The 51,112-nt window shown below is 39.6% G+C and overlaps 2 protein-coding genes across 4 annotated transcripts; one reads left to right on the top strand and one right to left on the bottom strand.

Moving 5' to 3' along the window:
- Positions 1-3,955: 3,955 nt before the first annotated feature.
- Positions 3,956-40,788, bottom strand: GALC (galactosylceramidase). Of its 2 annotated transcripts, none has more exons than XM_014947081.1 (17): positions 40,587-40,788; positions 39,492-39,560; positions 37,527-37,590; positions 35,442-35,555; positions 33,887-34,026; positions 31,618-31,656; positions 26,914-27,041; positions 16,842-16,997; positions 14,687-14,811; positions 13,387-13,514; positions 12,867-12,956; positions 12,323-12,412; positions 11,869-12,013; positions 11,177-11,357; positions 9,778-9,941; positions 7,841-7,917; positions 3,956-6,591 (listed from the first exon to the last, which is right to left on the bottom strand). In XM_014947081.1, the coding sequence occupies exons 1-17, from the start codon at positions 40,752-40,754 to the stop codon at positions 6,448-6,450; spliced, it is 2,022 nt and encodes a 673-aa protein (XP_014802567.1). In that variant the 5' UTR covers positions 40,755-40,788; the 3' UTR covers positions 3,956-6,447. The 2 variants fall into 2 exon arrangements, with proteins under 2 accessions (XP_014802567.1, XP_014802566.1); XM_014947080.1 differs by lacking the exon at positions 26,914-27,041 and adding an exon at positions 21,048-21,178.
- A 3,630-nt stretch (positions 40,789-44,418) lies between these two features.
- Positions 44,419-51,094, top strand: GPR65 (G protein-coupled receptor 65). Of its 2 annotated transcripts, XM_014947002.1 has the most exons (3): positions 44,428-44,466; positions 46,078-46,155; positions 48,953-51,094. In XM_014947002.1, the coding sequence occupies exon 3, from the start codon at positions 49,074-49,076 to the stop codon at positions 50,091-50,093; it is 1,020 nt and encodes a 339-aa protein (XP_014802488.1). In that variant the 5' UTR covers positions 44,428-44,466; positions 46,078-46,155; positions 48,953-49,073; the 3' UTR covers positions 50,094-51,094. The 2 variants fall into 2 exon arrangements, with proteins under 2 accessions (XP_014802489.1, XP_014802488.1); XM_014947003.1 differs by lacking the exon at positions 46,078-46,155 and having other exon boundaries at positions 44,419-44,466.
- The last annotated feature ends 18 nt before the right edge of the window (positions 51,095-51,112 follow it).

The following is a 51,112-nucleotide window of genomic DNA, read 5'->3' as shown; positions in this document are numbered from 1 at the left end:
TTTTGGGGGGGGGGGGAGGGGCGAGCCCCAATACCCTCCTGACCATGTTTAGATCCTTCTGTGGTTGCTGACTTATCACTATCATCACTATCCCCGATGTCATCACTACCATGTGCGTTACCATCCCCCATTTCTGAGATGTTATCATCAGCTGAGATATTATCATCCTCTCTCGCCTCAAGTGAAGTGGCAGGCTGGAGGCTATCCTTAGGCTCATCTCTAGTGCCCCCTTCCCCCCCCATATCTAGTGTAAAGACCTGTCAATGAGCCCTGCGAAGTCCTGCCCCAAAATTCTTTTCCCCCTCTGGGACAGCTGTATCCCGCCTGCCACTGGCAGGCCAGGTGTCTGGCGTAGCCGCCTATGCTCAAAAAACCTAAAGCCCTGCCGATAACACCAGTCACGGAGCCACAAGTTGATATTCTGCCTCTTCCTGTCAATTTCCTTATTCACGGTTGCCACTGGAGAGATAGACAAGAACACAACCTGCATTCCTGTTCCCTTGAGCAGCTGTCCGAAGGCTCTGAAGTCTCTTTTAATTGATTTTGGCCTTCTCCTACCTACTTCATCACTACCCACCTGAAACACTAACAGGGGGTAATAATCAGATGGGTTTATTAGGTCTGGAAGTAGGTCCATCACATCCCTGACCCGTGCCCCAGGGAGGCAGCAGACTTCCCTGTGAAGTGGGTCAGGGCGGCACATTGGTCCCTCTGCCCACATCAGCAGAGAGTCACCCACAACAACGACCCTTCTCCTTTTGGAGCTAGTAGTGATGTTGCATCTGTAGTGATGTGTACTTCCTGACTTTTCTAGTCTTGACATGCCATCCTCCTCTCCATCAGCCAGTTTCTCCTGCAGGACCCCATACCTGTTCTGCAGGGGTAACTGGGGGGCTGGGAGGGGACCCGCCTGCTCCCCCGAGCAGGGACCAGTTTCCATTCCCCTTCTTCTCTGAGATCTCCACCTATTGCTTGGGGACAAGAGGGGAGGGGGTCCTCCCATTTACATGGGGGCTCAGCCTGTTCCCCTACTCCTCTACTAGTTTCTTTCATGCACTCCCTTTTTTGCTTGCTCTTTCTTGCTCCTCAGCCTCTCCACTTCATCCTTCAGCTGGGCCACCAGGCTGAGCAGATCATTCACCTGTTCACATCTGATACAGGTGTTGTCCCTGCTGCCCGCCATTGCCAGGCTCCAGCACTCCCTGCAGCCAGAAGCCTGGACACCCACGTGTTTGCCTGGGGCCTCTGTCTGGGTGCCCACAGCCTTCCTAAAAACAGCTTTCGACCGGGTAGAAGCCATAGCTGAGCCCCCCGGACTGACTGAACGTACCTTGGACTCGAGTAGAGGCGCAGGGCCCGGATGCACAAACAGCAGCTGCTGCCCCGCCAGCACAGGGTGCTCCCTCTGGGCTCCGTGGCCAAGGACTAGTCCCTGCCCTCCTGGGGCTACTTATCACCTGGAGCTTGATCAACCAGGGCTGGTGGTGGCTCCACCCAGGCTCCCTCAGCAGCACCGCCCACCAGCTGACAGCCCCAGGTCAAGCAAAGTCCCCAAAAGAGCTTCTCTGCAGCTTTTTGCTGCAGATTCCTTCCCCAGCAGACTCTTACCTGCCCTGAAGCTGCTCTCTGTGGCATTCACGCCCTGCTCCCCTGCTCTGCCCACCAGACCTGCCTTTTTGGGAAGCCTTCTGCCTCCCTGGGGCTTGGGTAACTATGGCATTTTCCAGCCTTGTACGGCCCTCAAAACGTTATCCTATCTCAGGCTGGGAGGCACCCATAAGGATCACCAAGTCCAACACTCTGCTCCTCGCAGGACTACCTACAATTAAACCTCATGACTGAGAGCGTTGTCCACACGCTCCATGAACGCTGACACAGGTTTGGTACCATCATCACTCCCCTGGGGAGGCTGTTGCAGTGACCAACCACCCTCTCAGCGCAGAACCTCTTCCTAACCTCCAGTCTGAACTTTCCGGCACGCAGCTTCATTCCATTTCCTCATGTCCTATCACTGGTCACCAGAGCCAGCAGATCAGCACCTCCTGCTGCGATGTCCCCCTTCAGCAAGTTGGAGGCTGCCATGAGGGCACCCCTCAGCCTTCTCTTCTCCAAGCGCAATGAGCCAAGTGACTTTATAGATGATCGAGATAAGGGGATTGAGTGCACCCTCAGTAAGTTTGCAGGTGACACCAAACTCGGTGGGAGTGTATGAACTTGTAAACAGAGATGAGGTCTCCCCTCAGTCTTCTCGAGGCTAAAGAACCCCAGGTCTCTGAGCCTTTTCTTGCAAGGGAGGTGCTCTAATCCCTTAATCATCTGCCTCTGGATTAGTGATAAAAACATTCAAGAGCACAGGCCCCAAAAACTGAGCCCCGGGGACCCCCACTGGGGACTGGCGCCAGCCTGATGGAACCCCATTGAAGAGAACTCTGGGAGCCTGACCCGTCAGCCCATTGGGTTTGCGACTGGACTCGGTGATCTTAAGGGTCTTTAGCAACCTAAGTGATTCTATGATGGCTCTGTGATTGATCTTACGACTTCGTGCCAAAACTGAGGCCAGTCGTCGGGGTAGGCAGCGCCTTACGAGGTTGGAGCACCTGTGAGGAGGATGCCATCTACCGCCTCCTCGTGCCCCTGAAGCCCCCTCGTGGCCATGCCTTCCGCCTGGAGACGTGCACCACCAACAAGGACAAGCCGGCGAGGAAGTCCAGGCTCCGCGTAGAGCTGCAGTGCACCTGCACGAAGGAGCAGCTGGCCGGGGACGCACTGTGCTTTCTCCACCACCCCCAGAAGGAACTGAGGCAGAAACAGGGTCCCAGCCTCCTGGGCACCCTCTGCACCGGCCCCTACCTGGACGTGGAGAAGACCTCCCGCTGGTTGCAGACTCTGCTCACCAGGGCCTGGGCGCTTATGCCTCAGTCGACCCACTGCCGGCTGACGGTGCTGCCCTCCAGGACCTCCTGCGACCTCCGCCTGACGGATGCTTCTGGCAGCACCATCCTCATTGAGATGGTGTTTGGAGTGGAGCACGGCGACTCCTACGTCTTCCTGAGCTGAAGGGGCCATTGCCAGGAAGGAGCCGTGCAGCAGAGACTCAGCGCTGTTACCACCTGGACAGCGACTGCCCTCCCTGTTCCCGAGACCGCCGTCCCTTTACCCTCTGTAAATACGTTTCAATAAATCCCTTGTTTGACCCAACGCTGCGTCCCTCAGAGTCTGGGCGTCCCTTGGCTGGGGAAGGCGGGCGTAGGGTGCTGGCGGCTCCGCTGCCACCGAGTCGGGGAGCGTTTTGCAGAAGAGCGGCTGCAGCGGACTCTGGTTTCGTGAGTCACTGGGCTTTGGCTTCCCGGGGCTTGTGGGTCAATCCCAGCAGCAGCTCGGCATCGCACAGCGGCACAGCCCCTTGCCCCCTGGGACGATGCAGAGACTCTGAAGGGTAGAAGTGGGGAAACTTGTGGGCTCAGCTAAGACAGTCCAGTGTACCAAGAGCTACACACCAAAGCAAAATAAGAATTCATGCACAGACTGCTCCCCTCCCTGCCCTCCAGAGCTGCCTGGGATGTCCAAAGGTAAAGGACACCCTGCAGTATCTTGGCACACAGTGTTAGTTTCAGCTAAATTTCACAAGACTCCAGTGTATTTGAAGTGGCCTTCAAATACAGTTCAATTGCCTTAACTAAATGCAAAAAAAAACCACCACCAAAAATCCAGAAAGTAGTAAAATATATATTGAGTGCTGTAAAAAAAAAAAATTAACAGCACAAGTCCTAATGCATATGGATTTTGAGATATTTGTTAATGAGGGCTGTTTGGCTATTCACTGTGTCAGAAAAACTCTTCCAATCCAATTAAGCTAATGCCAAGCATATTTATCAGGAATCACAATGGACAAACTGTCAGCTTTATTACTGCAGAAAACCAAGACCCATTTACAGAAGCACTCTGCACAAATAAAGGGGTTTTAAGTGTTTTATTTGTCCTTTTGGAATGATTAGTATTTATAATCAACAATATAAATCCACCCCTCAATGAAAGACCTGACAGCTTGTTATTGCCAAACATATTACAGCCTGCTGAAGGGTGAAGAATTACAGACATATAAAGATGAATAGCTTTATATCACCATTAAATCATTTACTCTGTTCATAACAGTTTAATCCTCTAACATTATAAATTAAGATTAGAAAAAAAAAAATCAACGGTTCCAGTGATAAAGTACACAATATAACAGTTTATTACATTAGTGCATTAAAAGGTAAAAAACTGGACATCTCCTTTGGAATAACTGCATCATTGCTATCTCCCTCTTACACCACCACTGCTTGCAGCCACACAAGCTACCAGGAAGTCTCCAAGAAGTATCCTAACAGGAAAATCCATCACAGCTAAAATAAGTTTATTCTGAGAACTACTTCTTCTATACTCATATTACTTGAATACGAGGACCTAAAATTAGATTCCTTCACATCTGGAGTTACCAGTGACATCCATTCTGAAATCAAGTGAGTCATGAACAGATTTGCATCCACACTTCAACCGTCAAATGAAACTTAAGTGGAAAACTAGCTTTCATTTTTCACCTGCTTAAGTAAATAGTTACTTAATATTTGGAAGCCTTCTACAAGAGTGTTAAGCGGTTTGGACCATTTTTCAAGGTTACCAGCACGTATGAAACTTGCATGTATGAATGATTCGTAACCAATTAATAGCAGTATCAGGATAATTGCTATAATAGTAAACATTTCTACTTACTAGAGATAGAATTTTGAGATCTCAAAAGCTAATTTGGAAGATAACCTTTACAAAATTTTTCAAGTAATGATTCTATTACATTAACTCTATATTAAATGACAACTTCGAAGACTGAAGTTAACACTTAACTGGAATCAGCTTTCAAAATGAAGTGGATCAGATTAATAATCTGTATAAATCGCAAGTACACTGCAAATCTATTTCTCAAAGATAAGATATTGCCTGCTACAGATACAGCACTAATGGCTGTCTGAGGCTATCAAGACCATGGAACTACTTGCTTGTCAATTAGGATGTGAATGCAAAAAGCAGACGGGCACAGGAAGCATGTCTCATTATGGCAATAGACATCATCTTAAACTGAGCAACAGCAAAGAAGGTCAATTCAGAAGCCAACTGAATTTGGAATGTGTGTAATCAAAATCCCATTCGGTATCTCATTGTATTTGTATTCCAAATCAGTGTTTTTTAATGTAGCATAGTAACTTGGGAAAAACAACAACAATGAAGCAACAGCAAAACAGAATCTCTCCTTTCCCAAGGATGTGAAATTAACTCTGAACTTTACTCCATGATGCCTACGAAAAGTTTAAAACCAGAGACTCTCGTGTCAGTCCCACGGCCTGGCACACTAAGCCATTCTGCCCGTGCCCACCTGCAGCCACTCACTTTACAAACAGATTGCAAGCTCTTAAGGGTAACAACTATTTCGTTTTCTGTTTTATGGCAGGATGTGACAGTATTCAAATCTCCTCTGTGCTACAGTAATATAATAAGCTCAACAAGACTGCTATGCTTTATTTTCTTCTCTGAGATTTAGATAAAAAGTGAGAGATGGTTGCCCAAATTTCTAGGAACAAAAGGCCAGTTTTAAGACATGACCTGAAAGAGAAGTAAGCACTTGGCTTGTCAGCATCAATGATGCAAAGCTTTTACTCTTTGCGCCATTCAAAAAACCCCACAAGGTTACCACTACCATACAGCAAGTTACAGTGTCTCTTCATCCATTTCAACCTTTTCATTGCAAAGAGGAGGTAGCTTAGAAGTAAGGCACTGCCTGATCTGCCATAAGGCACGCTTCTGTTCCACTGAAAATATGATCTATTTTAAGGCTGGCAATGAAAGTTGGAAGAAGTAATCAAATGCACTTGGAGTACCATAATGTCTAGCCTCAGACTGTAGCAGACAAAATAGTTTTTCTATAGCGAAAAAAAAAAAAAAATACTACATTTGAGAACGACAGACCTACAAAAGTATGGGGCCACTGGCTCATAAGACTTACTGGCATTTAATGCTTTCAGAGTGAAAGGAATGGACACAACCATGTAAGTGTTGAAAGTGCACCTTGAGATGCCTCTGTCTTCTGCTAACTTCTGAAGTTATCTTAAGTGTGATCTGAGAAGTTAAGATGTTGAAATTAAAAGACATTTAAATCCAAGATTTTATCATCATCGTTACCTTGAACTAAAATTTACCCCCAAAAATCGAAGGGCAAAAATCCCATATCAACCAGGGGATAAAGTTACAGACATGTTGATACCTATTCAAGTAAACCTCTAACAAGTAATAAGGAGAGAATTCAGATTTCTTGACAACAAATCAATCTTAGCATAGTGTTAAGTTGCCCTCAAAGTTTGAACTGGCTCTTATTCAAAGTAATACCAAGAATTGGGTTCTTCAAATGCAAAAGCTACCTCAGCTGGCTTCGATATGAAAGTTGTCAAACTGTGCAAACTCAAAGGAGCGAGTTCCAATAGCAGCCCAGCCGTTACTTGGTTTGGAAATGGTGACATTCTCCCAGAGCGGATAACCATTTAACAGTCCTGAGGCAGAAGTGCCCTGTCAAAAAAAGGAAAAAAAGTTATCTTTGTCAAATCCAGTCATTAAGTATGCTGACACTGAGCCTACTCACGTGGGAGAAGAGACAAGGCAGAAAGATGTCAAGTCAGATTTCAACTGTATTTCACACATTTTCCGTGCAGAGGTGCCTCTAAATATTGCCTAGAATCTGCCCGTGCCCGTCAGCTCTATGAAACAGATCTAATGCCTTTCCATCAAACACATTAAAGGCTCATCTTCCCCTGACTCACTGTTTTGCAAACTCAGTGCAGGATCTGAAAGGGAGACTGGTTTTCCTCCCCACTTGCATCAGGCTCCCTCAAACAGCCCGACTGTCTTACGGGGTATGGTACACCTGGCACTGACTCTGTACAGTTAGGTAAAAGGCAAAGGGGGTGTGATACACCTGGCACTGGTTCTCTAGAATTAGGCAAAAGTCGAAAGGAAAGGGAGATGTATTTTAGACATTAAGCTGAGAGGAAGAGGGGACAGCAGAACTTTTAAGTATCATGTTGCCATTAAAATTCAAAATAGTTTCAGGAGAAGTTACGTTTATCTTGCCACTGTGGCACTAAACAGTATTTAGAAAAAGTACTTCAATTGACTTGTATTTCTAGATCTGAAAGACAATTACAGACACAGGTAAAAGTAAAGAATGCCTTCCAAGAAGCAGTCAGCGTGAGAATTCTTTAAAGAGGGCTCTGCACTTCTGTTGTTGTTTAGTACAAAATACTCCAGCAGCACAGATGGAAGCTTGTAGCATCATAATTTTAAACTTACCACCACCATTTTGTGTTTTAAACGATTTATGCTCATATTCAGTTCTCCAGCCCTTAACTACCTTCACATACAAAGCCCTAGCATACAAACGGAACTGGCAGGAGTCAGATGTGTAAAACAGGCCAGTAGAGTAGTCTGCTGACAGTCTTCAGAACAGGAAGTCAAGTCATGATCTTTTCATTAGATTAAAAAGATTTGCCTCTCTAGCTTTCCTATCTCCACCTTTCAATTCATCTTTCCATTTCTTTTTCACACCTTTTCCAGTTTCTCAAGATCTCTTTAAACATACAGACAACACAACTCGGTATGGTATTTTAATACTGGTTTAAAATAACAGAGATGTTATTTATGTTTTAGATAGGGCAAACTCATGCGAGTAGACAATCAATAGTATAGCACAGTTTTGTCTAAACCATTTAGTGCTGGAACTTTCACAACGGGTTTTCTAGCTTTTTGCCCGCGTCCTTACCTGGATGTTCAGAGTCAGCGTGTGCCACGCGTTATCCCGCACACCAGAAAGGCCTTTCATTAATATTTCTTCTCCAGCTGCAAAACACGCTTAAGGTTAGCAAAGTGTTACCTCACCCTTTCACTGAAACAGATAAATACCAAGGCAGCAAAAGGAAAACAATACCTATTTTTCAGAAGCGTTCAGGACTGGCATGTTACCACTTCCAACTGCAGCACGGAAGGATTAACACCCAAACCTGGACTCTACATTATTAGTCCATTCCCCTGTTTTGCCAGGGCTGTTTTTCCACTGAAATCTCCAATGCTCTTGGGAATCTGGCCTGAGATAAGGATTCCCCTCTATTGAGAGGATGGGTTCACGAATTGTGACACTAGTTACTGCTCTGCTTGTTCTATAGACCTCCCTGTTCATGTACTGGAACTTTTTTAAATCAGAGGGTTTGAGTTGCCACTCGTGCTGCTTAGTTAGAATCAAAACTTAAGCTGAGCAAAAATTGGGTGTGACTGACACCTGGATGAAAGATCTGAAAAAAAATTAAGTGCTACAAGTGGATTTTTCAATTATTCAGCAGTCTGAGCTGCAAGTTAATTTAACATTCAGGAAAACTATATATAAAGATGACAAAAAAATATTATATCGTGCAACAAGTCTGAAATAATGAGGTAGTTAATCAAAATCCTCTCGTTTCATCTACGAAAAATTATTTTTGACAGCCTAAGAAACTACTTGGGAAATGTTGTTTTGTCTTATTAAAAGTAAATACTGGAGTCGATCCTAAACATAAGTATATTTTTACACACAGCTGAAACTTCAGTTGTATGGAGTTGGACATTGCAAAGTTTCCTTAGGGAGCGCCAGTATGTTAAGAGAAACTAGTGTAAAGCCTTCTATATGATACCCATCCATGATAAAAAAGCAATGGGGAAAAAAAAACAAAACAGCAAAAACCAAACCTACAAAATGAGGAGAAATCATAAACTGCAGCTACCAAATACAAAACAAGGCTACTTTTAAGGTCAGTACAGTGAGAAATGGGTCATTACAGGCTGTCTTTATATTAGATACACTGCAGATTTAGAAGTTGCATTTGCTACATCAGGAACTATTGAAAATTTTAAATTATGGTCATGAAGTGATAGAAAATGCAGAACCTGTTGCTACTTCAAAGCAAATTAAAAAGAACATTTAGCTATTGATGAAGTATTATGACATACACTCTCATGTGCCTCTCGAGTGCTCTATAGATGATCACATATGAATGCCAGCACCACAAGAAAAATATGCTCTTACTCCATTGAGCCAGACTAAGAGCAAAATACATAATTTGTGCAAACAGTTGGCCACTCATCATCACCACCAAGCCAGATGTATGTACATTGACTTGCAATACTCTGCAAAACAGGCCACTGCATCTCAAGCAGGATGGGGTTTTTTTAGGTGTAGTGTAAGAAATCAGATCAAACTTTTCTGCAATTAATATTGTATCTGAGTATTTAGGAAAAGCAAAAACTACCAAGCCAGATGTATGTACATTGACTTGCAATACTCTGCAAAACAGGCCACTGCATCTCAAGCAGGATGGGGTTTTTTTAGGTGTAGTGTAAGAAATCAGATCAAACTTTTCTGCAATTAATATTGTATCTGAGTATTTAGGAAAAGCAAAATAAAAGCAAAAACTGTATTTGGTAGCGTAAAAGAGGTTTTGTCAGCAGGAAAAAAAAAAAAATCCAGAAAGCTGAGACTGAGAAGTGGACCAGCCAGTAGCCTTCAGATGCTCTCTTCACATACAAAATGTGGCCATCATTAGAGCATAATGGGTTTAAGTCATAGCCATGACAAATGAATTACATAATCTGAACATTAGTCATTTTTATCAGGGCTATCAAAATGACATATCAATATGTCAGCATCCACTTTAGCAAAGAGCTGCTTACCCAAGTCACCAGTGACTCTATAGGTGCCATCTGCAAAAACCCAGAAGAAAACTCCTTTGGTCCGTCGAACATATATCCCACCATTGTCCACTCTTCCTGCAATAAACACGCCCCCATCACGTTGTTTTTCTATGAAGATGTCACAAGTGACTGTCATGTTTACCCTATAAAAGAAGTTCAGCATTTTAACAAGCAATGAATCGATCTTTTTGAGCAGGCAGTAAGCAGAAGAGTATTCCCTATTTAGTACAGTAAACTTTTTGAGGAAAGATTTAGCAATCCTAATTGTGACCTGCAGGTGCAAGATGCACAGAACTTGTCTGGACTCATTGTTTCCCACCTGTGAATCTATAGATTTTCTTAGAAAGGGCAATTCTTCTCAGAAACCAACAGCAAAATGACGTTTATTGTCAGCAACTTCCAATTAATTATTTAAAAAACAAACACAAACAAAACACAAGCCCACAGAAGGTTTGCACCTCCACAGAAAAACCTTCAGGTCTGCAAAATGCAAAGTTGCTTTTAGACAACTAAATAAAATCCAAAGACAGATCAAAGAGTTTAAGTTAGACTTCCAAATAGAAGAAAAAGATTTAGCATAAGTTTTATGGTTACTTACTGTCACTAAACCAATTACTTAACAGGTTCTTTCCAAATTGCTTTCTAATTTTAAATAAACACTATGTTAAAATATGATGCTTGATTCCAAATTACCATCATTATAGCCCCTAGAAATCACAATCATAACCATACTCATATCAAACCTCAGTTACGTTTACCCAGAAAGAAAACTGTTTTGAGTAACAGCTGGATCAAATTCATGCAATTCTGGGCACTGCTCAGAAGATGGCAGTCTACAACAAATAGAACTGAATTAACTCCCGGACTATTTCATTGATTCGAGATTGATCAAAATCACTAACAATCAAGCAAGACACCTCATAATTAGGCAGTTTAAACTGAAACAATTTTTTTGTTCCATTTAAAAATGCACTGAAACTCAGTGCACCCTTCGAATTAGGATTTTGACTTGGTCTTTCTAGTATGCCAACCCAGATCCATTATTCTGCAAAACCAGCTAGAACAAACATATCCATAGGGAAAAAAAATAATTGTAAGACAGGAGTTGGCACAGCTAACAAGAGATGTGGTGGATCATTGAATGGTTTTAAGACTCATTTAGACAATGACACAGTTGATCTCTTAGAGTTGGCAAGAGCCCTGAGCAAGGCTCAATGACTTTTGGAAGTCCATTTAAGTGATCATTTCTACATATCTACAGAGAGTCTGAATGCAAAAGCCTAAGAGAAATGAAGCTTGAAACAGATTAACTGATCGTAACTCAGACTGGTAAGCAGGACATTTCCCCACATGTCACTAGAAAATAGTATTGACATACCACTTAAAATTTCCTATGAGGCTAATGGTCTGGTCTGCATCAGAAACCCAAGTGATGGGTCGCTGAACCACCACCTGGCGGAGTGTGAACACATGATCTCCTGGGTCAGAAGCATTTACGAAGTATTCAAATACACCTGTCTGATCCGCAAAATTCGGGGCTTCACTGAAAGGAGGATTACCTGTTCAGAAAATAAAACATGCATCAAGACCAAAACATTATTTTCCTTCTGTGTACTCTTCAGAAATTTCGTCTGAAAATATTCCGCAGAATTTTGACTTACTCTATCAAAGCACAGTCTCCAAAGATGAAGTTTTGGGAGTTGCAAGGTGATTTTAGTTTTTAAGCAGACCCCAGTCTTTGCAAAAATAATTAGCAAAGTGAATTACCTTCTTTCCTATCTTCCTTCCAAAAACTACTTCACTGTATTTATGAGCTGTACGATTTGCATCAGGAACTTTAAAACTGTTAGTGACCACCCAGTTAAGACACAGAATTAAATACATCTCACTGCAAGTGAAGTATATAGCTGTAAATTGTTGGAGAAGCAGGTATAAATAAACAAAAATAAAGCAGATTACTTCATGTCACATCCATTAGAGGACTTAAATCACGTAATTGTTATTGCCATTCTATATTAAGACTATATCTGTGTGTGAAATAAGCTTTTGGATAAGAGAATTCTGACTTACGAATATTGAAATCATCTTTGTAATTTGAAGGAAAGGGCTGAGATGGTGGAGGCTCTGGGCAACAACATTTCTGTCCTGTCTTGAGTGTGGTTAAAGTGTAGACTTCGTCTATGTCTAGATCTAAAGAAAAACTTCCCTTCCACACCTGGAATTAAAAGAAAGCTCAAGCTGTAAAAATCAAATAGGTAAATAACAAAGCATTAAATTCCTGAATTAAAGGAGATCCCTAAAGTCCCGATTTAGGGCAAAAATCGCATCTTCTTGCCTCAGCATTTAGTTATCTCTGAGCTATTCTGAAAACCCCCTCCCCCCAAACTTTCTATTACTCCAGGTAAGCTTGTATAGAGCTAGTAAAAATGTAATCAAATGGAGCTAATAAAAAAAGTCAGGGGTTCCAGCGAAGGAGGAAGAAACAGCTGAAATCGCAGAGTGTAATCAAAACTCATCAACTTACCTTAACAGGATGGAGTTGCTGGAAAAGACTGGAGTTCCCGGATTCAAACCCAAGTCTAGAATGCCACACTTGAAGGGCCTCCACCATATACTACAATGAAACACAATATAAAAAGATGTCTAATTTTCGGTATTTTAGAGCTGTTGATCATGTTAGAGGCCACCCTATTCAGCTAGCCATGACATATGGCTCATCTTTTTATAGATTGCATGTCCTTATAAGCAGCATTGCTGCATGTTAAGACAGAAAACACTGCAGTCACACATGCAATCTTTAGCTTCTCTACTACCAACAACGGTTTCCCTTTGATACAAACTTTCTGCCTAGGAGCAACCAGGCTGAAATAATCTCCTGCTAATTTTGCTTTAATGAGACCTTTAGTTTAGTTACTGGTTCTTTGATATTCATTTTTGAGCAAAGCACCTTTGTTACGGATCTCCAAACCTCTGCAATACTATGGTGCATCAGCTACATTAGTTACAGATTTTAATCATATCCAAATTCATTTTACAAGACTGATTAAACGTACTCAAGATCCACTTACAAATGACCCTTTGAGGTAGAAAGTTGCTCTCTGAGGTTTCACACTGAAATGAGGCAGTGGAGGCCTGATACATTGAGAGTGATTATGAGTCTGAAGAAAATAATAAATGTAACAAAAGGAACGTACATTACTGGGATGCATCACATGGCAGTGTTCATAAAAAACATACTGCATAAACTGAAATTAAAAAAGCAACATAGGATCGATTTTCAACTATTTGTTTCACTGTTATCTTAATAACTGTAACTATACCAGCTTAATACTTGCATTTTGAATGCTGCTTTAAAAAAAAGCACATGATTTAACTTCCTCACAGTGTGTGTCATCAAATTAAAGCTAATTAGTGATAAAAACATGACACAGAAATTGGTCTCCAGGAAGATTCAACTACACTCAAAGTTTAGATAGGAAAAAAGGATGAGCATGTCCATAGATACTGAGCTACATAAATCAAACGGTTTCTTATAACAAAAAATTCCCTTTATCTTTTCTAGTTCATTGGAACTGCTGATGCCCATACCATAGTTTCAATGATGATGGTAAGGTTTCCTCGGCCATCTGTCAGAGCCACAAAACTCCCACCTCCTTCTAAGTGTCCATCCACTTGCAAGTATGACCAGCCTGGCTGAGTAAATTGCGTCGTGTGTGCTGAGACAAAACAGAACAATAATCAGAGGAAAGTAATTAAGTCTTAATAAAAAAATAATATAAAATAGTCTAAATTAATTTCTCTCTCATGCTTTCTTACAACACAAAAAACTTGGTTTTGGGAAGCAAGTCATGGAACTCCCAAAACGAATTCTACCTACACGAGAAGAAAGATTAAAGAATTATACTAAGGCACAATTAAAAACATATCTGTGGCAAACCAAGATAAAATGATAGCGATTATTTAAACAGGAAGAAAAAATTATTACATCATTATGTAACTCCATCATGTACATTCAATATGAATATTCATCACGGTTTGGATTTTCCCAAATGTCTTTTTTTTCTTCCCCCCCCTTTTTTTTTTTTTACATAAAGATTTGAGCCAGAGAAAGCATACATGGACATCTCCGTGAGGAATAACTAAATAAGTAAGGTTTTCAGTATGTAAGAGAGTACCAAAGAAGAATATGACCTAGATCATGAAAATCCTGAGCAACGTGAAGACAGAACAACTGCTCAGTTGCTCTGAACTATTCATATGACAGTATGGCCACTGTTTTTTATTATGTTTTTACATATACAGGTAACTAGCAGAAGAATAAAAGTGAGAGCATTTGCCTTGTTATTCCTTTATAGCATTGCATATGCTACCTGCTCTACCGAGCTGTGGCAAAGACAGTAAAATATTAAAGGACTACAGAGCAGGCAGTGAATATGTGTGTCCATGGAACGTATTCCCCTTTTCCCAAGCACAAGGAAATGCTGACTTACACAAGCCAAGAACCTCAAGCAGGACAAGAATACAGAGGTTCTTTGTTCCATTTTCTCAAATCGAGAGGTATCAAATGTCTACTTAAGGATTACAAAAAAAAAAAAAAGACAGAAAGGAACTAGGAAAGTACCTTAACCTTTATGGGCCCTTCAGATCAAAATACTTTAATAGTAACAGTTATAGAAGGCAGTAGTTTACTTAATTATGCTGCATCTAATGGTCAAGTACCAAGATTTCCCTTGCTACTAGATCTTTCTGCTTTCTATTGAAAGGAGGTTTTTTTCTTCTTCAAAGTATTCACAAAACTTTCCACAAAAAATAATAAACATAAAACCACTAAATAAGTACAGAAATGCTCTGTGTTAGACCATCACACTTTTACCCACGAACTTTTTACCTGTAATCCAGATAGGAGCTTCTACTTTGTAGTGGCCGCTCCACGGCTCTTGTGCTGTCATTAATCCACAGCGACCAAAGGGCAACTCCTCATAGTAACTGGCTACCAAGTTCCATGCAATGGTTCTGGAAGAAAAACAGGTTTGCTTGCTTCATTCATACAGGTAGTATTTGATGACCTTGGTTCAAGAATTTATGCTTCTTTTCTGCAGCATATACGCCCAAAAAAACATCTTTCCAGCTAAATGAGAAAATAAATAAAAAAAAAAAACAAAAAAATGCAGAAGAAAATAAAACAAATCAACTTTCAGTATTGAGAACCTCTAAGGAAATGTGCACTGAAGATTAACGACTCCATATTTACCTTTCTTCCTGTTTTGAAGGGGAAAAAAGTTAAGTATTGAGGTTTACAGCTTTTTGTTGAGGTGGGTTTTGGGGTTTTGTTTGGCTGCTTGTTGCTGCTGGCAATTTATTATTTTTTTTTGGTAGGGGTGGAGGTGTGAGACAGTGGAAGTACCACTGAAAAAAAAAAACAAAACCTTCCTTTATCTATTTAAAGAATGAACAGATAGCACTGTCTATTCAGTGAACAGTCACTGTCTGACTATTCACTGTCAGAAGCAGCTCACAAGGTTAATTACTTCAGGTCTTCTGATTTAGTCTTCACTGAAAATCTTCTGCTAGGACCTTAAACTTAAGACCTGTGCACCCTAAGTATGGAAATGCAGCATAATAAAGCAGTTATGTAGAAAGCAAAAGTTGGCATGCTGTTCTGCCACTGCATACAGGTAAGTGCAATGGCCTCATATTCTGAGGTCGTTGCCACAGATTTATCACACTAGATACGCATTCCAGAAAAGATCCTGAAATCCTATAAAAGTTGCTCATAAAATAAAGAGCTCTTGAGTTGTAAACTCAACAACTTGCTCACATTGAACTTGTTCTGCAGTTTCAAATGTAGAAAAGGAACGTAGGGAACTCAAGTTCAAAGGAAACAATCTTAACAAGAAAGATAAGCTGCCTTTCAGCAGGAAGTTGATTTACAATATAAAAGCCAAGATAACTTCAATATTTGATATATGGACTTGGAATTATTCCACAATAATTTCTAAATACAATAGAATTGTATTTAGGTCTTGCTGTCAGGTTGCTAAACAATTGGGGCATATATAATTACAAAGGGCTTATCAAAACAAAAAAAAAGGGAAAATAAAGATCCCAAAGTAAGATATTAAAGCATATGAGAGTCAAGAGGTAACTGGAATGGTCAGGAATTCACACAGGAAATATTAATCTGTTAGAAAATTTTGGCTTGCAGAGCAGATAGATTCATAGAAACCATGTGGCTCAAGAAACTTCCTTTTACAAGTATCCAGGTATTTTGTGCTGTGCTCCATTTCAAGCGTTTCAGACAAAAAACATTTTTCTTTATTGTTCCAAAATGAAGTTACATAAAAACTAGAAAGCTTTGAAAAATTACGCTTACATCTTGATGTCTACATTTTTTTTTAGTCAGATTTTTTTTTCTTTCAGATTAGTAGTCATTGCACTGGAAACATCAAAGTATGTTTTCTATTCTCCTCTAAAACTGCAAGTTATGTGATTTCCCAATAAACAGACCAGCTTTCTTCCAGATTTCAGTACGGAAAGAAAATGCACAGGAAACAGTACATACATCAAAAGTCTGCAGCAGGGTTTACAATGGAGTCTGAAAAAGAAGTTGTACAAAAAAACTAGATAATGACACCCATACCTACTTTGTCTGCTGAAGACAAACAACTTGATAAAAACCCTAAGAAAAATACAGATCAATAAGCTTTATTGTCATTTTCCTCCAATGTTTTTTGTGTTTTAGTTCTTAAGAACATTCCCTTCTTAACAAATACCATCAGAGTCTCAAAGGCATCTGAACTCATCTGCATAAGCCATGGGATACTGCGTAATCACAAGAATATATTAAAACTTGTGGGGCTTCTACCCCAGAAAGAGGCAAGGACAGTAGACTTCATACCTTACTATACTTGAATTCAGACTGAGAGTGGAGAGAGTTTCAGTTTACCTGCCATGTTACCATAGTAGGAGGATGTGTGATATAGTACCTGGAACAATTCTTACACACGAAGTAGTGAAGGGGAGCAACAGCGCACAGCACTTACGAGGTCATGTTTCCATTCACGTAGTTCTGGTTCAGGATCCGAGCCCAGCAGCCTGCACCTACTTCATCATTGAATGTACTGTAATCTTCTGAAGACCACAGTTTCTTCTTAGTCAGCAAGGCATTTGGCACCGTTTTTGTTCCAGGATAGTGAGCCCTACACACGTTTTAAAAAGAAACAGCACTTATCACAAAAATAAAAATCGAAGCCTGGAAGTAGAAACAGCAGCTAAAAGCTAAAGCTATGGCAATAAATTGGAAAAAAAAGGGATGATAAACAGGATTAAAGTAACAGGGAAAAAAAACAGGTTCTAGAGGCAGACTCCTTCAGTGTATCTTTATTGACAGCTATGCTTCACTTAAAGCCTGCACACTTATAATGTTCTTGTTTTGTCCCATTAGTATGCAATCAAGTAAAACAGTTTCACCATCAATTGAGAAATTTATAGTTTTTATCTGCTCTTTGATGCAATTTCTACTGTTAATGAACACAACTTACACTGTATTTGCTTTTCACTTAACACTGCTGTTAACCAAGGGGTTTTGTTTTACTTTCATTAACATCTAGATTAGTTCTTAAAACATAGGACATGACGAAAGAGAACGTAACTCCTATTCCATACAAAAACTAACTTCCTAAAAAATAAGTACATAAATATTTTTTTATACTTTTAATAACACTGTAGAGTGTATACTTTAAGAAGACCCACCCAAATGCATAAAAAACCCCATTTGCTATCAGATTACAGTGAAAGCTTTCACACACAGTATGTGCTGGATTTGCTTAACTCTATGCGATTTATATTTAAACACTAGATCACGCTACAGCCCTCTGTAGATGTCTTGTGCCACTCTACAGCCTCAACAACTAACAAAAGGTGTGCAGCAAAGGAGAGGAGATTAGCTGTGTCCAGAACAGCATGCTCTGCTCCTTCAGTAGTGAAAACAACCTTTTATCTCACTGGAAATGAAAACTAAGACATTTACCCTCGGGAGATAACTGGTCAACTCAAGGACCAGTACTATTCGGAGAGACTTGAGCATCCTGATTAATATTTCGAGAAAAATCACAAACACCTAAACACCTACCTTTCTTCCTGCCTGAAAAGACAACATGGAGTAGATTTTATGCATCATTGTTACAGAAGTGATGCTTCAGCAGAAACAGTGGGATTTTGGATTCTCTGCTCAAAAGAGCAGTCAGACACGCTATAACAGAAGACCATTTCAAATAGAGAGGAAAACATCATGTGTATCATGAAAGGGGGAAAAAGAATGGATCTTGGTGAAGAAAGGGTAATGAAAGTAATAGGAACAGAATTACAACAGAAGTGACACATAAGTTTAAAGCTATTGCCACTGCAAGAGAAGAATTTACCAAAAGCTATTGCTATTGGTGTTTAAATTCTTCAAACCACTGTCATTTATTAAAAAATATTTTCATTGTTCCCTCCTTCTTGCAGTCTCTCTGGAACCAGCAGGTGGTTGGTTCATCATCAGGGCCTCTACCTTTAAAGTGGTAACAAAGTGTTTTTAAAATATCAACTATCATGAGATTGAGCGTATTTTATACAGCAGATGATGAAGCAATATAACTCCATTGGCAAAAAAATCCCAAAACACAACACACAGTTGCCTGTGGAGGGCAGCTAAACTAAATCAGATAATTGATAGTATATTCTTAATATAAGAAAAGTTCTTCTGCTTATGGATTGCAAATGCTGCTTTGCACAAGTGCCCACAGTAACTTCATTTGGGTAACTTTGCTAAACAACAAACAAAGACTTCATATTATTTTCTGGTTTACATATAGCAATGGCCCAAAGGAGAAAACGAGGATAGAAATAGCAGGTTTTCCCACCATTTTTCTCTCACACATCAGTACAAGGCCATAGAAATAAAATAAAGAAGACCAGCCTATATAATACACTTCAATGAAGCTTTGCAAGAAAGCATTACCTGTAAAAACCTCAAAGTCTAGTTCTCAAAAACATCTTCTGAAAACAGAAATCATCAGCTAACAACACTGTTTTTCCTACTTCTAATTCTGTGTCAGCACACGGGCCTGGAGGGACCAGGGGGAGTTTGCATTCCCACTGTACAGACACCACAGCATGATTCCATCATGGAGTAACATCACAACATCTTGTTTTTCTTAGGTTGTTAACTTGGGTATAATATCAAATTTCTTTAAAAGGTCTGGTTTTCTGTGACACATTCAGCCAAATGTGTTTAGAACAGATCTGATTAGGAACACAGATGCTGGTAACCAAAAAGACTGAATTGTCACCTAATGGCATACTAGATTTATAGAAGGTGAAAATGAAAGTTGTTACTCCTAAACCACAGACACTTTCTGAACACTTCCTATTCTCTTCAATTAATAGCAGGAAGAGTCAGGGGGAGATAGAGGGTGGTAATTTTTCAACATGTAGAGTCAGAATAGCTTGGTCTCTAACTGTACAGATTGCAAAAATGTAAGTGGTTTAACTGTGTTACAAACAAGTAGCACATCTAAAGTACTAATGTGGAATTTACAAGCCTATCTGCAAAAAACATTGCTCTCAAGAGCTTCAGTGTAATTTAAATATGTTCAAAGTAGGAGAAATACCTGCTTATAATTCATTATATTTCATTTCACTGATAAAATTGATGCAACTGTCATAGCTGTGAAAAGCTGTTTGGAAATAGCACATTATAAAGAGCTTTGGTGAAGTGTGCCATTCCTATGTGGGTGAACATCTATTAATGGTTTTACAGTGTGTCTTCAGGGCTCCCTCTAATTTCTAGCTATTACAGTATCTTGCAGATGAAGCCCAGATCCTAACAGTGCAAATTAAAACAAAAGCAGCAGCTTTAATCTCCCATCCAGCTTGCGTGATGAGAGACCTCACAGATCACAAATTATGTTACCAAGTCCAAAATTGATTTTATATGCATTCATGAAAAAAATCCTGGCTATCTGAAAAACTTTTGAAATAAAAAAGAAAGCCAACATTTTTTTTTCAAGATACCATGATGAGATGTGCACCACTAGATGCCCAGTAGCCAACTCATTATTCGTTACACAAGAGAGTATTTAATCTCCTGTAAAACTCACATTTGCAAAGAGTTAAGCAACTACAGCTTAATAATACAGTGTCAAAACCCTTGAGCTTCAGGAACTGACTCAGGATATGTACTTGTAGCTGCCAGAAGCCAGACAGGAAGCATGTTCACTACGCTGGGATCAGGTAACTACTGTGGCTTTGCATGCAACCACAGCGAGTTCACAATTGCTTTCATTTGATGATCCACAAATGACCCAAGGCTCTACTGGCAAAAAACTGCCAGGATCCTTTTTGTTGTTCATAATGGCAGGAGGGGTTGATTTGAAGGGGACATTGACTGTGTATCTGTATTTGGAGGGAAAGCCTTTAAGCCTTTATTTCTACTCCTCTTGTGGGTCAGATTATAAAAATGAATGAAAAGGACTTGAAGCAAGGAACAGCCACATTTGAAGCATATGATTAGGTCAGGCAAGTTTATAGAAGCTAATAATTAAAATTTAGAGCTACTACAGAAAGAAAAGTTAATGAACAAGTCTTACACACATATCCATTCAGCAGACAAGTCAGTTATCAATCTCACATTTAGTCTACTACTTTTGTAAAATATTAGCATTATATGATGAAACCCAGAACTAGAAAAACAAGTCAGCTGGTTACATGCTTTCCAAACAAAATCTTCCCATCAAAACAAAATGGGATCTAAGAATCAAGACATTATTGTAACTAAAACAAAAAGAATCACAGCCCCAATTCATTTCTGGATCATGCCCATTTCTGTGACAGACCAGCAGAAGTCAGTAATACAAGGCTGTACTCAAAACTCTAAAGCTAAAGCGCATTTGCATGCCAAATACAGGAACCAAAACAACCCTCAGAATAAACAAGGCTGTCCAAAAAAACCTTCAGTTCATCAAAAGTGCAGCCACAGCCAATAGGAATCTTCCACGAGACAGGAAACTCACAATTCTGAGGCTGTCACCGCAACAACAGCCAAGATCATTTGATGTGGGTTAGTAAGAAATACTATAGCATCAGTCCTTTCATTGCCAGTAACGGTATAGAGAGGTGAAGCTTTGGCTGTGCTAGTTATAAATAGGCAAGATGAAAACAAACTATAAACAAACCACCAAGAAAGAAAAAAAGAGAGAACCCCCTACCCAATGACATCGACCACTCCGTGGAGCTCAGAGTCAAGCAGCAAGACAAAGGAAATGGGCTCCCACAGTCTATCGCTGGCTATGATCCTCACCTGCTGCAGACCGTGCTTATCCAATGTGTATCTCAACAGCTTTGGGAAAAAAAAAAAAAAAAAAAAAAAAAAAAAAAAAAAAAAGAGAGGGAAAAGCATAAAAGTTAGACCCTTTTTTTTCTGAAATGTTTGGGTTTTAACTTGAAAATGTTAGACAAAGCTATAGTAAAAAAAAAAAAAAAAAAAAAAAAAGAAAAGCAAATAACAGAGAGAAGGGAGAAATAAAAAAATGTTTTTCAAATTGTTAAAAATTTGTATCGAGAAAGGCAGCATCTTCTTCAGCACCTTTTGAACATATTTCAAAACAAATCATGTTCCAATTCAGTTTTCAGACAACGACTGTTACATAAAACAAGATGCAATAGATTGTTGAGCACAAAGTGCCTGCAAAGAAGGACAACTTCTTCCTCTACCATGCCTAACCCCAAGGCACATGACAAAAGGAAAAATGAAAAACATTTGGTTCTTATTTTCTTACACCCACAAATCTGCAGATAAAGACAAAGCATATCACATTTCATGCAAGATACTCTATTTGCAGATCAGCCACTTAGATGTTACAACACTGAGGTTAAGCTGCAAGGACCACATGCAGGGCAAGGATAACTGAACTGCAACTTAAAGAAACCTTGTGAAAGCACAGTAAACATTCAATTAAGAAAAGGAATCGATCCCCCCTGTTACCGCTGCTAATCAACTACTTCAGTTTAACAGTGAAGCAACACAAATGAGATTGGTTCTTCCTAAGCACAACTGAAACAAGAAGTGAGAAAAACACCGACACACACACCTTATTATTCAGCTCCATTTTATTTCAAGTTTTAAAACTGCAACCACTCTACATTTCCCTAGAGACATTTTAAGGTCTTGAAAGTCAATGAAACAAATCTAAAATGTCACATAAGACCGAGTCTAACAATGTAGTTCCTTGAAGTCCAGAGGTCCCCTAAACAGCATGTGCTGTACTTGTAAATTCAGATAACATCAAATGCCTATCTTCAAACCAGCCTGTGTATTTCTACCATATATTATCTTCTCTGAGAGGGAACACAACCTGCAGGAAACAGTGCTGCAAGATTTCTTTTTCCACAGATCAGACTCTGACCTTGCTTATGTGCAGCCTGACCATAGCCTAAACCATCAAGATTTCCTGCCCCAAAGTCTCGAGAACTGTGGCTGAACACAATGTTGGTATTACTTCTGCACGGTATTTTCCTGCTACATCTTGCCTTAGAATAAGGCAGTATTTGGTTCGCAGACTTAACATACATACAAAGGCTAAAGTATGCAGTGATTAGGAGAGATTCCTCATGAACACAGAAAAGCAGTTTTAATGCCCACCTTCAAGGAAGCTATGAGAAACTGTAAATCCATCACTCTAGCCTCGGTCCCCAGGAAGGTTATAGAGCAAGTCTTCCTGGAAGCCATTTCCAAGCACAGGAAGGACAGGAGGATGGTCTGGGAACAGCAGCATGGATTTATCACGGGCAAATTATATCTGACAAACACAGTTGCTTTCTACAACAAGATGACTACCTGTGCAGGCAAGGTGAAATCAGTGGATGTCATACACCCTGACTTCAGCAAAGTCTCTCACCAAGGTGGATGGAAAAGTCCAACCAGGGGAAAACAACCTAGCGGTGTCCCCAGAGGCTGATATTAGGGCCAGTACTGTTTGATGTCTTTAATAAAACTCAGGAAGTTCACATTTTGATTTGCTCGCACACACAGATTTTCTTTCCCTTTGAAATTTTTTTCTTAACCCACAATGGTGCAGATTGCTAGCGGTGTCCCCAGAGGCTGATATTAGGGCCAGTACTGTTTGATGTCTTTAATAAAACTCAGGAAGTTCACATTTTGATTTGCTCGCACACACAGATTTTCTTTCCCTTTGAAATTTTTTTCTTAACCCACAATTTTTCTCACTTTTACCCTTCTGATTCTCACCCCTACCCCGTTAGGGAGGTGTGAACAAGTGGCCTTGTGGGGCTGAGCTGCCTACCAGGGCTGGCCTACTCAACTGGTTATCTACTGCACCGAAGGGCTGTTATTTAAAGGGAATTAACAGACTAGAAAAAGCAGGCTGACAGGAACCTCGTCAAGTTCAACAGATGAAAACACCAAGTCCTACACCTTGGACACAATAACCCCTTGCAACAGTACAGGCTGTGGACTGTTCAGTTACATATAAGAACTTAGAGGAAAAGGAAAAAAAAAGAAAAAGAGCATGAGTGTGCTCTAACACACAGAATAAGTTGCCCAAAGGGGTTGTGAAGATATTAAAGCTGAATAAACCTCAGCACCACAATGTAATTTCACATGCCTGATGCAGAGAGGTTCAACCAGATGACCTCCCAAGGTCCTGTGCAAACCAAGTTAGTCAATAATTCTATCTAATTACAGGTAACATCCCCAGAAATAAGACCCCCCCAAAAAAAAAATTAAAAAGACAAGGCTGTTCTACCAGCAAAATCTATTGGTTTTAATTGAAACAAGCATTATGACTTAAGATCAGTTACAGATTGTGCTTTGAACTATGTAATACAAAAATCCTGTTTAAATTCATGGCAAAAGCAGCCTGTTCCAATATCTTAAATCCAGAAGCCGGGATTTTCTATAAATAATCTTTTTTCTTGCACCAGTTTAGCATAGTCAATTCATTTTTCTGTTACATCAAATGTTTTCTACCTCAGAAAGAGCAAATAACAGCGAAGTGAACTTGCTCTTCCTGCTGAACCGAGAAGGCATTCCTGGATCATAAGACTAATGATACGTCTCAAGTTGCAACTCTATTAACTATGAAAATCAACAGAACAAGAACCCCTTACATAAAAGCCACAGTCATTGACAAATAGCTCTTAAATACATCTTTGTTCATTAAGAATTACCATGATTTTTAAGTAAGAGACACTAGGAGACGGAGAAAAAAACAAACTGATTTTTTTTTCTGTTATTTGATCATTGTATTAGAAAAGACTCATGCTACATCACCTACAAATAAAATATGATTTGTTCTGTCTGGCAATTAAAAACTGATGAAGGCTGATTTTTTCCAGCCACCTAACACATGCTAACTCTCCACTGTAATAGCTTACAAGTGAAAGATAACTTAAATCATTGAGAACTACGGAAAAATCATTTTTCACTTTGTCTACTTGTAGATAAACACCAGAAAAAAAAAAAGAATATTGTGGAATATATGCAAGCCTAATTGTGTATTGGCATAAAGGCCTTTAGCAAAGACTTGACAAATAGAGCTAGGCTTTGTTAAACACAGAAAACAAAATCTGTATCTAACAAAAGATGTACTACTGAGCCATAATACATCCTGGGAGAAAATTAGTATGAATATATACTATACAAACACAGAAATAGCACCCATCAGAATAGCATAGGAAGACTATAGTGAAGATGGTCTTGCAAACAAAATAAGGAAGCATAACATAACACAGTTTAAGGCTTGAGTTACCTATATTAAAATCACCTTTCCCATTTTCAAGCACTTTAGGAATACCGGGTAAGCCATTTCCTTTAGTAGCAGTTTAGTAGCAGTTCCTCTTCTAACAAAATTCCTGTTTTCAATGGCAAGTACTGGAACTCATTGATATGAAATGATGGCAAGCAATATGCTCAAGAAGACCACTCCTTCAACCAATGAAACACACTGAATGATAATAGCTGGGCAGCCTTTGTTCTCATGAGAAAATATGAAGTCCTCGATCTTTCAAATCATAAACCAGCAAACAGCAAATATGGAGGGGGAAAAAACGAACATGTAAACTTTACCTTAAGTCTACCTTAGATATGCTTCAGATTGCAAATAGCATTTTAGGGAGGGATAAAGCTCCACAGGGAGCAATGGTATCAATGTAAAAATTACCTGATATGAAAGAGAAAGGAAAGGAAAAAAGAAAATGAAAGGAAACACGGGAAATGGAAAAGTTACTTTTTCTGGATGGATGAGAAAAAAAATAATTTCAATTATCTTGATAATGTGTAAATAAAACAATAAAAATTTAATTTCAAAATAGAAGAACTAAGAAAAAGTCACAGAGAGGGTTATACTTGAAAGAGTACAATGTACAGGAAAGGATTTCTGAGAAAAGAATTTCAGACTATTTAGGAAAACAGATTGACGAGCAGATTTTGCAAACAACTAGACACAGTTATCTAAGAGACATACAGATAGAGTGTACTCTGAGCAGCTTTCTGAACTTGAGCATTTGAAGGACAGACGCCTAAATACTATTATCTTTTTCTAGGTCATCAAGAACTCTGTTTGGTAGTTGGTGCCTTCAAGTCAGCACTGGCTGAGAAACACAGTGTTCTCATTTTGTACTAACCTTAATTTCTTGATAGATAACAACACTACTGCACAGGAAATACTCTCCCAACTCTTCTTTTTTTTCTGATCAGTAGGAGTGGGGGAGTCAGGGAAAAATCCTTATGACATTCAAGAAAAACCTCTGACAAAAAGAACTTTCATCTGAAAGAAATGCCCATCATCCTAACCTGCAAACAAAAACAGGTACTTCTAGCCTTGATTCTGTTAAACTCTTTAAAAAAAAAAAAAGAAGACTGGAAGCTTCACCAGCATGGAAATCATAACTAAAACATTTCCTAATGCACTATAATTCGCTGAGGTTCAAGTCTTGCCTAAGCTAAGTCATCGGTTTTTAAAATTAGTTACTCAGTACTGGTATTATAATTGGTATTTATCAGACAGCTACTTCCAGGTGATGAGTTTTTATAAGCTCAACACATACAGAAGCAGTTTCTTTAGAAAATCCCTGCTTAACTGACTTGGTAAAACCTTTGGACCATGCATGTGTTTAAAAAATTATGAGTATATCACACCGTTTTACATATAGATGAGGATAAATGGTACACTAGGGACCACAGGTATGTTCTTATCACAGTAAGGTTAACAGAGGTAAGTCAATTCACAAATGTAATACAAGTGAACAATTTATACATGTATAGGTTGTTTCCACTGGGAACATGCTATAAATTTTGAAAACCTACTTACAGTTTTGAGAAATCAGAGATTACCAAGAAAGCAAGAGCAGCAGAGTATCAAGCCCGTTGACAGAAGCACCGTAGTAACAAAGTGTATTATGGAGCAAGAGTGCAGACAAACAATCAAACTGCCATTTCCTAGAACTACAAGTGAGCACTCCCAGCTGCTAAAATGAGATGGCTGTATTAGTTTAAAAACAAACTATGGATGATTGTTTTCACTTCTATTTCACCATCCGTGTGTGCACAAACAGAAACTCCTAGCTTTAGGAGGTTTTTGACCAGAAAAATCTCAAGCAGAGGACATGCAACAGGGAATGCTGCAAGTGTGGAAAGCCCCAGAGTGGTAAGTTCCAGTGTGGAAGTTCAAGTTCACCTAAAATTAAAACTGATTGCAGACCAAGAATTCAGTCCTACGTTTTTTCTGACTTTGAAGATGGACATGCAGATTAGCTAAAAGTCTCTTGTCATTCACTAGTGCCGAGGTAAGAAGCCTAAAATATAGCTCCTAACTGAACACTTGAAAGAAATGATGGAAGAGTGGTAAGGTTACCTTAGACATGCACTGAGCTGAAAGAAGAGAGGGAGATGGGAAAGAGTAATGGGGCCACCACTGTACATGATGGCAACAAAACTGGGAATGGCTCGGAAGTATGAAAGAAGAATATATGACTTCTCAAAATGGAGACGAAGATTTACTTACAGAAATGAAGTAATAAGTAATGTGTAAAACTACTCCCTTCTCCCACACTTACCCGACTACCTCAACAGCATCATTAAGATATGGATCAACTACCATCTCCTTTGAAACGTTCCAATCTCCATCTGCAGCGATGATGCCAATGTTCGTTAGACCCAGTCTGTCCAAAGATTGTCGAAGTACCTTAGTAACAGATAACACCACTTAAAGTACAGCTTTCATCAACCAGGCAACATGAAAATTTAAGACTGAAAACAATTTAAGAACTATAGGAGTCGGCGGTGAAAGCATTTGTCTTCAAACCAAGATGGGTAAGAAAAGTTCTTACTTCTCAAAAGAGAGCTATAATGACAACTAACACTGAAGGGTTACTTAAGACATTCAGATAGCCATTACTCAAAAATGGGATTCTCATCACTTGAATTACTTTTGGCATCCCATGTGCCTACGTGTACTACCCTCAGACACTCTCATCGTACCGACTCCATCCATTGCATGCATGTAATTCATTACATATGAGTAATGGATTTCTCATAAAGTCAGTCACATTAAGTTCACCTAGAAGTGATGACTGGCTGGAATGTGGAAGTGGACATACCTCCACAAGTGATCAAAAGTGAAAGTTAACTTGATCCCGAAAAAGCATATTGAGAAAACAGGGACTGAAGTTTTAAAATAGAAAAGACCTTGTAACCATGCAGTTCTCTACAAGAACAGAACTCTTTGCCAAACATCTGTCCTTTTCAAGTGAAGAGCATCTAAACATTCTTTTCATAGGCTATTTTACTGAGAAAAAAAAAAATCTTTGCTGTTTTAAGAGCCTGATACTTAAGTTTTCCCACTACTTGGCTCTCATATGTCTCACTAATTTGCAGGAACGCAATGCATAAAACTGGACTTGCATATTTACAACAAAACTGAGGGCAGTCAACTTTGAATTCAAACATGCCGGTAGAACATAGTTCCTATTCTGTCTTTCCAGCTTCTCCTTACAATTTCACTGTCAAAGATAAGCCTCTCACATTTTCCTATGGAACTTCTTAGACAAAATATACCTATGCAAAATACACCCGGCTCTAACAGTTAAGAATGAACCAGGCTTATACAGGGATGATATTATACAAGCATGCTTTATGTGAACACTCAAAAAAAAAAAAAAGTAAAAATTATTTTCAGCATCTTCCACATACAGTTGCATCTGAAAAAGGATGTCAGTCCACACACAGCCTAAAATCCTTTTTTCAATCTTGGATATAAAGGAATGAGGTACTATGTGCTGTATGCATGCATGTATAAGAAAGATTTTTCCAACCATTTGAAGATCAGTCTTGTAATAGCCCTCCAGCATTGTGAAGGAGAATAGGGAGCATTTATATTTTGACTTATAGACAAATAAGGACACAAAGCCAAGTCCACGTGTTGGTGGCACTGATCTAAAGGATCTAGATCTAAAGGACATAAAACTTACTAAGAAGAAGAAAAGTATCAATGAAGTTCTGTTCAGCTGCTTGAATCCTCTGAAGTTTACCAGAAGGAAAATTCATAATGGCAGAAATACTTACAGTAAGGTCCTTGCAATTAAAAGCTTTCTAGCTAGCTAGACATTCAGGAAAACTGCCTAAACATAGAGAGAGTTCAGAAGAAAAAAATGACTAGAAAGGGTGAAGAACTCCCATGCTGAAAAATAAGTCCCAAGGATACAGAACAGTAGACACTCAAAATGCACTCCATAATATCATATACGGAATAGTTCCCTCACACACTGTATTCATGTTTATCTACAGATACTCCTTAAATTATAGGGTTATTTTAAGATGAAAGTGTTTAAAAATCTAATTGGAAGAATAGGATCTTCTTGAATAAGAATTTGTAAGAAACAGAACCATAACTTCTTTTTCTTGTTTTTTCTACTTAACAAGAAACGTAACTAGTGCCTTAGTGGATGAAGTAACTAAAGTAACTTCATGCAAGTAAAAATTTAGCAAGATAACTAAGAGCTTATCTATGTCATGTATTTGTCAGACATTACAGAAAGCGCCTGGTGTGCAACAGCATACTTCAGTAAATAGACCTTTTTTGAGATGACAGACCGCAAATTGTGCTGATTAGAGAATAAATGCTATGCAATACTGCAGGGTTGGAGAGAACAGTAAAATGGGTGTTTAAGAAAAAGCCTTGTATCGATTTACGTACAGCGGAGGGAAGGCTAATGCTTTTCAGCAAATATTTGAGTGATTTTAAGATCAAATTTAAACTAAATGTTTAACTCTAGAAACCAAAAGCTTAGTCCCTATTCAACAGCACTTAAAAAGCTAAAAAGTAGAATGCCACACCTACACTCCATACTTTGTTCTCCACATTCATTCTCCCCACCTTAGAAAGCCAAGACAAACAGATGAGAAAGCCTCCATGTGACACCACATAGGACTGAGCAAAACAGAACATTTCAATTTCTTACAAGTTGTACACAAAGCCAGAAAACCAGTTTTTAAAAGAAGAGCCAATCAGTGATGTGGGGAAATAAAATGAGTATTTCATTTATAACAAGATCTAACTTCTCTCTCTGATGAGTCTTTTTACAAAGGGTTCAGTCTCATAGGCATTCCAAGCAAGATAACATCTAGTCAGGGAAGAAATAATACTTGCAGCTTAAAAAAAGAAAAAAAATTCTCACTATTTATCCTCCATCTTACTTGCATTGTTCCACTCCAGTATGCAGACAAGTGTTTTCAGTTCTGGTTAGTATTGCTTCTATAATATACATACAGAACAACTAGATTTCTAATTGAAGTCCACACACACATCTCCCCCTTGTACCCTACCAGCATAACTTACCCATGATTAGGATTATCTTTTAGGACACTACTAGTAACCTTAGTGAATTCTCCTGAGTCCTTAATCACCCCATTAGTGAATGACTATTCTTTTTGGAAAAGAAAAGCCTGGAACCCACATGGCCAGAGGCTAAATACAACAGAAAAATTCTGCTTCCCGAGGGGTTTTTGTAATAGAGACAGCACCTCATGAGCTTGTTTCCTAGCTTTAAAAAAAGTTAGGCTATGGTTTGTGCTGAACACACATAGGGATGAGAAATCTTAAGAGGATTCTAAGCACGCCCACTGAACAAGTTTAGACAGGGATTTAAGTTGCTTCATTAGCAAAATCTGAAGCATCTACACATCCACCTGAGTTTTGTTACTTAACATGCCCGAAGAAACAAGACACCTTGACTATAGATGCCAAGATATCCTGCTGTCACACTTCAGCGTATGTGTGTTTTCTCCAGAAGGGATTTTATAAGTCGCTTAAAAACTCCAGTGCCAAACTTCTGTGTCCAAAAGGAACTAATGGCCTAGCAGCCTACAAAAGAGACAGTCTAGACAAGACCTTTAATGAAATTAGTTGTGGAGTGAAGTATACATAACAGAATTTATGCACAGATGTGCTATGATTTGGAAACTAAATTACTGTGGTGGCAGTGGACTCAGTAAATCAATTTAAAATACATGACTGATTAACGTATTTTTTAACGAGAAACCCATAAAGCTGGGTATAAGCTATTCCTCTTCCTTTGTACAAGGAATGCAACCAGCATTGAGCTTTCTCCACTGGGCAAAGCACTGCATAAATCATAGGAAACTGCTACAAGGGCATTCATCTAATTCTATGTTCTAGGAAATGTAATTTTAAAAAGTAACATTTTCTAGGAGAGCATTCTCAGTTTCCAGGAGTAGGCAGAATTTTATATATGCCAGCCTCGTGAAAGATACTTTTTTGGTCTTACTGCAATGTCTAGCGTAACTGTTGTATGCACTTCCTGCTATCATTCAACTAAAATTAATCATTGATAAAGTAACTAGAGAAATTGCCAAAGACAAATTATGTGACTAATGTCATCCAGTGTAAACAAACTGTAAGAACTGAAACTTTTCTAATAGCCACTAATTGACTAATTTGAAGCAGATGAGATCAAATGCCTGCTGAGTTCTGAAAAAATAAAGATCAGCAGTTTTTCTACACACTCAATTTCATTCTTACTTGCTTTTAAGAATAGGTAATGCTATTAGGTATTGCTAAAGGTAATGCTTATTACCCTCCAAGCAGCAAAAAGGAAATGAACAAAGCAGAAGCTCGTACTTAAGTTTCCACTTCAACATAACAAACAGAAGTGAGTTTTCAAAGAAGGGCAGGGGTCAGCAAGGGCAGACAGCAGTGTGAGATATTAGAGATATCTGAAGGTTGGTTATGGGAAATACTGTGTTCTTTCAATTCTTTTAGAACAGGAAGTACTGAGTTTTGCAAAACTAGAACCACAGAGCTTTTATTATGTTTTCCATAAAATAAGCACCTGGAGTTTCATAGCAATAATTTAAGGGTATTATATCCACTGGAACTTTGCTATAGAATTTTAAGTAATTCTAAATCTTGGACTTATAACTATATCCAAGCAAGTACAAAGATGATGAATTTGTATGATTTCAGTAGCATCAACTGGAGCTTCCGTTAACATGTAGAGATCCTACACATTCAGCATACACAGAAATAGTAAAAGTTCAAAATAATAGTTTCAGACACACATACAAAAAGATCTAGAGATCTGATCCTGTTAGCATTCTATACCTGCAACTACAAGAACCAGAGCTCAGTAAGTGAAGTAGTTACAAGATTAAGGTCGCTTTTCAAGACAAATTCAGAAGAGTTAATAGTTTACATGTGATAACAAACATTTCAAATCCGAGAAATAAGAAGAAATACATACCTTAATATATTTGCTACTAAATGCCCTTTCATTCCATATCTATAAAGGAAAAGCAGAAAGCCATTTAGAAAAATCAGGATATGTCAACACATAATGAAATATTTTATTTACGTATATGTAAGACTATACAATCCATTAATGAACTCCATTGTTTAAGTTTGCTAGAGGAAAGTGCTCTGGTTGGTTTTGTTATCAGCTCTTCAGGGGAAAATTCTGTACAAAAGTTCAAAATAAGCTTGTTTATCTATCTCTAAGGTCTACTGATTGCCTTCTTGCTGAAAAGAACTCCAGAGCTACTTGAGCTCTACAATGCTAGCAGTGTTTCCCCATTTTTAGTAATGAGTCTACAGTTTGTTAAGAAATTATTGAGAAACACATTGTGGCTTCAAGGTGGGGTCCTAATGAATGAACACGGACATAGGAGAGCTAGAATAAGTTACAGTTGCCTACAGTTTCAGGGAGTCATTCAATTGCACTTAAGAGTTCTTCCTAAGTATGGACTAAATCCATACTTGAATACAGAAGACATCCAGCATAATTTAAGGAAACAGACACAAAACATCTAATTTCTGTTGCTCTGGATTTTCCATCATTTATGGAAAGGGCATTTAAGCTAAACACATCTCAAAATTCGAAAGCAGGAATGCTCCTGCTGGTCCTCCTTTCTACCTAATAACCTGGCCAATAAAAATGCATTGTCAGAAACCTTATTTATTTCTTTTTTTTCTAACCACAACATGAATGCTGTGACTCACAGTCACCAGTAAAGGTGAAAGTATCCCCCTGCAGATGTAGCGTACCTGACCATGTACAAGCAGACAGTTTCTTGCAGGTGGGATGTGTCCATTTGATTTTGATATTTCTAGATCTTTCCATAAGTGCTAATACATGACTTCAGAAATGAGCCAAGCAAAAAGTTACTTACTGAAAGGCTTGTTTCATCATAAAGGAAATGATATATAAGGCATGCTATCAACCAGAAGTGCAGTAACGGCTAACAATGTAGAATCAGAACAGCATCAAAATAATTTTGACAGTTTCTGAGCCTTCACAGACCTGTCTTCCTGTCTTTCTGTCTTTCAGATCATACCCACAAAGAAGTCAGACAATATGCAATGTCACCACATTTCCTGAAGAAGCAGAAATCCCCTTTTCTTAGAAAGACAGAATTCAGAATTCACTGTGAAGTAGCAACACAGAAGCCAGACATTACTCAAATATGTAAGGTGCAGAACTTAATTTTTCTCCTTGCTGTACTATTGGAGTAGAAGGTAACTGCAGTTGTTCTCCCTGTCCCCCCAATTGAATTGCTAAATCACTATGTTACCCAAAATGCAAGACTGACACAGCTGAAATAAGTCAGCAACATTGAGGGGGATGCATTCCAGAGTAGATACACATCAGATACACCTTCCCACATCACAGTAGAAAGGCCAAACTTCCTTTGAGGGATGGGAAAGATTTCTTTCACTTTGGACTGCTGAAGTGATTTTCAGCTTTTCTGCAGTTAAACAACTGCCTTATATCAAAACACTTAGAAGTCCAAAATAAATGTTTCAGTAAGTATAGGGCTGATTTTAGAGGGAACCTAACCAAACATTTTCTTAATTAGAAGAAAAAACAAAACATTGAAATCTTGGTCAAATAATAAACTTGAAAAGTGTTTTTCTTGATTGCTTCTCTCTCATCTCCAAATTATGACATTTTTTCTCAGATATTTGTTCACTACTTCCATATATTGCACTTTAACACAATACTGGAGTTACAATTTACTGTAACACATGCCCTTCTGCAAAACAGGGACTGTATTTTATGCCAAGAAGTCATGTTAGCTGACTTTCATAAACTCTTAACTAATGCTTTTTGTTAGCTGGTAACCGCTGAAATCCAAGCAGAACAAGCAAGGCAGAAAATTATAAGCCCAAGACTCAAACAGATTTCAGAATTCTCAAATTCTCGGGTACTCTAGGACTTTGTTCTAGAATTGGTAAGAGAGGAGACTAGCACCATTTTGCACTGGTTCTGCTTTAATGGACATGATTGCAGAACAACTGTAAACTAACATAACTTCTGCCTTCCCCTTGCAACAGAAAACACTAAAACTGCAATTACAAAACAATTTCACTTCCCATCCCCCTCTTCCAGTAATCAAAGAGAGACAAGACCAAGATTTGACAAATGAAGAAAGATCAAATATACAGGAGATTTTGCTTAATGAAGAAAGATCAAATATACAGGAGATTTATACAGGAGATTTTGCTTTACTGACCCCGATATAATCAATGTCCAAATCATGATACTGTTTAGCTCCTAATATCCAAGAAACAACATAGTAAGCAGTGACATCTGGATAGTCATAGGGCCAGTTTTCACCCCTCCCTATCCACCCTGGAAATGTCCAAGGTAATCCTGGAAAAAGAGAAAAAGACCAAATGAGTAAGATAAGCAGTATGAAGGAGTAAATACACACTTCAAATTCAAATAGTTCCAGTGAAGACATTGAAACACAGCTTATTTAACTAGTATAACTAGTATGCTCTCACAGAAACCACATTCAAATAGTTCCAGTGAAGACATTGAAACATAGCTTATTTAACTAGTATGCTCTCACAGAAACCACGAACAAACATATTAATAGTTGCCTTTTTTTTTTATGATCGAAACCATAATTACTACAGAACAACTGACTACATTCAATCTTACTGTTCTGTGATATTAGCTCTAATAGGTTTAACATTATAAACATTTTAGGACAAAAGTTTATGAAGTTATAGACAAGGGATCAATACCAAAAACCAAAAAATTGTTAATCTCCTGAATATGAATTTCAGAAGTGATGATCTGATCATAACAGAGGAAGAAAGATTAGGATCATGAAAAAGCATTTACTACTTCTTGTAGTAAAGAAGAATAATAAATTAACCTAACCAGATCCTCTAAGTTTTCAACTGACTTTGTGTAAGACACAACAGGCCAATTCAATGACAAACCCACCTTTCTTTGTTGAAAGCTTGATCCGAGGGAAGACAGAAGTTATTAATAACCACAATTAGTCACAGAGACTCAGCCTACTGCTTGTGACAGTGCTTGTTTAACAGAACCTGACTAGCAAATCCTGCACCAAGTCATGCCTTGTGGCTGGATGTGGCAAAGCCTGATCCCTGGAGACGGGGGCTTTAGATGCTTTTTAATTGACAGATTTCTTACCTTGTTTCATGGGAGATACATTTTATTAATTGTTTCAATTAAAATCTCGAGTTCCACATTTGTACTGTCACAGCGCACACACAACCCATGATCAAAACAGGGAGACAGGGAAGTCCTCTTACAGCTGAGCTACATACGTTAGACAAATCAGCAGACAAGAACCACTACAGTGTGGAGGGGGTCACTGCTTTGCAGTAAGAACATATAATTGAATTTAGCGCATATAAGATCTACAGGTTTATACTTCCTGTAAATTTACTCCCTTTTTTTTTTTACTCTATTATTCATAAATTCACCTTTCATGAGAAATCATTTATGCACATTGCTATGTGATACAATGCAAGCATTAATGTTACTTGATACAAGTAAATGATCCTATGCTACTCGGTGCACTAGCACAACCTAACAATGTTATGCTACTGTAACAAAGTACAACACGGTAAGTTTGAGTAAAGCATCAACGCAAGCTCACCGAATACTACTGATTCTACTTGGTCTACTGCAAAAATAAAAAATCATATGCCCATTAAAATTATTATGCTAATTACAGGTGAGATATGTAATTTAGCTGGGGGGGGGGGAAAAGCATTTAAGTCCTAAAGTTCGAAGCAATTTACCAATCAGTTTAATGTTTGGATTCCTCTTTTTAGCTTCTTTCATCAGCCACCATTCATAGCCCCGGAAGTAGTTCTCATCATTTTCATAGTGCATATGGGAGGGTTCAGTGCCATCTAGGAAGGAAAGAGACAGGTAGCTCACAATTATCTTCTGTGTCATGCACTGTTACACATTATAAGTCTTCTGTATTGCTCACTGCCATGGTATGCAAGCACATATCTCCCACATGGTTCACACGTTCTTTGGTATGTATTTCAAAGCAAAATGACCAGCTGGAGGGAATACGCAAGACTTGCCACCCTTCATTCTTAGCATAAACTTAATAGTTTTAAGGGACTATGCCTGCTTTTAACATCAGAATGTGATTGGACATTTTCTATCCCCAGCTATCATAATACTAAATCTATATTCATGATTATTTTGATCCCAAAAACCACTAGGAAAGTTACAGCATTAAGATCAGGAGGGGAAAAAAAACCCATAACTTTTGTAGAAGTGGGTTATATATAAACCAAAAGGCAAAGAGAAGAAGGTTATAATTGTTTATAGTTTGTTTCTTTTGTGCAAGGCAAGTCCAAGGAGAGAAGAGAAAGGAAGTACAATGAAATGAAAGAGATTTTTCTTTTTAATTATTTTTATAGTAAAAGATCCAGTTTATAATTTCCATGTTGCTTTGTGACTGCAGGAAGTTTTTGAATTTGAAGGCTGGGCACTGAATTCCCTCAGGCAAAGCTAAACAAACTAGAAAAGTGCAAAAGAATCAGTGCTCTATGGGAAGTCATTACACATAAAAAAAAATAAATTAAATTAATAATAAATTAATAACTTGTGCACACAACTGCAACAATTACTCATGCTAAACTATATGTCTAATTGTTTCAGAGATCTCTTTTGATGAGGCTTTTTTTTTTTTTTTAATGAAGCCTGCTGAAACAGCACATTTCATTACAGAAAATAGGACTGATCTTTGCTACCTTACTAACACCTAACTATTCGGAAGTTCTATCTGTCAGAGACATAGAACAACAATTATAGACCAAACTTAAGACTTTCATTGATCACACTTCAAACAGACTCCTTATCACACCTCTGACGTCAGGATAAGAACTGCAGTCCAGCATGTTAAGACATATGCATCTTATTTGTTCTCCTTCTAAAATCTAGAAAGGCATCAAACATGTATTTAACATTCCCCTTAGCCAGAAGCAAGAGTTTTTGAAGAAAAGGTCTTAGCACGCATGAAGACGACTTCATTCTCCTCTAACGAACAATTTGTTGACCAAATACCGAGCACTTAAACCCAGAATAGTACTTTTCACCATGTTAATTTCTCTTAAGGGAAGTAAAGCACAGAATGAAAAACAGCATCCCATAGACATTTAAAAAAAACATAAAATGCCGCAAAGAGAGATGCTATGCTTTCTATTTATTGAGTCTGCTTTAAGTCTGTTTCTGACGTGGCCAGGACTTACTTTTAGGGGTGAGGGGAAGATAGAAACTGTAGTTTAGTTACTGCTTCTCAGCTTCCAATCACAAGCAGCTACAGTTTCTCCTATATGAAAATATCGTAGACTAGGCAAATTACACCAAGACATTTTCATTTGCAATTGTGGCTAGGCAAAAAAAACAACCCGTAGTACCTACTGTCAGACAATGCCACTCCAGTGAAATGTAGCAGCTCATTAAATCAAAGAAACAAAATTGCTTCTCACCAGCTGTCTTTGCATTTATTTTCATGCTTTTAGGATATAAACTACCTAGTCCTACACAAGTTTTACAGTTTGTGGTACAAAACTGGTCTTTGAGAAATGCTCTGCAATTCAGAAAGCTACTAGAGCTTCCTAAATCTTGAGGGGAGGAGGAAAGGAAGGAAGAAGGACTCATTTGTTCTAGAATGCATCCTATTAACCATATGATAGAATTATCTCCAGAATGTTAGTGCAAATTTCTCTTCTACAAGTTAGTATTCATTGTTGCAACTACAGAATGCCTCTCAATGCTTCAGCTCAGTGACACACGCAAGACATGCTGCTTACAGCATTACTGCAACAAGAAGTTAAGCCCTGCTCATGCAAAATCCATACCTGTTGACTGACCATCACCTCCAATCTCTACTTTGAGGATATGTAAGGAAGCACCAAAATTTGGCTAGAAAAAGATAGACAGAAAAACAAACAGAATTTTGCTGTTAACAAGAAGAATGCAATAAATAAGTGTATAATTTTGAGGGTGCTAAAAATTCAATACTTTTTTTTAAACATCCCTTATAGATGCAATGAGAGATTATACAAAATTCTGCTTCAAAAGGAAATCAAGTAAAATAAATAGTACATTTAGCTGTAGTCAGTTTCACTGACTCTTGCACCATTAATGACACTTCTCTCCAACTGCACAAATTTTAAAATGGTTATGCTCAAGAAAACACTGAAGCGCTCTTAAAGTAGGACAATGGCTATATGAAGAATACAGTATTTTTGACGCTATTAGATGTCAAGTTCATTTTCTTTTGAAATCAAATTACTGAAGTTAATATTTCAGTAAAAAATGTATTATGTAAAGGATTACACTGCTTATGTGAAAGAGCATATATATGGGTCAGAAATAACCTGCTAACAACAGACAGGCAAAAGAAAAAAAAAACCCCATACTGGAAAACAAATGGCCACCTAGTCCACTATCCTCTTCCCCTGGCATCTGACTGGTAGAGCAGAACATAAAATTCAAGCTCATGCAGGTGATCCTACTCCTAGTATGTTCTTCCAGCCATTAGTGGCTTTAGAGTTGCTCAAGCCAGAATTTACAACTAATCATTATTTTAATAACCACTAATGAGCTGGCCTCCTCCATGGCATTACCCAAGTATAATTTTGGCATTCAAAAAAAACTTTTAAGATGTGAAAATGCAGTTTGATTAAAAAAAAATATGCTGCATAGACAATAATTTGTTTGGCCTACAAGTTTGGGATTATATTTGTTTTTAAATAAGAAGCAAATATTCCCAATTTACCATTTTTCTTCCTGACATTTCTGATTTTAAACTTTTAATGCATTTGCTATCCCATCCCCATCATGAAACCTGAATGACATTAAAAGACAAGAAGGATGAGGCAAGGTATACCCCTCCCAGGTATCTCATGACAGCTTAAGATGTTTTGATGAAAGAACATGTCAAAAATTCTTTGAAGATCATGATCTTTCAGCTAGATTGTCTTTTATCACATGCCTGTTGATTCCTTCAGAAAACTCATATTTTTAAACACACAGCTTCAGTCTCCAAAAAACATAGGGTTTGATCCCCCTTATGCCTTACTCTATCCTTTACAACCAATTCTTTAAGCTACACAGTAAATTATTCCCCTCCAGCCATCTGGATTACACTACTTGAAAGTGACATGACATCCTCTTCCAGCAGAGTAATTTACAGTGCCAAAAGCAAAACAAGTTATTACCGTCCAGTGCAATAATCCTACCATATTTTAAATTGGGTAACTCCACACGTTACACTTGCTTACTAAAGCATCTTACAAACCAGTAACATTCACACACCTTTCTAGAGTAACTGCACTTATACTTGAGACTAGTTTGAAGTAGATATGTTATTAAAATGCTGCCGTCTGCACAGTCATTTTCACATTATGTGAATCTATTTGTACCCCCCAAAAAAATAAAAATCAAAACTGCCTCCAAGACCGACTTCCTACACCTGCTAGGAAGAGCTAAACCCCCTTTTTTAGCCACAAAAACAATTTAATCCTCTTTACACCCACATGGATGCCAAAGTATGTTGAAAACTTATTTTTAAAACGTATCATGAAAACATGAAAGGAATTTTCATAATAATTTGAAGAAACAGGCTCCTGAAAAACATGCTAAAAACAACAACTAAAATTTAAGGTTCTGATAAAAGTCAACATTAAAGTAGATGTTTTACAAGATAGGATTTTATCTCATCTCAAGTAGTACTGAATATACTATAGCAGTCCCAACATTACACAATAAGAAATTTTCCATGAAATTAGACATTATTGCAGCGTTGAAACCAACTTTACCTTGAACAGATAATCTAAAATCTGGGAGCGATAGGGTTCTTGGTAGTTCACCAGGAGTCTAGATGTGGCCTAAAATGGAAAGAAAACATAACAATATGAAAAACTAACTTTAAAATATGTAAAAGTACATCCCAGTTCATCAGTCTACGACTTTCACATAATTAATAAACCTACAAAAATAATTATTGCACCAGCAACTCGGCTAAGCACCTGTAAAACCTCTTTTATAACATTTCAATTTTGCTCTTCTGGTTGCGTAGATTGCAATTGCCTAGTACTCCGGTTGCCTGCAATTTACAGCAGAGTACAGAGACTAGAGAAACAAAGAGAACTTACAAACTTATCATAAGCAAAACACAGCCCCTTCCCAGCACCTCTTCTCCGGCTCTACTCAAATCCCCCTGCTTTGGCTCACTGTATACTAAAGGCAACAGGGGCTCACGGAGCACACAGGTGGGAGGGCAAGGAAAGCACCTCAGCAGGTCCAAGAGCAGGTAAGAACTCGCAGGAACTCACGGCTCTGCTCACTGGACCACTGGAAAGCGTACAACTGTCTGTGGGCTCATCCAACATTTTAGAACTCATAGAGACAACCAGCCAGGACGACCCACCACAGAAAAAAAATCCCCCCTGACTTAGCTTTCCCCCAAAACCACAGAGTATGTGGCCGGCTCTTGGCACCCCAGGCAGCCTGATAAGAGCCACTGAGCCCCCCTGATCGGGGGACAGGCAACACCAGGGCCCAGCTCCAGTTCTCCCCGCAGTCAGGACCACTGCCCCCACAGCTCCCTCACCTCCTCCTGCCCTCAGAGCTCCCATAGAACTCTCCCTGCCAGCCCTCACGGCTCCCCTCAGAGATGCCCCCAGCCCTCACGGCTCCCCTCAGCGCTCACGGTTCCCCTCAGAGACGCCCCCAGCCCTCACGGCTCCCCTCAGAGACCCCGGCCCAGACCCCGCCGGCTAGCACTGGAGCCACCAAACACCCCCTCTTGATGGAACCCCCCCCCCCGCCCCCGCGAAGCGTCCGTTGCCACCGCTGCCCCGAGGAGGACATTGCCACCGGAGCAGCCCCCAGCGCCGGCCGGCGCCGCTCACCCCGCCGCCGCTGATAGCCCCGATCCCGTCGAACTCCCTGCCCAGCCCGCCGAGATCGTCCAGCACGTAGGTGGCCGCCGAAAGCGCAGCGGCACCGACCCCGGGGGGTCCCAGGCCCCAGTTGCAGATAAGCAGGAGCCAGCCCCACAGCAGAGCAGCGCACCCCATCCCGAGCCGCTCCGCTCCGCGCTGCCGACAGCGTCCCAGCCGCGCCGTCCCGTCCCTACAGCAACTCGCCACTGCCCGGCACCGCGCCTCACGTGACCGCGTAACCTGGCAATCACCCGGAGGGGGCGGGGCCTGAGCGCCCCTGGCCGCCATTTTGCTAAAGGGAAAAGCTTTCAGCCCTTACGGGCAACCCCAGCGCCCCCAGTGGAAGTTAGTGGCGGCCATTTTGAGAAAGGGCAAGGCAAGTGCCGGTTGGTGGGAAGCGTGCCGCCATGCTGGGGTTGGGCACGGAACAGCGAGTGAAGCTATGGCGGAGCCATCTTGGGTGTGGGACAGCTGAGGCGAGGCGGGGTGTGGGCGTCGCGGCGGGACAGGGAACAGGGCTATTACGTTTAGTGCTGTAGGTTGTGAGAGCTACACCAGACTGATCGGGTTTTTCGGGGCAGTTTTCTTGGGAGAGAAGTGGTGTTTCCCAGTGAATCTCCCATTTCCCGGCCCTCGCCAGCACCCAATTTCCTGGCTTTGGGCCGCTCTCAGGCTGCCACTGAGCCCTTGTACAGTAGGCAAAAACCGGCACTCTGAAGGAGAAAACTCCAGCACGCTGTAAGAAAGACCTTTGACTGCTGGCACAGGAAGAGGCAGGGAGTGGCCCTGGGGCACAGGGCCAGGCCCGGAGAGGCCCTGCCCCAGAGAGGGATGCGGGCAGCCCCGAGGCCTTCCCAGGGAGTCCCAGTTGGCACCAGTTAGATCAGCAGCTGCCTTGGCAGGCCACCAGAGAGGGATCCTGAAAGTGGGTTTTGACTTGCCCTGCTAGCAGGGCTGAACGAGCCTTTCTGTTTTACAGCCTTCACTGGGAAGGCAGCAGGGCAGCCTCATAAAAATACAAGATGGTGCCATGCCACATGTTAAAAGTCCATGAGGATGGCCAGGGAGTTCCCCCAGACTCCAGCTCTTGAAAGCATTCCGTGCAGAGGAAAGGTAATCAGGAGATTGGTGATCAGCTTCATTATCCTATAAAAATCCATAACGGAGCTGTGTTTTACGGAGGTAATGCTCCATGTGCTTGAAGGAGGAATTGCACTGGGAGATGCAGTGGCAGATGTCATGCGGGCAGTGTGTCAGAGCTGTGGAAAAGCCCAGGTTTTGCATGTTTCTGGCCATAAAGAATGCTGTTGTTCGAGTCACTGCCTCTTGTCATTGAGGGATCAATGCCTCAGTGATGACATTACCTGACTGATGTTTCCTGTTTATTTCTTTTTCAATAACAATACCAAACACTCACAAAACATTCTGCACTTTACAGCAATATCAAGCATTAACTAATGAACCTGCTCACACCCAAATGAGCTATACATTGTCATTATTACACGCAGAAGGGCAGAGTGACTTCCTCAAGGCTACAGTGAGTCAGTGGCAGAGGTAGAATTATGCTCATGGTCCTAATTTACATTCATTCCAGCAGACTGTACAGCTTTGCATGCCTGGAAGGTTTGCAAAATCATCATGAATTATTGATTAGCTAATTTTGATAATTTCTTAATGCATCAAAGGCTTCAGCTTTGGAATTCAGTCTCATATTCACTCATAGGAGCATGAAAGTGTCAGCTTTTAAAACTCTTATTTCCATCCTATGATGTACTGAGTGCCTCCCCTTCTCAGTTGGTATAGAAGAACATCCTTAGAATCTGTTTTCGTGTAAAGAGGACATTTTGGTGGGACTCTGAGGACTTCTATTCTGCATTGGGAATCTCGACCTTGTTTTTTACCTATTTTTTTCTTTACACCTTTGTCCATGACCCGTGATTTGACATGACCCCTTGTAAGCCCAAATATAACCAATAAAATTATTGAGGATTTATTCATTGCTTCTTTTGTATATAAGATACTTTTCCACTGTTAATGGTTTTCTATGACAGTTGTTCTTTCCTGATAGTACTTTAATCTCAGCCAACCCAAAAAACACCTGCTGTTCCGAGATGACTGATTTGAGATACTGTATATGTCCAGATCTCCAAAAAAGCCAGGGAAACTGTGCTGCTTGCATCAGAAATTAAATTATTCCATATGGATCCATGCTTTTTGCATATAGCTTTACTTCCAGGAAGTATAAAATGCATCATGTCCCCTCTTACTTCCATTGATCTTTCACTTCCAATATCAGTCGTTACAGTGAAGAACTGTAGATATGTATCAATCAACTATGTTTCTCTATTTCTAATAATGATAAGAGCTGCTTTTTCTTCAGTGAAGTATAGGAACCCTCCACAGAACAGCAGAACCAGCTCACCAGACATTGTTTTTAGTAGGTACCATGTTAGGAAAAGGCAAGTAAAAAATGATAAAACAGGTCTTTGTCTAATGACTTTTCCCTCAGTACAAATAAGTGTTTGACTGAAATTTTTTATATAAATTAATGTAACCGAGTGACTGGAAAGTCTCCCTTTCACCAAACTGGAGGGGGCTATCATATCAGTTCAAGAATGACCACAGGTAGAATGATTTGATAATTTAGGCTTCATATAAGAAGTGCATCAGTAGAACAACTGGATGAAAAAGTCATGCTCTGGCTGGAAAAGGGAAGGAACCAAATCTCTCCATTCAGTGCTGAAATATTATAGAGCTGCCTGATATCGTTCTCAAGGAAGTCAGTATGTGCTATTTTAGAGCTTTTCAGTTTGCTCATCTGTTTCATTTCTCCTTAGCATCTGAATCATCAAACAGGCCAGTTTTTGTGTTACCCAATAGATAAGTGGTTGTAGAACTTCTAAAGTGAAGTTGTAACCAGTTTCTTAGAAACTGAACTGAATTGTTCCATACAGAATTTAAGAAAAAAAAATCAGAGTGCACAATAAGTTACTCGGGTCTGGAAGAGAGAAACTCTGCTCATGTAACGATTTTCCACCCATCTAATTGAACAGAATTATCTGTTAAAAGAATCACTCTTGTGAAAGGAGTGAAAGAATCACTCCTATGCTTCCAACCTCAGATTCAGTTTATATAAAAATATATAAATATGCGACCTGTTGCAGTGCATAAAATTCTGTTTTCCTTTGTTATCTAGAACTGTTCACAAACTTCCTCCCATCGGGAGGCAAAAGGAAAAAAAAGTCAGTAACACAAATTCTGAAAATAATTAATTTTTTTTTGGCAAACTCCTAATATCATTGTGATATATTTTTATGGGCTCTTCTTAAGTGGATTCTTATTTGATTCTGTGACAAGTCTGTTGGGAAAGGCAAGTGACAAGTCCTTCAGTCCAAAAAAAGACCCTATGTTTTGAACATATACAAGTAAACACAAATAAATACATATACGCTCCACAGTATTTTATTTCTGTGGAGTAGTTTCTCTGCAGAATGTATCACATCCTAAATAAGAGGTTTTTATTATACTCATGTAATTATGCAATATTTTCAGTAAAACTTTTAAACTTAGTAAAAGTATTGCTCGATTTAGCAAGGTTGCTTTGTGCATACATCTATGTCTGTTAGCTCTTTTCCCATGAATAAGTTTAGATTAACAAAAAATAAATAAAAATAATAATAATACGAGGAGTTGAGACAAGTGTGAGCTGTTGCCTTATTGGCGTATTCAAGAGCTGCTTCCTGTTGCTTTATCTGATGAAGCCGTTTTTCTCCTCAGACGCAGACACGGGTTTCACTACCCATGGCATCACTGCGAAACTGCGACATGGGGACACATGGCTGCCTGGGTAAGTGTTCAGAATCTAAGAACTCAGATATACAGCTTGTGTTCTGGTGCAGATTTCAACCTGGCTCTCTCTTAATGCTGTGCTGACATCATACAACAACAAGGAGGGACACAAAAGGGGCTGGGAAAGATTTCTTCGGGAGAGGGAGTGTTTCACTCCCAGCACAAGTGAAATGTGAGACAAAAGGGCAGATGGCATCAAAAGGTTGAATTAGGGTAGACATGCCGGCTTGATTTATTTTTGTAATTGTTGCCATCATCAAAATACCTGTCGCTTAGGAGAGAGGGGAAGGATGGAGAAGAGTGTTTGGGGGTCAGTTTTCAGGATTTTGAGCTGTCTTCACTGCAAAAAATGCCTCAGGCCTCACAGGGGGTTATAGCCAATAGCTCTGCTGTTATTGTTCTTTAATATTTTACAGCACTAGCAAGGTACTCATGAGGAAAAGTGCAGTTCATTTGAAGTAAAAATGTCCATGTTACTGAAAGGCATATTTCAACTCTCCTGAACTTTAAAGTTTCTTCAGAATTAAGTTTTGAGATCTGCCCATTAGGAAAAAAGATCCAGCTACGGGAGGTCCTTGTCAAGGTTCCCTTGACTTGGGGAAGTCGGATTGGCACTATAACTTACTTTGGGAACACAAAGCAATCTACCTTGTTGAAATCGCTTTGAGAGAAAAAAGAAATCAAGAAACCATCTGTCCTTCCAGCTTATGGCTCATATACAGTAACACCAGTACAGCAGCTACTGCACTAGTTTACTCAACATTGCTTTCTCCCTCTGAAACTTAATAAAAAACAAAGTACATGTAAAAACTTACCACTTTATAATGAATATTACTTACAGCAACTTGCCATTTCATGAAATTGAATTTGTAATAAAGGGGAATGTATCAGTTGCAGATGTTTCCAAAATTATACTGGTGTTTATTAGCTAATGGAAGATTTTATTTTTTTAAATTACTGACTAAACTTTTCTGTTAATTAAACAATTTCCTTACAGTCTTCTTCATCTTTCCTAATTTCCCAAACTACAGCAGAATTCAAGTATCTGACTCTTCCATTCTTCCCTTAGAAAGTTGTTTACAGATAACTGTATGGAATATCGTTTGGTATTTGTGCTTATGAAAGTATATATTTATACTCACTTTGTTGCTTTCAAAATGTCATAAATGGAGAGACTGCATAAAGCCCTCTGAATCTGAAATGTAGGAATGCATCAATACAAATAAACGTGTAATGAGCACTTTCAGAAACGTTCACCAGGTTCCTTTACAGGCTTGTTTGCATACAGTTCTTGAAGCATAGCATTTGCTAATCCATTTCACTAAGTTTAATGTCTGACTAACTTTTTTCAGAGTTCTTGTATGGCAGGTTTTCTGTAGCAAAATGATAAAGAGACAGGGACAACGATAATCATTTAATAATGTGGCTAAAAGATAAAATTACTGTTGAGATTATATCTGATACCAAAACAAGTCTATAAAATAAGTCACAAGTTTACAGAATTAGTCACAATGGGTTTGGACCATGAAAGTCAAACCAGACTATGTCCTCGATAGTTTTTTAGAAAAAAATTAACAATTGGGGAAAATTATCAAACATTGTGTTTTAGGGTAGCTGTAAACCAATACCAGCAGGTACGCTCAGTAGCTGAGGGAAAACCTGGGAATGCTTCAGACCACACCTTCAGGTAAGACATATCATTTTTTGCATTGCATAATCCTAATTATCAGAAAAAACCTAAGCAAGGGAGTATGATATGGACCACATACCCTGAGATAAGGCCCCAGGTAACTAAAGAAATGTGTTGTAATCAGAGCAAAACAATGCTTTCTCCTTTTATGTTTCTGTGCAAGAAACTGCAGCCCACATTGTGGTACGCCGCATTTGCTGGCTTGTTGACACACTTCAGTATAGGTCATCAGTACGTGCCAGAATGATACACTTCTTATTATTCTTATTGAAAGCATGGCCTCATGTAAAAGCTGGGACATGGATATTACTTGAGGAATTTCAGACAGCTTCCACGGCTTTGTTCATAGAACCTATTGATGATATTGATTGAAAAGAAAACCATGGGGTACAGTGGCCTGTGAACAAGAAGGACAGAAAAAAATTGCCAAGGTGGCCAATTTCACCTGGTCTCAACTCTCTTCTTTGAATCCCATCTTCAGTGTCCCAACCTGCCATTAGGCAGTTGTATCTTAGATATTAGTTCCTTAAGGCAGGTGGCAGAAGACCAAAGCAAGGTCTTTCCCCAAAGAACATGCTGTATATTCAGGCAAGTGCAATATAAGGACAAGTGTTTTACATTATAATCAGTGATATCAACAGAGGAAAACTTGTAGAAACTGAGCTGAAAAGAGAAAGCTGAAGAAAAAAAGGGTGGGCGGAGTGAAGAACTTGGCATGTTGGTCTGTGAGTAGGTATGAAAGAGCTGATAAAGGTAACTGTAAGAGGAGCTGTTGTGAGTAACAGGGAGACAAGTTGGGCGCTTGTAAGGATGATGAATCTGTAATATAACAAGTCAACTAACAATGGAGAAAGAGTTTGTGGGGGAGGGAGAAGGAATTCCAGTTTCTCAGTCACGCGACTAGTAAACACTGCCTCATACTCTTGCTACACTACACACATGCTTCTGAAAGGGCACGTTTCCCTGTTAGACATGAAGAGACCTGTCATAGGAAAAGAAATGCTAAAATGTGATTAGGAAGAAGAGGTAGGTATTTTATCTTTTACTCATCTGTTTGCTTTGCTTTTGTTGAGAAGTGGGTCATCAAAACCCTGGGATCTAGTTTCTAGAACTAGGTTTTTAATTCATGATTCTTATCTATACTGGTAAGCTTACGATGACCTGTTTACTGTGTGGTTTTATTAAACCACACTGAAAAGCAGATTACTTATGTTTTTTTCTGAAATACAGATGCTGCGGTTTTTTAATTAGTCATCTTGTAAGTGAAGCTGCTCAATGGACCAAATTGGCAAGTCCTTCTCAAGAATTTTCCTTGTGTTTTAAGCCCATGAATGAATTTAGCTCTAACTGTGAAAGTTAGCCAACTTGATTAAATAAAGCAGTGGCTGGTAAAATTAAATATGTGCTTTTTGACTAGTTTTGTCTCTGAATATGCATGAAAGTTAGTTTTTTGTGGAAAAGAGATCCAACAGAGGCAATTAACTCTGGGCAACAACAAAGGCAAGTATCTGGGTTTCTCTGGTAAACCCACAAACCTACACACACACATCAAATTGATAAAAGGCAAAATGAATTTGCCTATGACAGGGAAAAAGCCCTGCACCCGAGCTGTCTTCAGTTTGAACTGTTTCCTGTGTGGGAGCAGTGTAGACAGTAGACTGCTCGCTCTCCACTCTCTTCCACCTCCTCTGCTGGCGTCTAGGCTCAAACCACAAATTAGTTATCACAGGCAGATGTTATTAGTTAGAGAGGCAGTCTGTGAAGGAGTTGGTGTATTTGGGAGTAGAACTGGACCACAGCAAGTATTCCCGATTCTCATATTTCCTGAACTTAACAATTACGTATTTGGTGGAGAGAATTACTGAGTGTCAGAGCTGTGACATTATCGGTGGGTACCGGCAGTCTCATGGCTATGATTTTACACCCTGTCTTACTTAAAGGTCAGCTCTTCTAAGAGCTTCTAACAGTCACACATGCAACTCCTCCAGTCCCACTGCTTTAGTCAGGGCTGCCCTTTTACTGGTATTTTCATGGTGAAGGTGTTGACACCCACAGCCCTGGTAGTGCCTAAGATAAGCTTAATTGCTAATGATTTTATAAACTCATGCATGGCAACTGCAATTCGTACAGGAAAAAAATATAAATGAAAAATTGTACTCAGAGAATCTTAACCTCACATGAGTCTGATACCCTGGCAGATTCTGCTGTGCATGCAGGAACCCAGTAGCCTGCCAGGTTTCACACAAGGGTTCCTGGGACACACAGTGAGCTTTGCTGGAATAGCAATGCTGGAATAGTTGATGTTTTTTTGGGATCGCATACAAAGAAGGGGAGGGGAAGTGGGGAAGTGTGAGGATGCGACAAGGGAGTAATTCGCAACAAGGAGACATACCAGCCACACATTCTACTCTTCTGAGTAGATCCCAGCATCTAGTGGTACCCGAATCCTTGTCTTTCTGTCCTTGCCTCTCCATTCCTTAGAGGGGAGGAGGTTACTGCAGATAAAAAATCTATCATATTCATATGGCCAAAACCCTATTCTGCTCACCAGTATAATAGAAAGTGCACGCGTCCTGCTTCTGCTGTAGAAGCTTGCATCTGACTGACCTTGATCACCTTAGACATTTGGGGTACTCTTCTTATGCTCTCCAAAATGCAGGAGTGTTTAAAACTTTCAGTCTCGTACAAACACATTTTCTTTCTTCTAAAAAAAAAAAAAAGACACCAATCAAGAAGCCCATAAAAAACAAACAAAAATGTTGTTATAGCTGACGTTTCTCCTTTTTGGTAACAGAAGGCTGGAATCTTACCAACCAGGTCCTGAAGAACTAACAGAGGACCACCCATCAGACTACAGAGGGTTTTTTCTTGCATCCAGGCTGGAGTTAGCCCAAAGATACTACTGAGGGTGGACAATGAACAACACTGCTAAGTGCCATGATGATCACACCCTGGATAAGTATTTGTTTCCATTTGTGTACAGCGTTGTGATGATAATCAGTATTCCCATCAACTGCCTATCCCTCTACGCATCTTGCGTTCAGGTGAGGAAGAAGAACGAGCTAGCAGTCTACCTCTTCAGCCTGTCCCTGGCTGACCTTTTGTACTCTCTGATCCTGCCTTTGTGGATTGATTATGCCTGGAATGGAGATAACTGGAGGCTCTCTGCCTCGCTTTGTCGGATTTCTGCCTTCCTTATGTATATGAATTTCTACACCAGCACTGCGTTCCTCGCTTGCATTTCTCTTGACAGGTACCTGGCGTTAGTTCACCCCTTGAAGCTCCAGCGCTTGCGCACAAGAAGATTTTCGTTGATTGTCAGTGTAATTGTTTGGTTTCTGGAAAGCATCTTGAATTCAGTCATATTGGTGAAAAAAGAAGTATTCAATGATCCTTGCAATTTCACTAACCATACATTATGCTATGATAAATACCCCCTGGAATGGTGGCAGGCAGAGATAAATTTGTTCCGGATATGCTCAGGGTACCTGGTCCCTTTGATAATCATTGTGTTTTGCTACCATGAGATCTACCGAGTAGTGAGAGGTAATCAAGCCACAGTAGATGAAGAAAAGAAAAAAGTGAGGAAGCTAATTCTGAATATCACAGTTACTTTCATTGTTTGCTTCACTCCTTATCACGTTATGTTGCTTATTCGCAGCATCAAAGAACCTCACACCAGTGACCCACAGGTTTTGCAGTCGATGTATAAGGTTTACAGAATCACACAGGCTTTAACAAGTTTTAATTGCATTGCCGATCCCATTCTTTACTGCTTTGTGAGTGAAACTGCACGAACAGACATACTAAATTTGTTCAGGTGTTGCTTATGCCTACAAAAATGTGAGAGAGACCAAGGGAAACACCATGCTCCGTACAGTTCTGCTACAAAGGGCGTAACTTCCTGTGAAACAGAGACTGTCAGAAATGCCTGAGCGAGCACATTCAAGGCAACATTGGGTAACCTAAAGGGGAAAAAAAAGAAAATTCTTCCCCAGTCTGTACGTAGGAATTACCCCAAAAGTCACAGATACTAATCTAAGTATCTGGACCTAATAAGAACTTATTACAGGGTTAATGAAGTCAATGGAGCATCAACATGTATCTTTAAATCAGGCATGGTACCTAAACCAATGTCAACAAACAAACGCACAGTGAAGAATGATGACCACAACATGCTGACAAAATTACTGAGGATCCCTCACAGAACTGCCTCCTGTCACAGCTTGCCAGCCATCCCCTGTGCTGAGCATACACGTACTTGGATGGAGGAAGGGTGAAGTCCTCTTAACCAAGTCATTTGTTTTTCAGTTTTAGTAGAAACCCAAAGCTTAGCTGGGAAGGAACCCCCAAAGGGATTTTTTTAGCAAATCGGTACTGTGGCAGAAGTGAATAAAGCAAAGCACACACACACATGGAGAATCATTCAAATGATTCACTAAGGAGCAGACAGAAGATGGTAAATCTTCCCTCTAATTTCATGGTGTAATTTATGCTGCTATGATGGTTCCTGTATTTCAGTAATGACTCAAATTCTCCTTGGTTAAAATTCTTTACCACATGTAGACAGGTACTTACCTGTTCTTAAGCTTCTCAACTTTTGTTTTCTTTGGAAGATGTATGTTCTAATGTATAGCCATATGTCCTGCAGTTTCATTACAATATCAATATTGGGTTTCAGATAGTTGAAGATTTATTACTTCGAGTAATAAAAAAGTAAGGAGCAAAATTATATCCACCAGTGGTTTAACTTGGATGAAATTTTTCCTGATGTATGCAGGGAGGAAAGGGAAGGATTGAAAGGTGAGGTTCCATATCTCCACAACGTAAAGAACCAGCCTTTAGCCTTGCTTATTATGACTGAAATCTGGAACGTGGTTACATTTGCACAGTCTATACAGCAAGAAGGTTTATATCCATTTATTGGCATATAAAGCTGGAGGCCTCAGCTAGA

Source organism: Calidris pugnax, unplaced genomic scaffold (genome assembly GCF_001431845.1).
Source record: "Calidris pugnax isolate Ruff unplaced genomic scaffold, ASM143184v1 scaffold127, whole genome shotgun sequence".
Taxonomy (NCBI): domain Eukaryota; kingdom Metazoa; phylum Chordata; class Aves; order Charadriiformes; family Scolopacidae; genus Calidris; species Calidris pugnax.
Note: the sequence above shows the minus strand (reverse complement) of the source record. Positions and strands in the feature narration are given on the sequence as shown.

Bases quoted from the DNA above. Each gene is read 5' to 3' on its own strand.
- GALC (XM_014947080.1), bottom strand. From the start codon at position 40,754: ATGGGGTGCGCTGCTCTGCTGTGGGGCTGGCTCCTGCTTATCTGCAAC. The intron at 12,957-13,386 runs GTATGGGCATCA...TATTTTCTTCAG, and splicing joins CCATCATCATTGAAACTATG to ACTCATAATCACTCTCAATG. The intron at 11,358-11,868 runs GTAAGTCAGAAT...TTTTCTGAACAG, and splicing joins CAAAGATGATTTCAATATTC to GTAATCCTCCTTTCAGTGAA.
- GPR65 (XM_014947003.1), top strand. From the start codon at position 49,074: ATGAACAACACTGCTAAGTGCCATGATGATCACACCCTGGATAAGTAT.